At 36.7% G+C, this 72089-nt stretch overlaps 2 long non-coding RNA genes across 2 annotated transcripts; both read right to left on the bottom strand.

The window, feature by feature from the left end:
- Positions 1-18333: 18333 nt before the first annotated feature.
- Positions 18334-41195, bottom strand: LOC311438655. Its single transcript, XR_014694248.1, has 4 exons — positions 41127-41195; positions 22921-23063; positions 22275-22393; positions 18334-19500 (listed from the first exon to the last, which is right to left on the bottom strand). It is a non-coding gene; the product is annotated as an uncharacterized lncRNA (long non-coding RNA).
- LOC311439167 lies at positions 31347-34908 on the bottom strand. The gene is made up of 3 exons (XR_014694567.1): positions 34842-34908; positions 32966-33060; positions 31347-31992 (listed from the first exon to the last, which is right to left on the bottom strand). It is a non-coding gene; the product is annotated as an uncharacterized lncRNA (long non-coding RNA).
- Positions 41196-72089: the final 30894 nt, after the last annotated feature.

The raw sequence follows: 72089 nt of genomic DNA, 5'->3' as shown, positions 1-72089 counted from the left end.
AATTTATTCAGTTCCCTGGCATGCGAATTAAGGATTTTTGAAACTGAAGTCATCAAATGACAGGAGAAATCATAGGATGGCTTAGGTTGGAAGGGGCCTTAAAGACTCTTGATCTACCCCTTGCCATGGGTAGAGACACCTCCCATGACACCGAGTTGCCCAGAGCCCCATCCAACCTGGCCTTGAATGCTGTCAGGGATGGGGCATCCACAGCTTCTCTGGGTAACTTGCTTCAGTGCCTCACCACTCTTGTGGTGAAGAATTTCTTCCTTATATCTAATCCAAACCTACCATCTCTCAATTTAAACCCAATACCCCTTGTGCTGTCACTTCACACCCCAATAAAGAGTCTCTCCCCACCTCTTTTATAAGTCCCCTTTAAAGACTGATTGCTATAAGGTCTCCTTGAAGTTTTTTTTTTTCCTCTAGGCTCAGTATCCCCAACCCTCAGCCTGACTCTTCACAAAGCTGGCCACACTTCTGTTGATACAGCCCCAGAGGTCAGGTGTTGACTTTGGTGGTGCTGGTACAACCAAAACAAGGACGTGACACCTCAGATATCATTGTTGCTTGGGAAAGCTGTCAGCTTACCATCCAGTTTTTGACTGAGCTAAATACTGCTTTAAACAATCAACCTCATATTTTTTTAACAAACTATGCATTAATATCTATTCATCTTTTTTGTAATTTAATTTTATTTTAAATAAATTCCTTGGTGTCTGATTTCCAGCCTACCAAGAAACGGTTAAATGACTGAATCTCAAAGGTTTGAGTACTTCTACAAACAACAGTCGCAGGGAGGAAAATTAACGGTTTTCTGTTAATGACTCATATTAGTCCTCTTTGGTGGTCCAAAGCGATGGATTATATATTTTTTATTTTTTTTTATTTTTTTTTTCCCATTTCTTCCATATGCCTGTCATGGGGCTGCTTTTCTGATTGCTGGTTTTGTTGTTAAAAATGTCACTCTCTTTATTCGCCCTCCTCCCCATAGAATCTTTAAAACTAAACACAGGAAAAGTGGAATATACCTGTCATTTAGACCAGCTAGAACAAAGGTTGATAGAAAATACATTCCTAGTTTGAAGAGGCTTCCCTGCTGATTTTGTTTATCAGAAAATGGCAAGTTTTGTTCCTAATGGACTGAAATTTAAATAAAATCTGACTCTGGAAATAAAAGCAGCCATTATGACAAAATAAAATTATATATTTTATAGGAGAAATTGAATTAAAATGCTAGTTTCCTTTGGTTAAATTCTTTTACATAAGGAAATGAATAAACGAGAGAGAGTGAAATAGAATGAGATAGAAAGCTGATTGTTGAAGTAAGCTTTTTAAAAATCAATAATCTCTTGTAATTTATATTTTTGAAAAAACTTTGAACAGACTTCCATACAATATCTTGAATTATAGCTACATTTCTATGTTTCCTTTCATTAGGAGTTGAACTAGGGGTTAAATAGTGTTTTTCGCCTGGCATTTCAGGTTCTTATTGGGCTGTGGCTTTGGACTACAACCTTCTACAACAGAAGTAAACCTGTCCAGAACCTGAGCTAATTGAACAAAGTTATTTATTAACATTAATTAAACTTATATACATATATATATATAAAATCAGGTTGTTCCCCCTGTATGAATGGGACATTGTCTATTGGAGAGGTGGTGGAGATGTCAGCTAGGGAAGGTGACAGCTGCTAGCAATCTACCTATCTGAGATCCTGCTTCTAGGGAGGCTTTAATCTGGATTCAAGTGGTTTAAGATTTTAGTCTGGATTCAAGTGGTTTAAGATTCAGGCCCAGAAAATGAATGAATAGAACTAAAGTCAACCAATATGAGCACAAGAGAACCTGGATGTGTATCACACATCCACTGCAATTTTGTTGACCTAACATTAACACAGAGCGCTTAGGAGACATCCTTGTGCACAACTGGATTGCCCAAAACTTAATACTTGCAAAAATTTCCCTAAAAATAAATGGCTGTTCTTTTGGGCAGGCAAATAAAGAAGCTTGCAGAATCTACACTACTAATTACTTTTAAAAGAAAGTGTAGAGTTATTTGAAGCTGTTATAATAAACTTGAAAGCACATTCAAAAGCAGGTCACAACTCTCCTTTTGGGTCCAATTTCCAAGTTTCCCACTGGAAACAGCAAACCTGGACCACAAGTAAAGGTCATGAGAAGCAGTAGTTCTCTCATGGAGCTCCTAGGTGAGAGTGGACAGGAAATAAAATCCTGGGTTATTGCAAACCCCAATTCAGGTTATATATATATCACAAAACACATATTCCTGAAATTTATTATTTCCTCAAATTATTCTGACTCTCTACCAAGTGTAATATTTCATAGCAGGCTGGAAGATGGAGGAGGTGTGAGAGCACCAAAACATAGTTTCATGGTGCGATGGGAAGATGCACCTGTTTCCTCTGAGCCTCAGTTTTCATATCTGCAAAATGGCAGCAACGTAGTCTTGCTGTGATGAGAACAGCATCGTTAATCCCCACAGAAGTCCCTGCCATCCCTGAGTGTTGGCAGGGTTATAATTATTGTCTTTTTTAAAGAGTGGCTGGGGAGATCTGTTAGCAGATGTTTTTAAAGTGCTTTGAAGATGAAAATATCTAAATATTCTTATTACTATTATTATTATTGCTGTTCACAGTGATTGTGGTGATTAGACAGCACCTTCCTGACATGTCCCTAATGACAAAATATCTCCTGGGCTGTGAAGGGCTGAAAGCAATTCCTCTGCCCCACAGGAAAATGTGTATAGGACACACTTTTGGGTAAATTATCTGTGGTGCAGGGGCCCTGCTTTCCCTGGAGATGTTTTGGAGGATGGAAGTCAGTGGTCTTCCCTTTCCCCTTTCCCCTTTCCCCTTTCCCCTTTCCCCTTTCCCCTTTCCCCTTTCCCCTTTCCCCTTTCCCCTTTCCCCTCTCCCTCTCCCTCTCCCTCTCCCTCTCCCTCTCCCTCTCCCTCTCCCTCTCCCTCTCCTTTTCCCTTTCCCTCCTGCTTTCCAGGGCTTTATGTCTGAGTTTAGCAGACAGAATTGGAGCATTTTGTCCATTTCTTGCTGATAGGTGTTCTTGAGGTTTCTTTGAAAAATGAAATTCAGACTCATTAAGCAGCGAATTTATCAACAGGCAGGACACCATCAGATGTGTTTATGGGTATGACTGGGCACAGTGTTGCTCTGTTCCTTCCCTAATCCAAGGACAATCAAAGTGGCTTCTGTGCTCCTTCTCCTCAGAAAGGTTCATTCTCCTTGAAGATGAACCAACCCTTTATAATGAATGGCTGTCCCATGAACCAGCCACAGGTGTTTGTGAGCGCACCTTGTTGGTCAAACACATCCACGTGGTGAACAGAAGACACTGTATAGTTGTGAGTAAAGTGCAAGTACAAACAAAGGCTCTGATGATGTTTTCAAAATATAAATTTCAGAATATAAATTGCTTGTGAAGATCCTATTAATTCATCTGCAGGTTTTCCTCTTTGCAAAGAAACCTCCAACTGCAATCCCTTGTACCACAGCCAGTTACCCTTGTCCTAACTCCCTCATCAAGTGGGGCTCAGTTTCTTCTTTCTCATTTGGATATTTTATTTTATTTTTAATATTTGATTACATCCCATTGTGTCTGATACTTACGAGAATTAAGCTCTCCTTGCTGTAATGAAACCTCAGTAAGCCTGGAGTGCTTTGGCAAACATAACCTCAAGCTTGTTTGTCGAGAGGGTTTTGCCAAGCCCACACAGTTCTAATTACATCTTTTCACTGGCCTCTTTTAAACTGTCCCCTCTTTCCAAAGTCTTTTGTGTGTTATGCAGAAATACGCTGTTATAATGAATACAGTATGTTTAGAATAAGTTTCATTGGATTTGGTAGCCAAGCAATTGTACATTTTTATTAGAGGTACTGTAGGCTTCCAATGGAGATAATATTTATACAGTGGTCCAGTATTGTTTGCATTTAGAAGAATAAATAAAATGAATAATATCCAAACAAGATAATTAAAATGTCACTTACAAAGTACCTTTAATTTGCTTTGGATTTTGCATTTCTCTTCCCTTGCTTTGAAGACAAAGAGAAATACACTCAATATCAATTCTCAGAGTATCTCATATGTCACTTAAAAGACAAGTACCTTCCTTTTGGACAATATTTACAGTTAGATTGAAAAACAGCACCCACACTTGCATCTTTGGACAGTGTTTTTCAGTAGACAAATATTTTTGTCTCTTTTTGACAGATGATAACTTTTTGTTGTCATTGTTAAATCACAGTGTAGTGGGTGATCAGAAAATAACCAAACCAAACCAAAACCAAATGAACAAACAACCAGCCTGTTAAAGTTGCATATAGTGCCTGTTAAAAATTCTGATGTAGCTGTGGAAAACAGTTTTCATTAGCTCCTGAAGTGTGCTTCTGTGGGCACCCAGAGTTCATTTTAAAAAAGAATGAAGAACACAAACACACACACAAAAAAAAACACACAAAAAAGCCCGTTATTACATATGAGATACTTAAAAAGTTTATCACATGCAGATACACATAGTTATGTAGGTATATGTATATGCAGGTATATGTAAGTATTCAAGTATATACATTAAGGAGAAAAGGGGAGTGAAAGAGACAGTAGGAGACCTGTTAATCACAGGCACTTTAGGCCTCTTGATTTACCAGCCGTGGAGTATTTCCTGAAAGTAGTGGACTTTGATAAACTATAGCACTGTTTAAAGTATGTGTTTGGAGTTTACTTGCAGGAACAAGGTGACAGAATTACACAAGTTAAATGAAACTTCACAAACCTGTTGCCAGTTGCACACCTGGAGTTTTGTGTTTGTTTACTACATATTCAGCACTTTTAAAGATATGTAAGTTTGCAATATCTGGGAATTGTTCTTGTGTTTTGAACCAGCAATTTCTTCTGTTCATGAACACAGCTGTTTTTAAACATGTCAAACATCTCTTGTCCCTGATTTTTATTTTTATTTTATTTTATTTTATTTTATTTTATTTTATTTTATTTTATTTTATTTTATTTTATTTTATTTTTTTATTTTATTTTATTTTATTCATTTCATTTTATTTTTCTCAATAAAACTATTTTTGTAACCATTACTGTACCTATGCCATGACATAATTGTCCTTAGTGCTTACTGTTCTCCCTCTTGATCTTTGCAAAATCTGTTGGGATTACTCAAGATGAAAGGGTGGCTGTGCAAACATGAAATCTTATCCTCTACTATTTGTTACTAGTTGCAATGCACAAATTTTAAATGAACAATTGCATTGCATTCTCAATAAATAAGGACGCTGGATAGCACAGACTGTATGTCTCTGAGACAAGTGGAAAAAAAAAAAACAACACAAAGAAACTAAACAAACAAACAAAAAAACAAGTTAAGCTTTTTATTTTTATAATAGTTATTTCTACTCTCATTTTTTTTTCTGCCGTGCGTTGTTAACTAGATCTTTATTTCCAGAAACCGAAATGTACTCCTCTTTCTTTTCCTTGAAAATTAAAAGCTTCTACCTTAAAGAAGTGAATGATACATTATCTGCTATCTCTAAATTGAACCCATTTGGAGCTATTTGCATCCTGTAGAAACCTACAGCTGAGTGCTGTGCTCAGAGGTGTAATGACTGGTTGTCACAACACGCTGGAGGTGGCCCCATAACAAAATGATCCCCTGTCAATCCCCTTGCAGGAAATGCATTGGCAACCTGTAATTCGGCCTCAGTATTAACATCCTGCCTGGGTTTTGTTAAATGGCACTTTCTAGGAAGTAGATCTGCTGAACTTGTGCTTAATAATGTTTTAAAGGGAATATTTGATGGAAGTTTTAGAAAGCATCACATGGGGTTAACAGTGATTTGTCATTTGTTTCTAATTAAAGGACTTAATCTCTTATCACTAGAACAGCCTATTTTTTTATACTAAAGGCACAGATGTGAATGGAAACATATTAATGAGATGTCATACTACACAGTCATTTAGTGTTTTGTTTAACTTAAACATAGCAGAAAATGTGCATCTAAGTAGACACATGTAATGACATTGAGATAGAATTATAATTTCCTACATTTGCATAACCTTTAGCAGCATCCACTTTAGATCCACCTTGCAGTAGTTATTCTATATTCAAAATTCATGTTTGTTATAGTAGTAAAAGGGTCTAAAATCACAGAATGACATTGTTTTTCTGTCAATGAACCTGTTGTTTTCCTCAAGCCATATATATGTCTGATGGACTTTTTTGCTTCTTCTTAACAAGGAGAAGCAAAACCTGCCCAGTCTGACACTGAAGTTTATTGTTCTTGAAAAGAGGTGAAAAGCAAATATTAATATCATCCATAGGTACTGTACCTGTTATTGTCAGATACATAGCAGCCATTTTACTCCAGAAATAAATAAAAAATAAGCAAAAGGAACATTGTATGACATCTGAGACCCAAAGAGACCATTTTGGTCTCATGCTGTAGCCTTCTTCTGGCCTTCTTTTTATTGAGAAAAGTCTACAACAAATGGAAGATTGCAATCAGAGTAGGTATAACACAGTTGGCAAATAAGTATAAACAGTGGGGACTTTTCTCCAAATATGAAAACCATACTATTTTTCACTCCAAGAGGTTTGTGGAAAGGTTGCTGCTACGTGGTGGTGACTGCAGCTCTCCTGGTATGTTCCTGTGTGTCACACAAGGGCTATTGCTAACACCAGGGACCAGCACTAGATAATGCCCAACGGGAAAAAGACCAGTCCAACTTTATTCACTAGTAGAGTTTTGCCTATTATTATTGTTATTATTGTTATTATTATTATTATTATTATTATTATTATTATTATTATTATTATTTATCAGAGGACTGTGAGTTTGAACACCTGAAATGCGTTTCTCTGTCTGTCTTTCAGTGTAACTCGAGGTAAATTTCTGAGACCAGAACTGTGGCCAGTACAGTGAGTGCCAGCAGTTCTTTTAACTAAATCAGAATTTCTCCTTTAATTCTGCATGTAAAACTCAAAGCCAATGTATGTAGGTACTGAAATGTGTCATGATTGGTGCCTCCCTGTGGCAATTTGGAAGATTAAGAATGATAAGAGTGATCACTACCTTGCCTATTTCAGCTGTTACAGTAAAAATCCTTTGACTGAAAGTCTAGCATTCCTGTCACCTATTGCAGCAAATATTTGGAGAAATAATGTTTTTGCTTTCTATTAGCCTTTTCATGTTGTTAGCAGTAGCCAGAAGAAAAGAAAATCAGATTCATTTTTCCTGCTATATCTCCTCTTCCTCCACTATGCCCATCATGTGTTACCTCCCTTGATTACTGTAATCTTTTCCCTTTAAGCATTTAATTCCCCTTCTTTAGTCTTTCCAAAGTTCAGCTACTGAAATACCTCATTATCCATCCCTACTGGCAAGTTGCTCCTCTTTCCTCCCTTGTATTTCCTCCCTCAATTCACATTATAACCCAACAACAGGACTGCCCAAACCCTTGCTTTGACTACATTACAGTAATTTACTTTTAATCCCTATCTCTTTGATATTTTTCTATTTTTCTCTCATTTATATATTTATACTCATTGTCTCATATCCATCCACTTTTTACTCACTAAGCTTTTTCTCTTGCTCCAAACTTCATTAGAAACATGTTTGCCTCTAAACCTTCCTTCCAAGACCTCCCCAACAACTGCACCCTATTGCTTTTCCCTTCTTGGTAGCCTCTTTCCACTCCCATCTGAACCATCTTTTGTATCATACCTTCACCGTCTGAGCACGTGAGCGCTCAGCTATACCTTCCTGGCAGTGTGTGGTCTTGGGCAGATATTCTCAATTTGTGTGCAGAAAAGGTAATTAGTTTAAGTGGAGTGTCAGGATGATATTGCTTCAAGGCTAGAGAGAACCTAAAGCAGGTGCCTGTGGGAGGCACAGCACTTTGTTATGAGCACCATACCCTGGAAGGTTGCCATACCTATTTCTGAGAGCACTCTTTGAACATTTCTTGTTTTTCATCTGGCCTGAGAGGTCCCTGGACAACTGGTGAAATGGCTCAAGAATGCTTTTCTGCAGTGTGGCTATGAAATCAAGGAGGAAATAGGGAATAGTGCTAGTAGTGGGCCTGTGAAATAGCATAGACTGAAAAATTATTTTCCTTTGGTGTTGGGGAAAAAAATAAAATCTAATGAAAGTAAAAGTTGATGAAAGCAAAAGTTCTTTTTACTGTCTCTCCTTCTACTGCCTTTTGTTGTCTTCTGCTTACTCTACTTCATTACCAATGCCTCTAAAAGGAAAGTCTTCAGGACAAATATCTAGAAGAGGTAACAGTTTCCAAAAAAATTACTTGCGTTTGGCAATGGCAATAAGTGGAAAATGATTCCTTCCTTGGTAACAACCTAGAGTACATGGGCTAGGTAGTGCTTTTGCTGGAGAGGATTGGAGGTTCACTACATATCAAAAAGGAGATGTGAATCTCCTTGGTCAGAGGTTTCCTTAGCTTTCTTCTGGTCCTGTTTCAACAGAAACTGATGAATACGCATGGAGAAGTAGTAGTTTAGCATTCATTTTAAATGCTATACAGAAAATTAAGATTATTTAAAAATAACAGCGATAAGGTTTATCTAGCTATGAAAATCAATTGCAAGAAATCATAAAAAAATAAAAATTAAAATTTGGCTTGAAAAAGAACTTGTAATGGTAAGATCAACTTGATGTATTTTCCTCCAGAGAGTTCTTTCGATGTCAGCTCTAGCAAATAACCCACTATTTTAGTGATTTTATTTTTTTGTGGAACATACATATGTATTTATAAGCTAGTACTGAGTAAAATAAATGATTAAATAAGCCTACATTTTAAAACAAAAGTGCCTGTATTTTTCCTCTAAACTGGTTTATAGAGATTATGAAGTAACCAGGCTAAGGTGGCAGTTTATCATACTGTAGTACTTGAAAATAAATGGAGAATATTTATGTCAATATTCATTTGCTTTTAGTACAGTAACTCCATCTATCTGTTTGATCCATTACACTTCAATTCCAAGGATTTCTCAGTCAGTCAAAGCAAAATATATTCATTGAAATAGTTAAGGAAGAAATACAATGGAACAGTCCTAATTACCTTGGAATAACATTCTGCACACAAAGTTGCATAAGTAAATCTTTTCACACGGGAAGGAAAAGTCCCTGTGTATTAATTTAAAGAGTTAAACCATGAATGAACATAAATTTACTCTGTTCCATTCAGAATCTTTGGACCACCATGCCTGTTTCCCTTAGTGCTTTCCTTTGTATTTTCTTAGTGGGAGACCACTTCTAGTAGGTGACGTCCCTCTTTTTATAACAAATTGTTTCTTTTGGCTGCTATGGTTATGATAGTTAAGGCTGTTCTTTCAGAATTCCAAGTTTTACTCTTTCCTCACTTGTATTATAAGTTTTCCCTAAAATGAAAATAATGATATGCTAAAAAAATCCAAAGCCAGGTCTATATTGTAACACAAGAAAAATCATATAGCAGAATTAGGTTGTTTAAACATGAAGTGGTTTTCTCAGGTGGCTCTAATTGTTGGCTGTTTCTTGTAGTCAAGAGAAGCTCATTACTAGAGGACTCCATAAATGTATTTCCTGGCATTATGAAACTTTTTTTTTTTTTTTTTTTTTTTTAAATTATTTAATTAACAGTAAATGCCATACATGTGTTATTTTTTATTTAGCAATTTTGTGATTTAGCTCCTTTTGTGAAATGCTTAATGGAAATATTGTTATGCAACTGAGAATATTTCAGTTTTCACGTTGGCTATCACAGCAGAACTAGATGACTTTCTGATGGGAAATAAGCATGTAACTGGAAATACGAGTGCTTATGCACACTGGCAAAAACTAAAAATTAGATTCAGTTTTGGAGATGAGAGTTACAGATTTCAGTCTTTGGCTTTCTTGTTTTAGTCACTCACAAAGCTTCACTTTGAGTGAAACTCAAAAAAGACTGCTCCATTAACTCTGTAAAATAATTCTCTGATCAATAGAGCCATCAGTCCATAGCTTTCTCTAGGATGGGGCAAAGACTTAAAAGTCTTTAACTACCTGTGCATACTGAGTGGTCAAGTGTGTTATGATGGCAGAAGATTTTGCTATCAGGGCAATCTGTATATCTAGTAGGATAAATGTGCTATCATTTATATTTAGTATCAAAACAACAGGTATGCTGGATCACATAGATTTCATACCTAGAGAATTAAAATGAATATTGTGCCATCTAGAAGGTGAACTATTGAACCAATATCTTCCAGGTAGAACCTGTCTGTACAGAGCCATCCCAATCTCTCCACCCAGCGTATGCTGCTTTCCATCCCAAGCTCTACATCTGACCGAGAGAGAAAGTTGTCAGCCCAAAGTTTATAAAATATTTCTGCTCTCTTTTTTGCCCTCAGTAAAAGTTTGAAAAAGACTCATAAATGGCAAAAAGGCAGTTGCATACGGGAAATGTAACTTGGCAATGAAAGCCTGTTTTGAAGTGCACTACATGGTTTCTGAATAAATATTTCTTTAATGCATGTAATTACCGGATCAGCAGAATAAATGTGGTCATGTCCTTGTAATTAATACATTGTCAAAAGTTCATTTAAGTATAATAATTTCACAGGGAAAATGCTGTCTATGTAGTTCTTGCAATAATTTGTTAAATTAAGTGCAATAAATATAAAATTATTAGTAGATATATATTTATCTTTTAAGTTCTTATTAATATCCACATGCCATCTAATACTCTTAAACAGTTTTTTTTTTTTTTTTTATTTTATTATTATTTTCATAAAACAAAAAGATGCTAAAAATAAATGTGCTGCAATAATGTTTTTCTTCTTTTTACTAAAGGAATTTTCAAGCATCGCCACTTAGTACTGCAGCTGCAGTTGGCAAATATTTAGTTAAGAATTGTGTAATCAAGTTGGCAAAGCCTTGAAAACCCAATGAGGAATGCACAGAGAAGGATGCCTGTTTATCCACTATAGAAAACAAAATGTTTATCCCTGGATTGTGTGTCATACTTCTTCAGTTCTATCCAGAGCTGATCACAAGAGCTGGGTTAAATGTTACAGCTGTAAAGAGTGTTTAGCAATGGAAAGAATGTCATTCTTGGTATTCTGAACTTATTTACAATACTTATTGAGAAGAGAAGCATTCCGATACTTCACTGTCAATCTCAAAGTGGTTGCTATTTTTTTTTTTTTTTTGGTGACTCATTTTGCTATGGTTGGGGAAACAGAGGCTGTGGAGCACTGGTGGGACCATGAATACTGCTCTGATTATGGCCAGGTTGCAAAGCAATGTTAATTTGTGCTCAATGAACATGTACACGCTATTGACTTCTGGTGAAGTAGATTGTTCTGAGAAATTAATGCTGGTTTAATACTGGTTGGAGGGATGCTGCTTTACCTGTTCTAGCTCAAAGCTCGGTAATGGATGCTGTTGCACTGCCATGTATTGAACAGGTTTCAGGCAGCACAGCATTTCTTTTCTGGGTCAGGGCTTTGTGCTGTACTGTCATAGCATTTTTCATCTGGCACTACAACTCCTAAAGTACATGTATTGTATTCTTGAACCCTGGTCAGAGATTAGTTTCTTGCTTGATGATGCATATGACAAATTACTGTTTAAAATAGAACTGGAATTCCACTCCCCAGTTTCTAAACTTATCCTCAGTTTGTGCTCACGAGACCACACCTCTCCCATATGACATAAAACACAGCATTGAGACACTATAGGACTTTACACTTCTCCTAGTCAATCTCTCAAATTTATCCAGGCAGTAGAGGCTTCCTATTCAATATGTAGAGATCTTCAACCTTCAGCTTTACTTTTAATTGGAATTTCATAAATTCGGTAACTCTCAAAAGAGCTATTGTGGGGCAATATTTGAGGTATATGGACGAAGAAGGACAGATGGAGTTTTTATTTGAAGGTGGAAACATACAAAAGCAAACAAGTTTGCTCATCTGTTTGGATGAGCTGGCTCAGAGAAGGCGGTACTTAATGGGTCACACCCAATCCCTTGGCAGCCTGTGACCCTACAAGGGTCTCTGGGACCTATTTTGTGCTAGCATCTCCATCAATGAACTGAAGGAGGTGATGAGCTGCACTCACACCACATTTGCAGATGACACCAGACTGGTCATCTGGGCAACACACTCAAGAGCTGAGCTGCCTTTCAGAGTGACCTAGATATCCTGAGGGAATGGGCAAGGAGAATTGCAGGAAAATCAACAAGGAGATATGCAAAATAATTCTTTGGGAAGGAATAATTCCTGGAAACAGTTCTGTCGGAGACCATCTTGTCTGTGAACAGTTCTAGGGAAATGACCAAGGTGCTTATGGGCAGCAAGCCATGAAGGAGCCAGCAGCATCCTGGGCTGTAGAAGCAAGGATGTGGCCAGGAAGCTGAGGAATTACCCTTTACTCATCAACGGGGGCAAGAGGATGAGGGACAACAGATATAAATTGGAAGGGAAGAGATCCAGGCAGCACACAAGGAGGAACTTGTCACCATGAGGGCCGAACAAACAGGGGAGCAGGTGGTTTTCCGTCTTCATCCATGAAGGCCTGAAGGACCCAAATGGATCAAGCACTGAGTGACTGGATTGGACCTCAGGGCTGATCCTGCTGGGGTAGGAACTCAGGGTGGTGACCCTGCTTCCCTCCCAAATTTCTCTGTGATCCTGTGGATGTGAGGACATACTCAAAAATTCCAAAATCTGTAAATCTGAGCCACACTTTGTCAGCTGTGAGTTATATGCTAAGAGTAAATTACAATATGTAATGAGAATCTAAAATCTTCTCTGACGTCTGTCAGCTACAATGTATAACCCTCCAAATACTGCATTTCAATAGTAACACTTATATTTGCTCCAGTGAGATATAAATGTTACTTGACCCTGAAAACAGGTCACGAAGCACATATGACATCTTGCAATTAAACTAAAAGATTCATTGACAAACATCATTCAAGTAGTACGATTTAGATGGTTACAAGAAACCATAAAAATATTGTGATACTGCAGGGAAATAGGCTCTGATGGGTCTATATTATGTCTTGGCATTGAGACATTGTACGCAGTAAGAATAAAGCAATGCTGCTCATAAACAGAGGAACATTAATTATATACATTTAATTTTATGTAACATCACACTTGTGGAAAACGTAAGAAAATTCATGTATTGTAAATGTCATCCCTTTTTTTTTTATTTTATTTTTTTTTTTCCTGGAGGAATTTTCCATTATTATTTTATGATGATAAAATAAGGTGTACTGATGTATTCTCAAAATAATTTTATATTTATTTTTACTTATTTCAATAATATTGAGTCAATAAAGATGATATCAGGAAATCTATGAACTATAATGAATTTTATTTACATTTTTATTATAGCACTAACTTCACATCAGTTCCCTTCAAGTGTACATTTGAAAAAAAATGGGCAAATCATCTCTTTTTAACAAAACTACCCAAAACATCTCAATCACTTCTGTAATGAAATTTTTATTGCAGCGTTTGAAAATATTTACATCAGCAAGAAAAAAATGTTCATCAAATGAGGCCATATTCTGGGAGAACAGGGAAAACGGAGTAATGTAAATGAAACATTACATGGGAAGAACTGGCCCTTGACTTGATAGCCCTTTTCCAGAAAATGGTAGCATTAATATAGTAAGATGAATATATCTTTGCACAGGGAAAAGTTCCAGTACTTGTTCTGCAGCACAGTGTCAGTAAATGAGGCTCTTTCTTTTTAAAGTTGTACTTCAGGATTGTTATGATGGTGTCAAACGGCATTGATGGTGGTTCTCAAACTGTAGTCTGAAGACACTGCTATTTAGATGCTTTAACAAATCGTTATGGTCAGAATCAGTCAGCTGTGTCTTCAGAAGTGTTTTTAACTCAGTTTCTGATGAGATGAGTGCTTTATTGTCTGAGAGAAATTTTGAGGGTGGACAGCAGTCTGTTGACAGAAAACTTTTGGGGCTTGCTGGTCCAGAGAAATTAATGCAATGATTGTGCTTTGGAACCTGGGAGGAAAAAGGTGTTTCTGGCAGGGACAACGGAAAGGTCCTAGCTACCTCTGAACCCCTCTGCATTTGGAAGCGTTAGCGGCACAACCAACAGCGTTAGTCTCAGGCAGCCATCTGGTAACCATGAGAATATAGTGCACCATATTGCATTTCCAATAACAGTTTAAGCTGTTTGCAATCTCAATAAACTTTTAACACTTTTGAAACATGTGCACAGAGGACAGTTCCTTGCTTCTGTTGGAGGGAATATCAGATTTACATAGTGTCCGGATACTGACATTTCCAAAAGCTGCAAAGTCCACGGCCAAAAATAAAAGCAGGCCAAGAGCAGCAACAAAACTCCTGGAAACCTCTGTTCAATGTTTTTCAATTCCATTTTATTCATTTTATCACTACAGCTTGGGGCTGGGCTTCTGGATTGGGCCACTGGGAGCTGCAAGGTGTGGACCTCACTTGCTTTTTTAATACAAGAGGAGATGGCAGGAGTTCTTTCTGAAACTTTGGTATTAGGCATATGCAGAAGTGTCCCCAGCTAATAACTGCCAAACATCATAAACAAATATATAACTTTTTATTTATTTATTTATTTTTCCCTCTCTCTCCCTCTCTCTTTTTCCATGCTTACTATGCATTCTTAGCATGGTGGGTGATGAAGAGATGAAGCATTTCCTGCTCTCTTTTGGCAGGGTAGTTTGTGGGAAAGCAACAGAAATGACAGAAGAGCAATTCAGTTCACCTGCTCAGGAAGCTGAAGAGTTTTTTTTTGCAGTTGAATCTAAGCCTCTATCTCTGCTCTATGTTATTTCACTGCCTGCGTTCATATATGCTTCTGCTTGCATGTCTGGTACAGACTTGGCTCTGTTTTGAACTGCACTTCTATTTGTCTTAACGCCCCGCTCTTTGCTCATATGAGCATGACTACATGTGGCAAAAATGTTTATGCCCTTATGTGGGAGAGCACTCAGGCAGATTCCTGAGTCGCATTAGGGATTCTGCGTTGGACAAAAGCATGTTGTGCTCCTTTCCCACGTCTGCAAGCAAAGTCCTTATGTTATCCTGCAATTCTGTATAGATTCTAAAGGGAATTGCTTAGCTTCAGATCTGAAATATTGATGCCCACAGCTGACTGGATGTTCTATCAAAGCACATTTCCAGCATCCCTTGGTGTCTTGCTGATGCCCCGTCCTGGCTGTGACTACCCAGAACAAGAAGGCTACCGTTTTGTTGCACTCTGGAAAGAAACAAGTGTTCTTCCAGTTGTCCATAACTCAGCGTTGATTAACTCTGTGTTCATGTTAAATTGGTTCCTAATCCAAACCAGCTTCCTGTCCTGATTTTTTCTATATTTTTTATTGCACCAGGCACCTGCATTGAATGGGCACTTTTTACAACTGCATAGCTAGTTTTGTCCTCCAGTGAGAAAGGCAGGATTTCACATGCTGCCTTCTCTGTTGTACTGCTACCATACACCGTGCCATTCAAACAGAATAATTGCCCCACTCTTTTCCATATAGAGCCTAATGTTTCTGTTTGCTTGTTTCATTGATAAGCTACCTCTTCTGGTGCAGTAGCCCATTATTATAATACGCCAGATACCGATGTCAAGACATTGATATATGTCATTAACACAATGAAAATAAATTCAAACTCACACATTGTATTTCACAGGCTGAGTTTTATCCTGACCTCCTAAGGTGAGAGACAGATGTTTTCCATTGTCAATGCATTGGTTATTTGTTTATTTTGGTGAAATGCACATCTGAAACCCACCTATATAAAACTGGAATACAGGCTGCATTTTAAGTGAAACCAGGGAAAAATATGCAGACTTTGAGAGAAGAAGGGAAAAAAAATCCTGCAGCAAACACCAGGATATGTGAGTGAGTAAGCATAATAGATCAGAATAAGACCCTAAATCAATTTTATTTTCACAGTTCCAGCATCATAAAAAGTGGGTGGCAGTAAACCAATTATTATGCAACTTAATGAACTAATTAGGAAAATCAGAGCAATAATGGTACTGGTACTGACTGATCTGAATATAAAAAGTAGAATTAAGTTCCTAGTATTGAATTTTTCAATACAAAGAATGATATAATAACTTTTTAAAGCATTTTGAACTTGGGGAGAAGAAGGGGGATTACATCTCTAGCTGCTGTGGGTATCAGAATGATCTGCTCTACAAGTTTCTTGTACTAAACTATCAGCATGATCATGTGTGCTGATTTAAAAAACAAACAAACAAACAAACAACTAAAAACTAAGGACCACAGAATCATGGAATCACAGAATCATAGAATGGTTTGAAGTGGAAGGGACTCTAAAGCCCATCTAATTCCAACACCCTGCCATGGCCAAGGACACCTCCCACTAGACCAGGTTGCCCAAAGCCCCATCCAACCTGGCTAGATCTTTAAAAGTTTCATTTGCATTTCTGCGTCCCTAAATGCTGTTGAAATCCTGACATTTGTGGTCAGTAGTGGTCAGTGTTTTTAAAGGCCTTGAGGATATGGCCTAGGTGGCTGCAAAGTCTGATGATGTGTAACCTTGCACAGTGGGATTGCTGCATGAAACCAAACACGGGTTTAAGCTTTTGTAGGAATGGGGCTTACACCAAGCTGAACACACAGGAGTAGAAACCACAAAAGCACAGCTTCTCTTCCTTAATATTAGTATCACAGAACAAGCTATACTTTAAAATGCTTTAAAAAACTCCAGTAATACTGTACATGCTGACAAAAATTGTGAATATATTGCTATCAGACCAGCATTTCTCATTATGTTTCAGATATTATGTATGAGCATTTCAAGACATTCAATAGTTTGTTGATTTTCTTTCTTTACAACATTTCTGCCTTTACATATGTTGATAACATGATGTGTGATTATGGGCCTAAACCTTTTCTCTTCAACATCAATGACGACTCCTTTTGACTTTGGTGCCTAAATTGAAACGAACCCTCATAAATTTCCCCATCATTTTCTTGCTATTATGAAATGTGCTATGTGGTTTTCATTGATTCATAATGTTTCTTTATCATACAATTACAAAATAAGTTTTCTTTACAAGCTATCACATGATACCGTATCTGCTTTATCTATGTTTGGCAAATCTAACAGCTATAACATTTTTATGTGGCACACATTGATTTTTTAATGGTCTTTATGAGGTTTGAATATGAAATTGTTGCTTGAGAATGAACGTTGCCATCAGAGACTGGGTCATATGTATTTCAGTGAAGATCCTATCTTGAAATGTAAGCCTTGTGCTGTCAAATGGAGTGTGTGTATCCACAGCCAGGACTTGGCTGTATCAGTATTCGAAAACTCTTGCTTTGTCAGACAGCATCTGTATGTTTTTCCAGGAAGGTAGCTTTCTGGCCCACAAGTGCTTTACCACAAAGTAAAGGCAAAAGTCTTTGTTTTTAAATAGCTTTACTCTTCATGGAAAAACACAAGTCAGAAGAAAAATAATTTCTGCTTTGCATGGTAAAAACAATCAGTGTGAATAGTTTTGTTTATTTTCCTGGTCAAAAAGTCACTGTCAGAGTATATTTAAAGCAAATGGGGAGGTGGGAGGGGCAAATAGCCTTAAAGCAAATGCATCACACACAATACTTTTTTAAAAAAGAGAAAGAATCCAGGCCAGCATGTTAAAAATGAGCATTTCCAATACAATTTGTCACCCATGCATAAATCTTGCTGACATTTTCAGTCACTTTAATAGCCTTCCCATTTTATAAATCAGTATGAACTTGCACAGTTGCAAAAAGTGTGTATTTTGAACATCTCATTTGCATACTTTACCAAAAGCCAATGAGGCAGTGGAAGCAACACTGGTGATCATAATAAGTGTTTGGGAAAAGGCAGAAAGATCACTAATGGTTTGCCTTTAGGGATTTCTGTACTCCATAGGGGACGAAAATGAGAAATATTTTTCAAACAGCAGGGGTAAAGGTTTTAAAACTAGAAACACATGGAGTGATAAAAATGTTAGTGCCACAGGGCGCATAGCAGGAAAAATTTACAATGTAAAAACTGTAATTTCAGCATTAGGAAGTAATAATCGTGTTTCATCATTGTTATTAAAGCATGACCCTTAAAGTCACATAAATTAGATATAACTTTCTAGAGAAGTGTATTAATCTTCAATGGAAAATATTAGGAAAGTTTATTATCATAAGAAGATCAGAAGAAACTGTTTTTTAATAAAAATAAGTTATACTTTTTTTTTTTTTTTTTTTTTTTTTTTTTTTTAAGAAATCTTTAACATTTTGAAACAGCAGATAGTCTTATGTTTACTCAATGCAAAATGCAGTGGCCAGCTTTGCTCTGAAAACCAATAATAGTTACATGAGAAGAAACAAACAACCAACAATTAAAGAATGAGCAAAGAAAAACCAGGAAGTACTATTCATAGGCATAGATGGCTTATATTTTGGTCAACATAGTCTTTCTGTTGCATTGATGCCAAATGCATCCAAATGATTAATGGAGAATGTTAGAGTCAGAGTTAAAAAATAAAAGTAAAATTGTAGCCTGAGGTACCACAAGAATATCCACTGGGAGATTTGAAATAGAACCACTTATCCGAGGTGTGTAATTAGTGACTGAGAGATAGCTCCCATCCTATCTTTAAAGCACAATTTTATGGGGACCTCTGTATTTCTTGCGAGTGTTTCTTAACCATATCTCTTTACCTGCAAGAACTTTTTGGGAAAAAAAAGTATTTTCAGCAAACTAATGCCACAATGATGCTGGGGACACAGTAGCCCCCAGCTCTCCCATCTTGGTCTATTCATTGGGGTATAAACAACTGGCACAATGTGGTGGGATTGGACCTTCTGGGAGACAAACCAGCTGCTAAGTACTATGCTGTGCCACACTGTCCCACTGGTGCAGACGTGTCCAAAATAAATGTGATTTCTGTTTACTTTCTGGCTCCAGAATCCAGAGCTTTCTGAAATGGATCATTCAGGGTGTGGATTTAGCAGTGTTTGCTGTGGCCCACTGAAGCTGCGTAGGTGAAGACTACAAGAGAATGATCTCTGAATTTTTCTGTTTCCATGATTACCTTGAAAATTTTCTTCTGTTTCAATTTTGAAAGCATTAGCACTTTAAAGTGGTCTGGTGTGTAAAAGAGAACGCAGATGAATCTGACAGCCTGGCTGCACTTTTAATTTTCTAGAAATAAAGAAGGGAGTAGAGCATTTCTATTGATAAAGATTTCTCCAAGAGAAACATTTTCAACCTGTTTGTAATGCTGGTTGTATCTTGTGCCAAAGCACCAAGAATCCTGGGAGTATAAACTTGCCTGTTCTCCAACCCCCATGAGGTATTACCAGGAGGCATTGCCCTCATTACCAGGACATAGAGCTTGACTTCTTCTTGAATTTCTTTTCCGGTGACTTTCCCTTTTCATTCTCCATATTTGTACATCTGCAAGAGAAAGAGGTTCAGAGTTCATCTAAATGAGTAGAAAACCCCTTCCCAACTTAATCTCTAGCTTGACTTTGAGGGTAGCCTCCAGAGAAACAGTAAATTCTTTCCTGAGTGCTCCAAGCGCAAGGAATGCTATGAATAAGAAGAGCATCATTATTATCTCTCCCTCCAGCTGTGTTCTTGTGTGAAAATGGTAGTAGTTGTTGTTTTTTCTGTCCCTTTCTGCCAGTCCCTTAGGCAGTTTATGAAGCTCATGCATAGCCAAAGATTAGGCATCATGCTTCTCTGTGCCATGGGAGCTAACAAGGCAAACTTGCCCAAATATGTCTTTTTTTTTTTTTTTTTTCCACTCTTCGCCCCCGCCCCCCCCCTTTTATGTTTAGATTTCTGCCACTAACCATGGTGGCAGAAGGTTTTTTTAATTTTTATTTTATTTTTATTTTCCAAAGCAGAGAATCAAGAGTGTTTTTTTTGTTTTGTTTTGTTTTGTTTTGTTTTTAATAAAAAATTAATAAATTTTCTAGTTTAGAAAGCTCATCTTTTAAAGTCAATAGGTACTAAGCACCAGCTACTGTAATGGTCCAAATGGAAAGAGGCTTCATCATTTTCTTACTGAAAAGGGAAAGATAAAGTAAAAATAGAATTCGTCTGTTTAAAATGGGGCAGCTAAAGTAAAGAAGTAGGGAAAGCAGTGGATAAGTGGGAAATTTGTAAACTTTATAGCTTTATGGCACATTTTGTGAAATTCTGCTATTTTCAGATATTCTTTTACCATGAAGAAAAGTAATAGCTTTTGTAAGGTGAAATGAATGACAGTAATGACTTACTACTCAATATTATTAACCATCTGCTTTATGCTGCTATAAATCGATTTAGAAAATAATTTGGCAAGTGTTGGGGAGTCTATATAACTTTAGAGACTAAAGCTTTCAATTTCCAAATAGAGAATCCTTACTTATCTGGAAGTCTGCTGCTGAGGAAACAACTTCGTTAGTTGGCAGTCTGTTTCTGTAATAGTGATCTACAAAATGGATTTGCAACAACCACAATAAAAAGCCCCTGTATATTTATATTTATATATATATTTTTAACATTTTAGAATTACTTTGAAGAGTAAACAGGTGGTGAACAGTTTGAAGATGAACCTGGGTGATCTTAAGACATTCATCCCATAATAGAATTCATTGATGGAATCAAATGTGGCCAGCATGGAAAGCAGTGCTCTCATGGTACCAACTGACTTCTGCTCTACCTGTTGGTGTACATGTGGAAATTTCCATTAGATGGGGGCCTGAGACCAAAAGACATTCAGTTTAGTTATAATGTGTATAACGTTGTCTAGACTTTGTAGTGTAATGGGTATGTTTCTTAGGACTCATTCCCTAAACTTTTCCAGCTGTGATACTTTGAGTCCCTCAACTTAGGGACTTCAGTCTGAGAAGGTAAAAGAGAAATACAGGTTCAGCTCTAATGACCTGTTTAAGAGCTTTTTTTCAACAGCCAAAATACTAAAATTAGAGTAGAAATTATCTAAGATAAATCTTGAAACTTATTTTGTTTAATATTTTAATTAACAATCTGTAATACAAAAAAAAAAAAAAAAAAAGGAATATTGTCCTAGTACAAATTCTGGGAACATATGTTCAAAACTTATTTGAGATATACAAGAACTAGACCATGTTCAATACTGAAGAAGTTTATATGAGATGAAATTTAACATTAGTGAAATTTAGCTACTTGTCAAAGCATTTTTCTATTAAGAGGAAGATCCCAACAAAGAACAACAGAATTAAAAAAGGAGTTGATTTCATGAGGGTATTATAAAGTGGTTGTACTACTACAAAACTTTTATAAAAAAGTAAATGCAGTCTTAGACCCTAGCAAGAGATTAACAGCAATGTTTAATTTTCTTGCAGTACTTGCATTTCTTAATATCACACAGAATCACAGAATTTCTAGGTTGGAAGAGACCTCAAGATCATCGAGTCCAACCTCTGACCTAACGCTAGCAGTCCCCACTAAACCATATCCCTAAGCTCTACATCTATGTATATGTATATATATATATATATATATTTCCTCTTTTCTCTGGCTGTGAGGGATCACAGTTTTCCTTATAGCATCTATTCTTTGGGAAGAATTTATTGTATCTACATAGTTACGGTCATTATGGATGCATGACCTATGTAATTTAGCATGTCCCCAAAATAAAAGTATGTGTCTGAAATAGCATCTTACCCCCTAGTACAAGAGGAGTTATGCAAAGCCAGAGCAGTTACTCTGAGTGAGATCATGACATACTTTCTAGGCTCCTCTAGGAGGTCAGACATATATCCGAAGATCGTACATTGTGTCAGAAGCACATCCTGATGTTCCCTGGGAAAAAACTTCTGCTTCTTTACTACTCAATTAATGTAGCTGAAATAAGGTTTTGGAGCTGTTATATGATGGGTGAGTGAATCTTTCCATGAAGGATTTCTGAAAATGAACTGAGGACAGTAAGGCAGTAAGAGAAGTGAAAGTGTTTTCCAAGATCAGGAAGGACTTGAGCATGCAACAAGACCATGTGATGCAGGATAGACATTGAAGATCTCCAGACAACATCTGGCAGAGCTTTTTCAAATATATATGCTCAAAGCAATATCAACTTTTTTTTTTTTTTTTTTTTTTTTTTTTTTTTTTTGATACTGCTGACCCCTTTAAAAAGAGAAATGAGATCAAATAGAATAAAATGGGGTCTAAAGGGAAATACTAAATATTTGTTTGCTTACTTTTCTTTATAAAGGCCATGAATTTCTTCATATTTGTTCTTAAAATAATTTATAGCTATCTTGTTTTCTGAAAGTCAGTCAGTAAACCAGTAGTGGGCAGTCAGCATCCATGGGAAAACCTGCAATAATAACATTTATCCTATAAATAAAAGACCGGTTCATGTGCTTGATGGAAGGAAATAAATTTTGAGATTGACTTCAGTATCAAGTGATTGAAAGGTTTATTGTATAAACCATAAGTGAAACACATTATTAAAAGTTATGAAAAATACAGTGTCTTAATAACTGTAGAATGCCAGTCAAAACATGGTATTTTGCCATGCTACTTAAATTCAACAGCCTTTTCCCCATGAAATATATTTTCCCTATGAGTTTTTAAGTAAATATTTTCTTGGGAAATTATGAAGTGCATATTGCTTAGGAAAGTCTAGTCTTGAATGAAATGCATTTAGCTACACCATTAACATGTTAGAAGGGGCATAGTAATAGTCCCTACTGACCCTAAAATATGCAGACCAATTGTTTTTTGCCAGATTACCTATTTTCACAGTTTTGATATTGAAGCACATACGTATTATTCAATTTTACTTTGATCGTATACAACATTTGCATCTATTAAACTTAGATGTTCATGCTTCATACATACCACATGAAAAATTCACACAGGAAATGCTGCTTCAGGGCCCAACAAGTATGAAGAAGATGCAAGGAGGGTACTCCAGACCTGGAGGTAGAAAAATGTGGTTACAATCATCCCTCAAATGGTGTGAGTATGCAAAAATCTTCCAGCTGAGAAGAAAAGGTAATGGTCAAGCTGTCAGCCAAAATATAAGATGGTTGAATTTAGTTTTGTTCTCTGCTGGTGTGAGCAGTGTCTCTACCATCTGTATAGATGCAGATGAAGAGAGAGAGTATCATGAAGAGCTGCTATAGGAGGATTTTTCTGTCTCTCCTATTGACTCACTGCTATTGTGTATGACCAATAAATATTTACTGCTTCAGCTGTTAGGGTTTAAATCATTTGTCTTGTTTTTGTTTTTGGTACCGTTGGCATTGTCTTTCTGATGTAAAATGCAGCAGCTCAAACAGGTCATCAAACAGGACTGTTTACTGAAGTGTAGAAGAGTTGTTTTCAAATACATTGAATCAAGCAAGGAGAAGAAGCCTGATTTTTGTAGCTGAATCACATTTTCTGATGTTGGCCAAGTGAGGACTGCATTCCAGTTCCTAATATTTTGGAAGTGTGAAGTGTGAAGAGTAAACACATTAGGTCCAGTCACGGTCCACACAAAAATAATTTCTGATAAATCTTGGCTCCATTAGTAAGCCAGCTAAACACATAGTGAACCTGTTACTGATCTTATTTCACTCCTGGCTTTAGATATAATAACTCATATTCCATCAAAATTATGAATTACTTGTATTTTTTCATTCATACTAATTCATGTTCCTAGATGACGCCACACTTTTTGGCAAAAAATTGATGGAGATATAAGAATGATTAGAAAAAAGCACACTTTCCTGGTATCAAATATTACTTACATTGGTGTTGTGGACAGATCCCTCCAACACATTTATTTGAAAAACTACAGTCAACGGCAGATATAGTATATATATATATTTTTAATCTTTTCCCCACTATGCACTATACATAACTGTCATTTTTTACTCAGTATAGGTTACAAGAGCAAGATACTTCATCATGCACTGAATATTATACCTCTAATAATAAAATAAACTTTTGCAAATATCTAGGCTTATTTTCTGTAACATATATGTTGTAGGTCTCAGCCACCTATACATCTGTATACATATGTAACTTTTGCTGAACTAGAGCCTAACCTCTTAGAAATATACCGTGAATTGATCTAAAGACTTTGAGTGAAGGAAATCCTTATGAATTATTCCTGTGACTAATTATTAGAGAAGAGTGTTGTGTTTATACTGTGAATTTCAGTATATTTCAGTTTCTGCATTTTCCAAACTTTGGAGTTTTTTATGCCATTTTCTTTAAAAGTGACTTAGCTTTCTATTTTCCTAAAGCCACAATTTAACCCTAAATAAGGATAACTAAGAAGGATTTAGCTTAGTAAATCTCTTCCCAAGAGGATAGTTTTTTCAAGTAATTTCAGAAAGACTTTTTGAAACCCCTCCCAGATTTGTGACATCAAAGCAGTAAATAGAGAGGAGCATTCCTGGCCATGTCCTTCAAAGATGTTAGGGAACAGCAAAGTAAGACCTAGGCTGGATAAAGAGGCATGGAAATCATTTGGCAGCCTGCAAGGTGTTAATTTGAGCAGGGATAACATTACAATACCTGACCAATGTTTTTTTCTATGCTGAAAGTTGCAATATTCAGACATGGAGCTCTTCTTTATGCACTGTCTGATCTGCTACTATAGGCACTAAAACCCAGAATGGATGCAGAGTGGAATCACATTGGCTACTCCAGGGCTGGATGTAGGACTGCAGTCAATGCCAAAGTGGTAAAGGTGTAAACTTTGGTGACCAGCAGTTATAGAGATTGCAACAGCATTGTCAGCACAGTGGAGGAAGCTTGTTAGTTAGCTTTTGTCAGGATTAGCAGTGATGACATTTTCTTCCGAAGTGTGTAAGGTGAATTCTTAGAGAGCCGTGAACGCACAGGAAAGGCAACCACTGGTGTCCCTCTTTGCCCGCATTTGGTATGCAAGGGCGCAGGCATCCAGCGAGCAGCAGACAGCACTAAACAAGGACTACCCCGCTGCAGAGAGAGACGTGCAAAGTGAGAGCAGCTGTGAATGTTGGCATATTTAGCTGCTAAGAGCTGCCGACCCTCACAGATGAGGCTGGCACAAGACTGCAGGAATGAGGTTGGGGTAATACTAACAAGACTGAATTGATCTGCATATATTACAAAGGAAGACCAGAATACTTGCATAATCACAAATCTGTAAAGTAGGTCCAGGGGAACACCTTGACTTTCCCAGGAAATTGGAAGGCAGCTGTGAATGTTTTTGGCAGAAAAGTGCTTCTGCATTTGAGAACTGTCAACCCGCCATTGTTTGCTCTGTTTGAGCTCAGTTTGAGTGTTGCTGAAACTCTCTCTGAGTAGCCCTGTTATAAGACTTAGTGCTCTGTGTCGCAGACCGAGAAGAAGTAAAAAAGAACATCCTACCTAAAAATTATGTTACGATACAAAAATATAAATACGCTATGGAAAGTCTTATATACTGCTTTAAATAAAGAAAAGGGATTTTTTTTCTAACTGAGAATTTAAATATCTTCCTTATATAAAATGATGTTGCTGGTTTAGAAATTTCATATAATTCTAAATATTTTAGATATGTTCCTTATGAAAATGTTAATATAGTCTGGGCAGATTTGGCCAGTACTTCGAATTACACTACAGATGTATAAAGGTTAAATGAAAAAAGGAAACAAGAGCAGAAAGATGAGAAAATGTATCAGCTCTTTTCTCTAAGAAAACAAACAAATAAAAAAAATAAAAGTCATGTGACTTAGTTGCAGAAACTTTTGTTTAAAAACTTTAAACTTTTGTCTACTGCATTTTCTTAGTCAGCTAAAATTGCCCTCCCTAAGGAATTTATTTATTTATTTATTTATTTATTTATTTATTTTAGCAAATCATGCTGTTTGAATAGGCATAACAGAATATTTTAGCAATCTCAGGAATTGCAAGTTCAGTTTTGCATTGGTGAAGTACATAATGTAAACTGATGCCTCTACAGAAAGTAACCTATAATGCAAGAAGACAAATCACTGATTTGGAATTGATGTTTCTTGTACTTGATATGTTAATTTATATGCAACAAATTTATTTGATCCCAAATTCAGGAATTTAACCAAACTGTCAGATAATTACATAGTCATCAAGTGAAGAAATAAAAACAAAAACAAAAACAAAAACACGTCAAGATCCCTGTTGCAGCAAACAAGTATATAAATTAGGGAACAAGTGACTAATACTGAGAGGAAAGAAATATACTAAATAAAGTACTATTCCAGGCATGTAACTCATGTAACATCAAGGTTATGATTATATGAGAATTAAAGAAATTGGAACTAAAGAGAGAAAATTTAGCATTAATGCTGACCCTTGCCCTTCTAATTTTTGAAACGTTTTTATTTTTATTTTCTATGTTCACAATGCATATAACAATATAAGTCGCTGTGTTTTACTAATGCAAAACTATTTAGATGTAGAAAAAGAGCTTAGTCTTCATTTGATTTTTAAGTCTGACTGAAGAAAACAAGACAATACATGTATACAGCTCCCTGCCCAAATACAGTCACATATGTTTGTTAGGCTGTATTTTTTTTTTAGGGTTAAATCCTCTTTATTTAGGATTTAGATACTGGTCTCATAGTTAGAAAATTTACAGAATCCCTTAGGTATTTCTGCAGGAAGAATAATAAAAAGCATAATCAAAATAATTTCAAGGTCAGATATCTATTCTTTGGGTTTTGAATAAAATGTAATTGGCTCATTTTGATACTTACATAAAAATTTTCAGGAAAAAAAGAAAAAGGCATGTTAACTAACGAGAAATCTGAGTTTTATTGACACTTATATGATTTTGGTTCCAAAATGGTTTAGGAGATAAGTCTTTCTACTTAATTTACTTTTCTTTTCTTTTCTTTTTTATTTTATTTTATTTTATTTTATTTTATTTTATTTTATTTTATTTTATTTTATTTTATTTTATTTTATTTTATTTTATTTTATTTATTTTATTTTATTTTATTTTATTTTATTTCTTAAGAAATGTATTGTTAACTGTTATAGACTGTTCAAAGTTAATAAAATATTGCCTGTATACTTAGCAAGAGCTAAAGTATTTTTTCACTGAGCAATGTACTCTGAGATAAATAAGTTGCAGCCTTCAGTTGGTCTGGAGACATCTCAGGAAAAATATGTCTCCAGTTCTTCACATCCCTTTTTGGATGAAGTTTATTGTAAATGCAGCCACTTGATCTCAGAAAACATTTGTTGGATCTCCAATGCAAGCAACATTTAGTAGTTCAAAGTGGATAATAGTCAAATGACACCCAGGATTGTGCTCAAAACTGTGAGGAAAAATAATGTATGTGTACAGTAATTACTCATATTGAGTAGGAATGGGCTATCCATATAATATGGAACTTTAAAAGCATAAAAAGTACTAAAATAATTTATACTTGAAAACGGACTGGATCAAAAGTGCTGTTTTTGGAGACACATCTGTTTTTACAAAAGCAGTAAATATGGGTCCAGAATTAATTTCCTTCATTATCTGTATTGAAATATGTATCATTGGAGTTTTGATCATCCCATCTACGTGAAAAACACCAGACTTTTTGCTAAGCTGGTCTTACTGAATACCTAATATTATATTTTTAAGAACTGACATTAAAGACACATGCAAATGAATTATGTGAAAGAAATGCAATTTATGTATGCTTACAATTTTTCTGTTATGTTTATTTATTTATTTATTTATTACTTCTTCAATTGACTCCTAAACTGGTTCATGCACTGAAAGGAACAGAATTATGCAATAGCTCTGAAACTTACAACTATAAATGTAATGAAGAGAATGTAATGAAGAGAAATGCACCAAAAAAAAATGACTTATTGGAGTGTCACTTCTCTTTCTTCACATAAAGTCATTTCAAGCACAAGATATATGCAGTTATGTAGTGTGAATAAGATTACTAAATGTGAATGTTTGAATGTTTGGAATATTCTGCAAGGTGCATTTCAGTATTTTTTTTTTTCCCCTCCTTCTAAATACTGAGGATGCATTAAGATAATTGCAATAGTCTAATTAGACTTTCTCCTAAAAATGACTTGTCTACTAGTGGTTTAATAGATGAAGGATTTTAAAGAGGTTATAGAGAACCAGTTACTGTAATCAGAGAAGAAAAAGTGCTGAAGGTATCGTGAAGGCTCATAATTAAACTGAAGCTTACAGCTCAATTAAATTTGAGCATCATTATGCATAAAACATCAGTGGGCATCAAGAGTCCAATAAAAAGAGATGCTATCAATGTTAACAGCCAAAAGGTAAGGGATAATATGGATTGGGCCAAGTCTTTGAGATATAGTCAAGGAAAATTGTGAATACATTTGAAGTTGAAGTACAATCTAAGCCACAGCTAATAAGCTGATTAATATATGTTTGACATTGGATATGTAGCAACTGCTAGACACAACATTGAGCTCAGTTGCACGTAAGCCACAATAGATTAGTTTTGAAGAGGTGAAATACAGGAGTGATTTATCTGATACAAACAGGACAGGCAATACCTTTGTGAAAACATCACTTGTATCATCCAATCTTGTGCAGTATTTGTTGTATTTAGATGCAGACATACCGACCTTCATTTGGATTCTCATTTCACTTTTATAGCTATATAATTTGGCAATGCTTCCTATTTCAAGATCCCTATAATCATGTAACTCCTTTGTAAATATTCTGCAAATACTTTATAAATAAGCAGTAATAGAGCAATCAAGCAGATGACTTGGATTGTGAGTACACTGAATCCAAACTCAAAGCAACTCTCTCTGCACAGAGCTTTTCCTGGAAGTAGTGGGCTTGTGTGAAATTGATGAAAACCTTAGATGATGTTTTCATTTATGCACCTTAAGGAGCTGAAGGCTCAAACCCACCAAAACTGTTGTGATAATCTTTTTAGCAGAGTGGGTGATGGTTTGAATCAAAAGTTTAGGAAACTGTATCTTGAAGTTCTTGAAGTTTTCAAGTACTTTTCTTTCAGTTAATGGTCTTTTTTTTTTTTTTTTTTTTTTTTTTGTCATTTAACACACATGCTAGTGCAAGACGCAGAAAATTTAAATCTCTCTGAATTCCTACAACTGTAAATATATTGGGAAAATTAAAAAAGTGTGTGACAGAAAATTTTCGTAATGTTGCACACATAAGAAATATCTTGCACAAAAAGTAGTATAAGGAAATTTTTTTTATGAGAAAACAGCTTTTGATGATTTGTCTGAAAGATACAGCAGGTGCTTGCAATGGCATCAACTAAAAATTAAGACAGTATTGACCGTGCAATCTGTGTCTATGTAATGGGAAATTCAAATTAATAAGTGGTGGTTCTAGGCGTAAGGATGTATCTCTAAATGAATGAAGAAATCTTGGCCTGAAACATGTTTTATCAAGACACAGGCATTACTGGAATAATATTCGTAGATTTTCTTGTTGTTTTTGTTTATAGCTGTGTATGATCTATTCTTCTTCCCCTCTTCTGTGGTGCTGCCTGGATTGGTACCTGAAGAAAACTCCAAATCCCACGTAATAAATAGAAATAGAAATAAATAGAAAGAGAAAAAAAAATAAATCTGTAATTTATAAACATGGAAGTCTGAGTGCTAATACATATTTGGATCCAAGTTCTTCCCATACATGCGCAATGCTCCCATTGTCTTCCTGAGGAGTTATTTATAAAGCTTATTGGGCATTACTTGTGTAAAAACTATTCTTTGTCAGGAACCGTTATTAGTACATATCAGTTTCAGAAATTTTCAACTGGAAAAATTGCCAGTTTACCAGATGGAGTATGTGGTGCAGAGGCTGGAAGGAAGAGGCTCTTCCTCATCTAAAAGCAGACTGCAGGAGACCTGCTGTGGTGGAGGTTTGGATCTGAATGGGGGTCTTCTGCATTTTAACCGAATGCCTCTGGTTTCTGGCTGTTTCTTGGGACATTCTCTTCACTAGGAGATTTGCAAGAGACAAATTCAGTTGGTAGCTCATAACTCCATGTTATTCAATAAGAAGGGTGGTGCTTTGCAGAAACCAGTATTCCAGATATGATCTTCTACTTGATCATGTCTTAATTAGCCATTCTGCTGTTTATAGTGATTATAGTTTATTTCATATAGTGTGTTATATGAAAGTAAGACGCTCCAATGCTAATTAAGAAAAGCCTACTAAGTCACATAGCGATGCTTTCCTGATTTAGAGCTTAGACACGGGTTACCCGAACATCAATGGCTCTGCAGTGGATGCCCTCATATGTGCTCTGTGGCAAATGTGAAGTAATTTTGTTTAGCACATGAAGAAAGCAGGATCAACTAATTTAAATTTGTCCTGCCTGGTTAGTTCTTGTGAGGTAAATTGGTACTCTTTGACACTACTTAGGTTTTATTACAAAATCAATAAATAAGTGTGCTTTTTACATTAGCCACAGCAGCATGCTTGCTCCTTCTCTGTGTCCTTAGTATTTTATTTTATTTCTTCTTTTTTTTTTTTTTGTATACTTGTCATAACATTAAATTGCATTAAATAATATTAACTAAAATTACAATCATTATAATTCATATTTTATTAAATATTCTATTGTGATAATATAACTAATATTATCAGTGATGGTGACAGTGATGCACATCCATTTTTGTAAATAGGTAAATTTTTTGTGCAGTTGAAGAAATGATAGGAACACCATGGGATGAAATAATTTAGCAACTGTGAGTTCAGCAGAAGGAGTAAAGACCTCCGTGTCACATTGCACACTTGTGTCCTCTCAGAGCTGGCTCCAATCTTGGGTTCTGACCTTTTGATAAGGTTAAGCCAAACTTCTGGTCATTTTAAATACACTTCTGTGGTGACTACACAGAAAAAAAATATATATATATATTATTTCCATAAATTCAGGGTATTCTTCAACCAGTAGAAAAGCTACTAAAAATCACCCATTACAATTTTGGACCCATAAAAAGCAGAAGAAAATATTTCCAAATTTCATGAAGGAAAGGATTTCTACCAAGGACCATTATAAAGTACTCAGAACATCTCTTCAAATCATTACACCAGTACTAAAATTACTTATTGGTTTGTTTACGTCAGTCATCAGCTTTTGCTCTATAATTTGGTAAAACCATCCAAAGTCATTTGAAAACAAAATACTGTTGCTAAAAGCTACAAAGGAAATGACTTTGGCCCTAGTGTTTTGATACAATACCACGTGTACAGTAATACAATTATAAATGCCCAGACAGACACATCCTTTGTGTTTGAGATATTTTATGTGAACCCTTTATTCTTCCATTAAAAAATAAACGGGACATTGAATACAAGAAAGAATGTAACAAAATGGTAAGGGTCTCACCAAGCCAACAAAACCAGGCAAATTCATAAATCCCATAATCTGTCCCATTTCGGGTTGTTATGTTTTCGATATTGTAATACGCTGACCTAAGTGAGTGAGCAAAAAATGAAGAACGTGATATTTCATCTTGCTGCTTTTTTAATTCTTTCCCAGAAGATGCTGTTAGTACCACGAAAAAGTTGTATTATAACAAAATTATATAAAAATAAATTCCCTCCCCCCAAGCCAATAGGTATTGTTTTACAGCTGGGAGGCAGAAAACATATTGGTTGAAAACATTACAATATTTAAAAACCACATGGAGTTGTAAAAATTGGAATGAGTCCCCTAAATCTTCTATGAAATGGTTAATCAGTTGATCCTTAACAACTGCTATGTACAGTACAGAGAGCTTATAATTCACAAATGCAGGTTCAAGCAGTGCTCCCCAAGGATGGGGAGAACAGATTGGAAGACTGAAAAGAAAGGAGAGGAAAGCAGAAAGAAAGAAAAAAAAGGAAGTCAAATTCTTCATTTCCTTTTTTTAAAAATTTTCTTTTTCCCAAGTATTGTTCCTTGTTTCTTAACTCTGAAATAATCTTCTCTTCTCTTCTCTCACTCTCTCCTGATGGAAATGGGAAAAAAAATAATTCTGTTGTAAGATATTTTGGAATATCTTATTATTAAGTTTCTTGCTACTTTTGTCAAGTCTTCTAATACTGCAGTATTTCACAAAATATAAAATAATGGGCTTGCCAGCAGTAAAGAAAAGAGAATTTTTATTTTTATTTCTTTAATGACAGTCTAACAATAGTCACACAACTCACCAGTGCATTCCAAAAATTTCATGCTGTCATCATAAAAATCTGACTGCAGCAGAATCTGTCTGGCACTAGACATAGCCCTAATGACCCTAAACTCACATGTGATCCCTGGTGATCAAGAGAAAGAAAATACAGTAAAAATAGAGAAATATGTAAACTGCTTAAGTGACAGAAAAATACTCTCCGGAGAATGTCATTCATCTTTTTCCTGTCTTTCACAACTGTCAGACGTACCAACTCTCTGAACTTGTCTTTTGTTTTTGTTCAACGGGAAGCATAGGAGAATTTACTAGTCACTTGGAAAGTAAAATTAGTGATGAAGTCAGGTCATTCCCCCATTTCAACAGTCACAACAGTACATTTATGCTGTTTAAACAGGAGGCATAACATAACCTGTTCCACTGTTACCAGTGCTGGTAGAGATGAATTTCCCTCACCAGACGTTCAAGGGTTCATTTAATGAGAAATTGTGTCATAATGTAAATGAATAAATAAAGTTTTACATGAACATAGAAAAGTCTTAACAGGTCAGATATTTATTTAAAAAAGTTCTTTACATGTACTTTTATTTATTTATTTATTTATTTTGTTAACGAAAAGTGGCTTGATTTGAATTGTGATTCACTACTAGCATTAATATAAATTAAGCAAGGATAAATTCATAGGATTCTTTGAAAGTTCAAAAGCATTCCAGAGAAATCATTCTAAAGAAATAAAGAATTTAATAGAGATTGATAAATTTTTGCCATATTGTGTAACTTTTGATGTTTTTACCTTTAGCTTTTGAAATCAGTCTGGTAGCAGACTTCTTTTTCTCTCTCTTGATTATAGAGATAAGACTGAAAGTATGCATCTTAAATGTGCTGACCCTAAAAGCAATGAAAAATATCAATGCAGTACTGTTTTGAATAAATTATCGCCATTTTAGAGCTATTTATAGTGTTTAATTCACTATGTTTTTTATATTAGCAGTCAGCAATAGCAGTCTTTCTGAGTTATGCTTTGTGTGGCTGAGCTATAACAACATGTTTTAGGGGTTGTCTTTTGCCCCCATTCACTCCCCTCTGACTGGTGCTTGGGCTGTGGCTTTGGGCACCGTGTGGAGCCTTTCCTCTGAGATCCTTCCTTTCCTCTCACGGGAACTCCTGCAGACAAATTTGGCTTTCACAGAGCTCTTCTGAGGCAAGCAGAGTCAAACTTCCTTACGAGTGGTATAGATAGGCCAATGTGTGAATTTCTATTACTAAAAGTGTCCAAAAATATAAAGATCAATAAGGCCAAAGACAACCCCCTATAAGTAAATAAATAAAAATCACTAAAATAAATAAAAATCACTAAAACAATCAAAACAACAGATTAACAATTCAGAAGGGTGAAAATCCTGTATTTTGGGAAAAAAAAATCTCTCAACTCAGGAAGGTTTTTATCCTTCTGAGGTTTGGTAATATTGATGCTGCTGGATTTGCATCCACGTGAACAGCAGCTAGACAGTACTGGGACAAGAGTCCATCAGGAAGAGACATCACTTTCAAAGGTGACTCTTCAGGGAGATTGCTGTACTAGTTTCCTACCAAAGAAGGAAAAAACGGGCAGCTTGATACAGTCCTAAGCTGTATTTCTGCCAGGAAGCTGTGTTCCTGGTAAAAAGTCATCTCTTCCCATATAACTGTATATCTCGGCATACCAGGAGCTCGGAGAATGAGGAACAGGCGATTTCAAAGGCAGGTTTCCTGGTATATAAATACTTCATTAAAACTATAAGAAATCCTGTAGCCAAGTGTGCTGATCATCAGCGAATCCACTCTCTCCTGACAGAAGCGTGCACATCTGCATGTTTCGTTGCAGGTTTATAGGCCTGCGTTTGCATCGCTGTAGTACTTAATGCCTTGCAAATATTAACAAATCTAGCTTCACAACATCCTGAGAGGTAATGTCAGGAAAGCATCACATAAATATTTTAATCTCTCCTCTTGCAGTAGAACTTTCACTTCTCTTGCACACATCCTTATGTTTGTTGAACTTGTATTTATTAGTCTAAGTTTTCTTAAACCAAAACAAAACAGTAATTTATCTAGTTTATTTCTTTCAAAATGGTGTTCTTAAAGTACATCTTGCAGATAGATTATCTGTCCCTCACAGCAAAGCCTCACAATGGGAGCCTAATAATTGCTCTTTTTCTAATTTCACTAAATGAGTTATAATTATTTTATGTCTGTTTTATGGTTAGTGAATAGTATTAACCTAAGCTCTAATTATAATATAGCTTTCAAAGAAATGTATGGACACTAAATTGATAGACTGCCAGCTTATGTAGGAACATCACATAAAGCAGATATACAGCTAATAGTTTAAGGCATAGCATGTTAAAATTCAGGGGCACAACTTGTTCATGAATAAGTAACAGGGTGTAAATTCATTGACTATCTTTTTTACTAGATCAAACAGAGAAGCACATGATTAATACATGCCAAAATGAAAGTACAGTTAAAGTTGAATGCTATTTATACTTATATAGAGAGTTTCAAAATCTTGATCTGAATCTGAAAGTCAGGTTAGTCAACACTATAATGATGGATATTACATCTGTTGTGTTATGATTTGTCCTGTCTGAGACAGAAAGAGCATTATGAATATTATTGCTATAACATACCTCATTTTTTTCCATGCATAAAGTGGTTGCCCACCAAATATTTTGCAATTCCCTTGTCAGATGTGGCTGAAGGTCAAAACATTAAAAATAAAATATTTTAATGTGTATGCATCTTTATATAGCTTCTACCTACCACAGATACAACCTACCCCTGCCATCTGGCTGCAGGCTGGTAGCCGTGGAGCCTCATCCCTGTGCAGGTGTGGAGGAGCCCAAATCCTTCTCACTTCTGTGGGGTGCAGAGCCCAAATGCCCAGCACCAGAGCTGCCTCTCCAGCAGGAACTCCTAGGCTGCCTGGGCCAAAGGAGAAAAGCAGAGAGCCCCTTCCTGTAGTCCTTTAGGTCACTAAAGCCCCATCAATTGTGCTAGGTAATAGTGAATTTTTCCAATTTGATTGTAAGTAGTGTTAGTATAACTTACATAAAAATCCACAAAAAAACAAACAAAATAAACCAACCAAACCACAAAACACCAAAACAACAACAACAAAACCACAACAAGCACACCAGAAAAAAGTGAGAATGTCCTTCCCCAGAAGTGCTCCTTCTCAGTGAGAGACCCTCAATATATGTGACATGAATTGATCCTGGATTTAGATTTGAAAAGTCACTTGCAGACTTGTAGTTAAAGAGCGCTGTTTGAATTAGCTTCAGACTAAACAAATTAGATGTGTAAAACACACCTGGCTCTTATCTAGCTAACAGCTAAACCTTGGACTATGAGAACTAAATAAAACCTATGAGCCATTTCCTGGCCACTATGTGAGATTTTCCCTTAAGTTTATTTTTTAAGCCTCAGTGTCTGTTTCTTAATTACTTAAAGGTCCGTGGATTCATTCTGTTGTATGAAATCAAATATAAATTGTTTACTAGATTTAAGGGGGCAAGGAGATTATGCACTTTCTTATTTTTAATATTTCTCTCTCCTATCTGCTGTGGCTGGACAGAAATTTCAAGCAACAGTTCTTGGAAACCATATGGAGATCAGCCTGGGAGTTTTGCAAGGTAAGGGACTGGCTGCTATGCCAGGATGTCTGGCTGGGTGCAGAGATTTGCATCTTTTCTGTTTTGAAATTATTCTATTGTAACAATTTTCATTTTAGTTTAGTTTGGCAATACGTCCTTGTTTCTAAAGGTGTCTACACTTATTAGACTACAGAAAATATTTACTTTTCTAAAGGGCAGCTTAACCTTTGTTTAAATTTGAGGTGAGCAAAAGGTCATTGTAATTATTTGCTGCATTATTTGTGTCACATCTGAGTTACTATGAAGGCTGAACATGCATTGCCCTTTATTAAGAAACTTAACAAAACCCAGTGCAACCACATTTTTTGCATTTAGCAAATATTTTACTGAACTGATGGCAGTTACAGGAAACTTTCACCATGCAGGCTCTGACTGGGGCTAAGTTAGCAGAAGACGTAGAGATGGGTGATTTGAGGTGGCAGCCACAGCCAGTTTGTTTTAAACATCTTGTGGCTGGGAAATGGGAAATTTAGGTTCAAGCCTTCCTGATAAAGAGCTGCAGAGCAGCAAAGTTGCAGCAGTGATGGAAGTATCGCAGCAAAGGTGACTTCATGGGAACATCACGTTGATTCTGCTGAGGAAGCAATCCCAAGGCTTACTTTCCCATAAATTTCCAAAAACGTATTATTCTCATAATTTACATAAGAGGTAAGGTAGAAGAAATATGCAATATTATATATATGAACTATAGCTGAATGTTTCACATCACCCTTACGGGTAGGAGCATTTGCGTGTGTTGCAGAAGGCTGATAGTCACTCCTGGAGGCAGCTTCACCACGGGTGGCTGTAATAGATGGAATTCCACTTTGGAAAGCCACTATCACCCTCTTGTTTTGTTGCTATTGACTTGTTGCAGTTTTTCTGGCCTAATGTATACTATGTTTTCTCATGTAAATAAAGCTGCTGCCTCTACCTTGGTTGGAAGTTTTGATCCACATCAAATCTCTAATCTCATTTGAGACAAAAAACAAATGCCTTTGCCATAGAAATTGCCTTTTAAGTAGAGCAAACAAACATGTAACTACTGTTGGATTAGTATGTCTGGCTAGAGTCTGAAGAAAGTTTCACTTCACAGTGCTTGCACACAGCAAAAGTGTGTTGCAAACATCTTCAGGAGAAGAAACACCACAGTGAATTTAGATGGACCAAAGTATCATAGTATTCAAGGCTCAATAATATGCTTTACATTGTGATGTTATAAGTAAATTATTCAAACGGGTAGAAAGTATTCCAGGAAGTACAAAATATTTCATGTCCTTATTCAAGGTACAAGCCTTGTTTGCATCAGTGACAAACTGATGCTGCTCTCTGCAGAGAAGCATGAAAATGAGATCAGGATGGCTTTAGCTCCAATCCGTGTAAAATGGGAAAGGGAAGAATGAGATCCAACCAGATCATAAAAACTGGAATTTGGTCAAGGCAGAGGAGTGACTCCGTTGTTCGTTGGGAATGTGCCATGTAATGTTTGACAGGTGACCTGCCCCTCTAGACTCAGCATGAGCTGGTAACAGAAAGATGCTCTGAAGGGCAGAGTGTATGTAGAGATCAAGCTCTAATTTAAAGCCAAAAAACTTTGCTTGAATTTGTTACTTGGAAAATATCCCAAAAGCAACTTATTGTGATAGACTGAGTGTAAATAACCAGCACCTTCCAAGCTATATCCCGTGATAAAACATGGTAGCCGGGAAAGGTTATTGCTCCATCTCATCACTCAGATGGTTTTATATCTGCATGGCAAAGTAGCAAAAATATATGGATCTGGAAGTGCTTGATACATGGGGTATTCAGAGCATGCTTTTCTTTATTTGTGTATATTTATAGTCACCAACTAAAGGAGCATTGACCCTTTGATAGATTAATCTCATGTACTTCAGATACAGTAACACAAGTAAAATGACTTTGACAGTGAGTCCACTTGTTAGTGCTTGAGTTACTATGCAAGTGGAGGAAATGATAGGCCTTCAGTTCAAAAATCTTTCCCCAAAATCAGCCTGGCTGCCAAAGTACACTGCTATATTGAGCTGGTCCTATCTTTCCAGTAAATAGAGTTTTTTGTCTTTCACTCAACAAGTTCCTTTTAACAACATCCATTTAAAAACATCAAAGAGGAGACGGAGGTGGGAGCACATAGCCAGCAATTGCGAGGCAGAACCAGATTGCACAGACCTCAAAGGGTCAGGTGAGAGTATTGCTCTGTGGAAATACCAATGTGAGCAAAGGGAAGCAGGGAGAAAGCTCTGGGTGACCTCCCAGTGGGAGATGAGCGTGCAGGGCTGCAGTGAGAGTTCACGTTGGCAAAGGTCCCCCGTGGGGTGGGAGCCTGTGCTGGCCCTGTGCAGTGGCTTTGTTCTGCAGATAATGTGACGGGGGCTCAGCTGGAAGTGATGCCATTTTTCTTGTCACTGTGGATCAAGTCAGTTTTCTAAAAACACCCAAGCTCTTAAAAACATTTTTTTTTTTTTTTGAAGGAGCTGCCAGCAAGACAGAAGTCTCAGATCAGAAGTTTTCTTGTAAAAATCCTGGGGAGTATTGTTAACCTGCAGTGTGTGTTTGGTGACATGTCAATCTTCCAGCAATGCTGCTCTGGCTAGGAAATGATAATTTATTGAGGTCAGTAGGTTAATGGGTTGGGCTACGTGCTACCAATTGGTACACATAAAATATATTTGGTCCTGTGACATACCTAAAAGGTTTTCAATAGAGAGGCTTGCAATAAAATGTGTGATGAGTTGTTCCATTATTTTTCTCTGAGAGCACTTTTTTTCTTTAAAAGATAAAGAAAAAGGAGACAAATTTGACGTTTGAAAAAAAAAAAAAGCTGGAGAGCTGTTATGTTGCAGATGTGTGTTTTATAGTTTAATTTTTTTTGTGTGAAAAAGCAGTTGGGATTCTAAGCAGACATGATGTAGAGCAATTTAAAATTAATAGAGCACTTCAAATTTTTAGGAGCACTTTAAGTTAGAAGTGATCTTGGTTTTGGGCAGGCTCAGTGCAAAAAGATGTAAAATTATGAAAGAGCTCCAGGTATACCAGAATACAGCAGTGTGAAAGCAAACACTACTATAGTGGATTGGGACAAAGCATATTACTTAAAAATGCAACAAAGCAAAAATTCAAACAGCAAAATTTGCCATAATATTATTTCAGTATATTTATTTGCCTTCAATTATTCTCTTATTTTAAAGATACCATATGAGAAGGAATTTAGGTTCTCAGAGAAGCATCTTCAGAAAAAAAATAATAACTAAATATGCAGAAATTCTGCTCTCGTCTGTGTGTCTCCCCGTGGGCTGTCAGTCCCTCCCGCAGGGGAAACAGGCTATTGATCAGTGCAGCCAAGGTATCTGCCAGCTCCGGCCCGGCTTTCCTAGGTGAAGGAGCAGGGTGATGCACAAGGAGACATGCTCGTTATTGAGTTTCTCAAAGGCCACAGGGCGAGACTGAGCTAATAAATTATCTTCTAAAGTAAGTAAATGCTTGTGCTGCCTTGTGCCCTCCCATCAGCCTAGCACAATATTTTCTGGGTGCTATGCCACTGTCCAAAGACAGGAGTTTTTCTTGCTGGGCTACAATTGCCAAAGTTTTGCTTTTTTTTTTTTTTTAAGTTTACATACTTTTTTTTTTTTTTTTTTTTTCTTTCCTGTATCACCATCAGCTTCTGTATAAATGGAAATAAATGAAGTATTAGTAAATGTAAAATTGCTCAGCTTGTCAGAGCCTGGCATGTGACATTCCGTGGGGGACCCCATGCTTGTGTAGGGAAGTCTCTGGGGCAGAGAATGCCCATGGTGGTAAAGGAGCATTTTTCTTCAGTTGTTGGAGGTTTCTAACCCCAGACTTAAATGCTTGATCTGTATCATGTCCATGCTGCATGTGTTTAAAACAGGCCTGAATTGCCCTCTGAATTCTTACCAACTTGTCCATCTAGATCAGTTACCGAAGTAACAATATCCACTATGGCCCTCCAGAAACCAAGGAGCATCAGTCACCTGTCAGGCAGCTGGGGCTGGCGTCATTGATCAGATGTACAAGGCACACAGCAAGTCTCAGACAGGTGGTGCAGTGAGAGAGAAACCAGTGACCCGGCTGAACCTGAGGGGTAGGCAGTGGAAACACGGGGAATTTGGCGGGTGAGACAGGAAATGTCAGCTCCATTCCCCGGGGAAACCATTGCAAGTAACCCCCAGTTTGTAAAATGTATGTGCTCTGTTAAACAGGGCCTGTATTTTCTAATTGTTTATGTAGCACCTAAAATCCTAAAAACGTGACCCACAATTACAGTGCTCGGAAACAATACAAAGTGTATTCTTATTATCCATAGCCATAAGGATAAAATCTTTAATTTTGAAACACTCCACACCAACTGAAAGACAGAATAAACATCTGGATACATAGATTTTAGGTATCTTATACTTTTTATTGCATCAGAAATGTCAAATAGCTCTGACTACAGCACCTCAGATAAATTCATAGCTGTGGTATTTCTCTGAGTGATTTAGTAAGTAACCAAAATTACTCATCATTCTCAAGAAATTAAGCATAAAGTATTGTGTGTCTCCTTAATGCCAGGTTCATTATACTTTTGTATTGATTCACATTGTTTGCTATTTTGCTGTACAGTTTTTGCATTATTAAAGGATGTGTTTTCTGATACTGCATGCAAGTCCTTATCCCATTGGACAAGGCTCGTTGCAAACGTAATCATGAAAAAAAGTAATCCCTCCCTGAAAGGCCTGTCCCCTCCATATTTCTCACAGTTACATATATTACCATAAAGTAGATTTTTTTTCAATGTCTATCTGTACATGCAGACACCCATGTCTACCTCACAGAGAAAAATCCTGCATATTTTTAATAAAGGTGCAGCTAATAGTGTTTGATACAAATGAGATATTCTCTATTAAATTTTAATAGGAACTATCTTTTTGCTCTCCCATATATTCCTGTATATATGGTATGGTTTTATGGGCTAAGCTCTAGTGGATAATTTAAAAAAAAAAAAAAAAAAAAAAAACTATATGAAATTACAAAGAGTATTTCTCAAAGTGTTTTGTTTTATATACATGCATTATAAATAGATAACTACATGTGCACATTTGATTTTTCTTGTTTATATTAAAAATGACAACGAGATTTTAAAACATACACACTGTTTTATAGCTAAAACAAAGAAAGCGATTATGGGTCCCCTACCTCCTCTGAACTGGGAAGCACCTTGTTTGTCAAACTTTACACAAAAATGTGTTCACCATCACATACCTTGCAATGTCTGATCTGTCTCCATTTTCTATACTGCAAACTGAAATAGTAAAACAGCTGTGGAAAACTGTAACAGAAGTTCAGGACTTGGACATATTCTGTATATCAGTTTCTCTTTTTGTGCCAGTGTCGCAACACGGGCTAGTTGGAGATCTGATGTGTAAAAAAGGAGTAGTTATTGCATGCGTTTCTTGCCTTCTGACATCAATCTCCTAATAGAAAGGCAAGTCATTTAATAACAGGGGTTTATAGTACTAAAGTACTTCTAAATGAACGGGGGAAGATAATCACATGGCGAGGGCTGTCTTCTCCAGTTTGCATGATAACGCACCACTCAGGCCCTGGGACAGGACCAAGGTAAACTGAAATAAGGATTAACTGACAATAGCAAAGGCTAATTTACAGAAACCACATGAGGAGTTCCTGAGCACTGCCCAGATAACAAAAATATTATCAACACTGTTTACAGTGAAGTAAGTCAGTTTATTAGTTGGAGTGCTTCATTATGTATAAAAGATGCCAATGATAGTCTCCTAGTCAAAATAAACAGGCATAAAGTGTTCCACATATACAGTTTGTAGAGAACAGTTACTTTGCTATTTATTTAATAATTGACCATAAATGGAGTCAAAGTGCAAAGGGAAAAAAAAAACTAAAAAAAGCAGCACACTAAGGGCTTTTTGAAAGATTGATAAATAATGTGGAATCTCAATTAGGCTTTAGAAGGAATGCAGATATTAAAAATTTGGTCAAGAATCTAATTAGCTGGAGGTAATTAAACAGTCTCACACGGGGTCATTAATCTTTTCCACAGACCTTTGATGTTTTGCACACTGTCTTCTAGTCATTAATAAAATTCATAACACTCCTCTTTGTGGTGTTTTATCATCGTGTTTTTCTCTGTAAGAGCATAGAGCAAGTGTCATTGTATCACAAGGGCCTTACTTTAGTTAATTTCTTTTTTTTCTGCTTGTTAGACTTAACTCTTTCTTGAACAAAATTATGCTGATTTCAACCAGAAGTTTAAGACAGGTTTTAAATCCCTGATATGCTCTCATAAATAGCTTTCAGAATGCATAAGTTAAGAAATAAACTAAATATTTCTGACACATCTGTGAAATAAGAAACTTTTTTTTTTTTTTTTTTTCAAATCTATTTCCTCTGTCCAGTTGTTAATTTTGCAACCTGGTTCATGTATTAGTCATATCTATTTCAGAAAAAGTGAAGAATTTTATTTTGCTTTCATTCTTTACCTTGGGTTTCTCTTGATGGCAAGTCCCTCGGAGGCATAACCTGTAGTGTGCAGTTAATTTTAGTGGTGAAACCAGGGAGCTCTTGAGGACAGCGCTGGGATAGAAGTGAGGAATAATTATGAAAAAGAACTAAGGAAAATGGAAATTTGTTGAACGTGACTGATTTTATGTACAGGCTCGAAAAGGAAGCAGTACAGTATTTCAATAATGCATTATCCTGACATATTTCAAAGACAAACTGGATTCAAGAATAGCTGAATTTAAAAGGCAGGAAAGCTACAAAGGGTGCTTTTGGAAGATATAAAGATATGATTTCTATTACAAATATTAATATACATACATGTGGTGTGTGCATTCTATATTTATAGATGTTTGTATTACAAGACCTACATTTATGAGCTGTTACGTAGAGTTGTATGGTTGTGTCTAAATAAAAAGATATATAAATGGTTTGTTAATGAAATGTTTGTGTCTATACAATGACATTTCACATTTTAGGTGACTGCATTTCTGAAACAGACAAATGCCTTGTTTCACGAGGCAGTTGTAGATTTTGCATTTCCTTCAAAACCGTTTCAGGCACTTGTTCACTGGTGGTGAGGATGTCCTGGACATAACAAGGATGCAGAAACTGAACTGATACTTTGCAGTCCTTCAGGTAGAAGAGCCTGATGCAAAGCTGCATTGCATCATTTGCTGTGAGATGTGTAGAAAATGTGCCTTTCCTTTCTACAAGTGAAGAAATGTAAAGTGGTGTTTAAATATGATGATAAATGGCAACAATTGAAAATGTTGATAGGGATCATTTCTGTGTTTTTATGACTTCCTGATTTGCACAGCTGAAATGCAGCAGATTTGTGCCTAAAAAGCTGGATGATTTTATCTCCTATTTTAGAAAGAAATCACACTTGATACCATTTCAGTGGGAAGAGGAATTAATGAGAGACAGGAATGAAAATATCTAAGAGTATATAGTTATCTGGAGCAATCATGTTCCGAGCCTGTGAAGTGTTGTTCCTTTCGTCTTGTATGTTCTGTTCTGACATATTTGTCTGCTAATTCTCTGTCACTACTTGAAGTTGCTACTTTCTTACACCATCTCCTATTAAGTTCATACCCAAGATACAGCGTAATGCTGTACAGAGCAGAAAAATATAGGATGCATAGTTACAGGGTTTTGGGTGAAAAATACCATTTTATTTTCTCAAATGGAATTAAAATATAAAAGTTTGTGTGTCATTTTCTCAGAGGAAGGAAATGATAGCAGTTATTTTATTTCTATATTACTAGTAAAAATGTTTTAATTTAAGAATATCAAACCAACTATAAAATATTTTCCAGTGATCTAGTTAAAATGAATGAGAGATGGACGTTGAAGATTGTTGTCTTACGTATTTATTGCAAGTTGAAAACAAGACCTACCAGTCTCTCTTTTATACTTGTTATCCAGGAAAAAAAATATTGTTTTTTACCTATTTAAGGCTATTGCTACGGCCAAAAATTTAACGAATTGATATATTCACAAGATGAAGAGAATGAAAACTGAGAGGCTGCAAAAAGAAACTCTTGTTAAAACTGATTTTTTTTTTTTTTTTCCTTTCCCCTAAACGTTCATGCATTTTCAGTGAGTAATTAACTTTTCAATAAGGACATTATCTTTAGTGATTTGACCTAGCTTTCTTTCACAATATGAAACACCTAATAACCACTGGAGTTCCACACAGAAAATAAAAGACTGTCAGCAATGCTCCTGTTGCTTCCAAAGTAAGTAAGGAAACAAATAATAACAACAACAACAACAAAAAAGCAAAAAACGCTCGCCTGCTCCTTCCTTTCCCTCTTCAAAAAAAATAAAATAAAATAAAAAAATAAATCCAGATTTCTAAGGCTTTAGATTTCTGTTTCTTTTATATCAGAAATAAACTAAAACAGCCTTAATCTTTAAATAAAGGTTGCACATAATGATCAACTTTAAGTAAATTGCAGGTGCCAACTTCTAAGACCTCTTTTCAAAATGATGTTAATGAAATCCATAGGTGATTTAGACTACTTAATAATAATGAGATTGATACTAGGAACCCTCACATTGGCAACAATTTGATAATTGTCTGAGCAGGAAGAACTAGCCCTCCCTGGTGGTTTGAAAACATAGCTGAGATTTGAAAATCTGTACAGAGCTCTTACTTAATCTGAGCAATTCTATAATGATGTGAAAAAGTAAGTGTTTTTGATTTAGTGATGTCTATATTTCAAGAGACAAGATGCTGATGATAGGAAAAAAAAAAAAAAAGAAAGCAAAAGATGAATGGCTGGTTTCTGGAGACATCTTTTGGCTTAATATCTAACACCATGTATGTCTGTGTGCATTTCTCTCAGTTTTCCCACTAGTAAAATAGAATACTAATTAGGTTTTGATTACAGTCAGTTTTTAAAGCATGGAAGGCGCACTCAAATTTTGCTAATACACTGCAATGTAAAAGCTGGACACAATCTTTTAAATCCAACGTGCTGCCTGCTATCAGAGCTGATCAGCTGGAAAGAAAGTATGTACACATTACTTACAAATGTGGTATATTTTTCCCAGAGGTAGAAGCTACCTGGGAGTTTCTGTGTGATGAATAATGAGTCCAATCAAATAATCAGTCAGACTCAGGCTGAGATGGCTTAAAAGTTAAGAGCTGAAGATAAAATTCTTTGCTATAGGTACCAGACAGACTGAGTTTTGCATTTAAAGTCCGTTGCATTTAAAGTCCATAAAGTTTACGTAGGTAAAGATCTGTAAAGGTAAGTGGTAAAATGTGACATACAACCTAGAAATGCCCAGGGGTGGACCTGAATGCCAGTTTCAGAGGCTCTGAATCCAGTACTTAAAGGAAGATGCTGCAGGTGAACCACTCTGATCATCTGGGTCTCCATTGCAAACTACCCTACAGGCTACAAGCAAGGATAGAGAGCATGAACGAGTCTTGTCCACTCTGATGGCCACAAAATGGCATTCAATTTCATGGCTGGAGAATAAAAAACACCTTTACGCTTAGTTAGGTACAGCGATTTTGTTTTTAGTAGCTAAGAAGTAGCATATGTGTAAAACAACTACTTACACCACTACATTGCATTCTTAATGCTTGTCCGTTAGCAAAATGTATAAAAGTGCTGAGACTTAATGCATTTGATAAGTATATATATTTAAAATCCAGTTTAGATACTGTGCATCAATTTTATACTAGTTTTAAGATTAAAACAAACAAACAAACAAAAAACAGAGCTGCTGTTGAGTTTGCATTTATCAGCATGAAATACATGTATATCAGTATGGAAAGAAGTCCAAAATGCTGAAACCATTTCTTTTACATATACATGGGCTGTATTAAATATCCTCTAACTTTAAGGAGAAATGTTAGGAAAAAGTAAAAATAAAAAAGAGAAGCTTTTCATGTAGATGCAATGTCTTTGTAAAACAGTGATTATTTGTGTATTTATAGTCTTAAGCTGTTAGAAACTCAGCACTGTGGATATAAAAGTAAAAGAGAATTATCCAATGAATGAACTAATAGGAGTCTTCCTGTAATCTTGAATTTTGAAGAAATGCATTGCCTAACAACAAACTGACTATTTTAGATCTGAACCAGATCTCATACTTAAAACAAAGCAGCTCCTCAGTAGCAGGAGTTAAAAATGGTCAGCGAAAAGTTTCTGCACAAAGTCTATAAATATCTATTAGAATGTCCATTAGATCGAATCAAATATTTCCTTTCAGACATTGTAACTTTCCCTAGACTGAGTTCTGTGAAGTTTTATGTATTCCTGCACGGGGGCTTCAGCCTGAAAAATGAGAAGACAAATGCGTAAATCTTTGGAGGTTCAATGCCACCTCGCAGCTCCCCGGTTAACTGTAAGGTCATCCCGCAAACAGCTGGGGAGAGAGGAAATCCATGGCTCTGGAGCCATTATATCATTTCCTTTTCTGTTTCCTCTCAACTATTTCTGCCAGAAAATGGCTAATAATGGGCTATTTGCATAGGGCAATAGGAGAAGGCAAACTAAAGAGCTGTTTTAATGCTAAATTTCCTTTGTAAATGTAGTTATAAAAACTGGACTAAAGAGGGCAGGAGATACTCTATTTAAAAAATAAATGTAGGCAACTGGATAGTAAAACTCTACAGGGAAACAATAATATATATTTCAGTATATAATAAAGTGATTTATTTTCAATAAAATCTGTAAAACTGCTTTAGTTACTTTGACACCTTGATTAACTGGAGTTTCAAAGATATTCGTGTGTGTGTGAACCTTCTTCATCCCAACAGTTCAGAATACTTTATTGCATCTGCTATTGAATATGTATGTTTTAAAAGCATTTGCTGCACTGTAGTTTTACTGGATGTCAGGGACAAAATAGATTAATATTAGACCTCAGCCAGAAAGCATTTCTGTGGCAGTACATGAAATGTAGCACTCTTCACTGCTGACGGTCTCCCTGACTTATTTCTTGGGATCCTTTATACCGAGCTACAGGGTAAATTTATTTCCTATAAAATCACTGATTACTGTGATAAAATCTACCCCTAAAAAGTTTGCAGCCACTGGGGACGTTTGAGATCTTCCTGTACCAAGAATACAACCATCAGTGATGTGGTGCTTACCCTACACCCTGCAAAGTCTGGGAGCCTTCGCTGAAGCCTCTCGCAGGGCTTTCAGAGATTTCAGTGCCTATCACTGCACACATGAGGGTCATACAGTGACTGGCACCAAATATTAGCACAGTTGGGAAAATTTGGTTAAGGAGGACATCCTAGCATTGAGAAAGACTTTTATTTATTTATTTATTTATTTATTTATTTATTTTAATGCACACAATCTTTGTGAGAGCAAGGACGGATGAAATAAGGCTATGGGAAATTATGGTGACTTTCTGGCGGCAGACCCTAATTCACCAGTGGCATCACTGGATTCCAGCTCAATGCAAGTGACACATTGCAAGGATGTGGGTGATACAGGAATTGTCCTGCCAAGGATGGTTTACTTAACTTTTTCAGTGCCCTTTCCCCTGTACCAGGACAAGGGTATATAGGGCAACCCAGTATATAGGGATGCCAGTACTGAAATCACAGCCCATCATTACATGGCCTGTCTTTTGGGAAAGGATGATTGCTGATGGGATGGGGGAGACTTGGCTGTGGCATGGCCCAGCCAGAAGTCAGATCTCCACTGTTACCTTTCCAGGAATTTCCTGATGCCAGCTCCTGCACTGGACTCTCAGGCATATGAGGATACGAACAAGGGTCAGGACAGCATGAGTTTGATTTCTACTACTAAATACTGTTCCATTTTAATTTAACTTTTCCTCCTCTATGTATATACAGCAACTATACCTTTCTGAAAGAATATAGAATCTGGATTATTTTTTTTTTAAATACTTAATTTCTACATAATATAGAGATATATTTAATTCATACAGAAATACTGAGAAAACACACAATATGAAGTTCTCATAAAGTTTGGAGTTAAAATTATCAGACTGTTTTCCTGTAGAAGAGAAAGAGGGGATTTATTTTAAAATGTTTCAAAACACAAACACCTTCAAAAATGTTGAAAATTTGCTGTCTTGTGTATATTGACATCCTCTGTGTTTTCTTTCAGCTTGAGCACACCAGAACTTTGTTGCTGTTGTTGATTAAGTGCTTCCAGTGCATTCATCTCCGACAGCATTAACAAGGAATAAACAAGCCATCGCTGAGGTTTTAGAGTAACATCTCAGTAACACCATCAGTATTTACATGATGATAACTGTTCAGAATAAATTTTAAATAAAGTTCCTCTTTATGTGAAATTAGAAATAGAGAAAATCAGAAGCACAGATATGGCCCAAAGTCCCTGTTTAACAGTATGTTGTGGGGTATGTTTTTCGAGCTTTTTAGGTTGTTTAACTCTAATGTATGTCAGGCCAGCAAATGACCTGAACAATAAAGGACACATTCTTTGAACAGAGAAAGATTGGAAACTTGTCCTTGGAAGAAATTCCAAGAGTAAATAAAGGTTGCATGATTCCCTTGGGAACGCGCTTAAGTTACATGTCATGTGTTATATGTTCGTATAAACCCTGTGATGTTGGTCCTGTTTTGAATTTCATATTCTCTACAATACTCTTGTTAATATATCACTAAAAAAAGCTGAGAGGAGAAAGGCACCAAAACTGTACAGACAACTATGCATAAAAAGAGCATTAATAACTTCCAGGACTTTTTTCCAAGGTTGATGATAATTTACTTCCCAGAATTAAGGCTTTTTTTTTTTTTTCTTTTTCTTTTATTTTTTTTTAAGATGTCAGAATGCTAAAATGAAAAGTATGCAAAATTATTCCAGTTTGAGATGTAAATTACACTGCCAGAAAGATGGGTGATATTTGTAATGGAGGAATTAGGTCTCTTAGACTAAAGCAGATTCTGGTAAATCATAAAATATGTAAGGAGTCTGTGGCCCAGTCCTGGATTTGCTAAAATGAATATAAATGTGATGAGCATCTGATGGCATGATAACTTCTGCCCTTTTCAAGTTGTGAATTTCTATGTACAGAAAATTCACAGCAGCACAGAGATGTTTGTGCTTTGGGTTAAATATCAATCAGAACCAAACACCGCATTCACTTTTAAGGGCTTTATACTATGTTTATTTTCTACCAATGCATTGGGCTGGAGGTCGTGAAGATGTTCTTACTCCTCATATAATGCTCGTATTTGACTACAGACTGCTTCTTTGGCTGCAGCATGGCCAAGCCAGCCCTGTCATGCAGGTTTTCATGCTCAGGCCCAAGTGTGAGTTGTCCCAGTGTTATACCCAGTGCTGAGTGCTCACAAGTCCTCTCTCTGCTGCAGGATGGAGGCCACGCTCTGCCTCAGCAACATGCTAAAATCTTAATAACTTTTCCAGGTTCTTAGGCTGTGAACAGAATCAGGAAGTAATTGTCAACGTTTGATCTGACACCACCTGATTGATAGACAGAAGGCATTTGCTCTGGGGAAATAGTACCAGGAAGTTTTTGCAACTTGTATGGCAAAATACAGTAAAATTCAAGCTTCTTTTACCAATCATTGAGTAAATTCTTTTTGTCTGTGTTTATAAATATGACATATATATGTACACAGATATGTATAAAATCCTACTCTGAACTTTGCTTCATTTGCTTGTCCCAAAGGCTCTAGAGAGTATGCTTGCAGTCATCAACCTTCTCCCAGATTTATGTTGGGTTCACCTCTCACATATTTGTAAACTAAAAAAATAATGTTACTGTGGAGTTTGTTTGACAAACTTCTTTTGTTAGTGGCAGTATCACGGCTTATAATGTTTACTTCCAAGAAATGAAGACATGACATTGTTTATGTCCATAGACCGAAGCCAAGTTTCTTCTTTTTTTTTTTTTTTTCTTTTTTTTTTTTTTTCTTTCTCCATATAGGAACTCAGGTTTAGTATCTTCAAGATGCAAGAGTTAAGGGTCTGCAGTTGCAGTTTTGACCACAGAGTTATAAAACAACAGCATACCCTGTGTGAGTTGTCCCAGTGCTATACCTGGTCACTCTTTCCTTCCTGTCATACTCCTGTTATTCCTGTCATAAAACTTAAGTTTTCCTGTTGTAGTATCTCGTAACATGGTCTCTGATACAACTTCTGAAAAGCTCAAGGTGTTAAAATTTGCTTTCAATTTTTCCAGGAAGCTAAGCAGGAGCAGGCAGCTGGAGGATGTGCCAGCAGTCTGACCCGATTTATCTTCCCTTTGCACTTCCTCCCCATTTGTTATCAGGCCTTTTTGGAACAGGTTTGTGAAGCACTCTTTTAAAAGAGAGATGCTGTCTTATCCTTGCTATCCAAGGTGGGCAAGCTTTCCAAATTCTTGTAGCAGGAGGCAGTGCAGTACATTTCTGACATGCGGCCTGCTAGGCATTGTGCTATGAGTTTCAGCTTCACACGCCCAGGTCCCAAAGGCCCTGACTGGGGGCAGAAAGTAAAGATCAGGCAAAAATGGTGAGGCCAAATGCAGGTAAAGAACTGGTCTTAGGTGGGAACAACAGAGTTAGGAAGTGGCACCAGCTGGGCTAGTGGTATCTTTGGGGACAGAGTGAGCAATAAAGGGCTGTGGCAAGAGGGGGAAAGACCTGACACAACAGTGGAAGAAATGAGAACATGCCAAGCAGTTCTGATGCCACACGGCTGGGATTTGTAAACCCATTCCTAGGGAAACCAGACACACAGAACTGCTTCGTCTGTACAGGCCTCTGTCCTTCCCTGATAGCTTTCAAATTTGCTGGTCAATTTTAGCTAGTGAGTGTTGGGGTCATAATGTTATTAATTTCTTATATGTTTCATAAAAGCAGGCAGTTGTGTAGATAAGGTATGCCTAAATTAGTAAGGAAAAAAACTGCATCATCTGTGACAAAGTGAGAAATCCATGCTGGAGAAGGGAGGAAGCTATACTTCATAAATATTTCTGCTCATGGGACCCCTTGTGTACCACTGATCCAGTTTATTAAACCAAAAATTATATTGAAAACATTACAGCTGCAAAATCAGATGCTTCCAACCTGGGGGGTAATATAACTAAAGTAGCCTTTGCTTTTCCTGCTTCTGTACGTGTGACATGACACAGGGTGAAATCCTACAATCCCGTAATATTTTCCCTCTGATTAGTGCACAGAATATGAGCTCTTCCGACAATATTTTATCCACATTGCTCAGCGTATATCTGAGAGTCTCACTCATTGCATGCGTTTCAGACTGGACCCTGAAGACGTCATTATTAATTTGTTTCATTCGTTATTCAGCAGTGTATATCTCTAAAATATCTGAGTGCTTTAGAAATGTTAGTTAATTGCCACAACCCCCTCGTGGGGACAGTGATATCTCTGCTAATAGATTAGGAGCCATAGCATGGGAACAATTGAGATTGGTAGATACCACAGATATTATATATATTTATATACTGTTATTATTATACACTTATACAGATTGCATATTTCCACAGAATCACAGGATAGTTGAAGTTGGAAGGGCTCTCTGGAGGTCATCAGGTCCAACCCCTGCTCCAGCAGGGCCACCAGAAGCAAAGTGCCCAGGCCCATATCCAGGCAGTCTCCAAGGAGGAGACCCCATGACCTCTTTGGGCAGCCTGTGCCGGCTCCATTATCTATACAACAAAGAAGTGCTTCCTGGTGTTCATACAAAACCTCTTCTCTTCCAGTTTGTGCCCACTGTCTCTTGCCTGGGCACTAAGAGCCACCAAAAAGAGCCTGATTCCCTCCTCATTGCACCTTCCCTTCAAGAATTTATATACACTGATGAGATCCTCCCTGAGCCTCCTCTTCTCTATCCTCTAGAATTATCACAGATGATTCTTTTTTTTTTAAAAAAAAAAAAAATCTAATCTTGATTCTTCCTCAGAGCCTGCTGTGAATTAAATAAGGAAAAGCCTGTTAAAAATAATCAGGCAAATAAATGTTGTATCAAAGCAAGTAGTGGGGTACCGAGTTAAGACCATCCACAGTTCTCAAGGTCTGAACACTTGATTTTTCAGCATGGATATTCCTTCAGCAACATGTGGGTGAGAGAAAGGCAGAGACAGGCAGAAAGAGAAAAGAAAGAGAAAGGTCCTCATGGCTGCAGTTCTCATGGAGTTCAAACTCATTGTAATTGAGTGTTAATTTTTCTTAAATTAGAAATGATTAAAAAACTGTGGCTGGGGTTGTAATGGGAGATGATCCGAAAAGGAAGGTTTGCTTTTGAACCACTGTAGAATGAATTGCAATCTTAACAAAGTAAATGGCTTGTAAATATATCCAGTAATTGTGTATTAATGGAAAGTGTTGTGCACACACTGCACATGTCTCTTTGTGGCTGCAAAATTTGACTGTCATTCAGAGATTTGATTATAAGGGCCTTTAAAAAAAAGTCTGGAAGAAATGAAAAAACTCATGCTTCAGAGCATAAACCAGAAGAGAGTCAGGTCAGGAATATTTTTCTCCAGGCAAACTATTTTATAATAGCTCACTTCAAGGCTTTGTGTTCTTTCTAGGAAACACCCAGCAGTGGCCGTTTTCAGAGAGAAGATACGATTCTGACCTGCTGCTGTTATACCTTCGGCATTTTGTGATATGGGTTTGTAAGACTTCCTCATTATAAAAGAAAAAATTGTTAAATAGATTTTAAGTTAAAACAGACAAATATGTAGACAGCCTACAACATAATAGGGTAAAGATCAAATTCTACCCTTGCTTAAATTCAGCCATCTCATTAACATTAATAGGGCTGCATGTGTAACTGATAGCAAAATTTGGCTAGTAAACCTTGAAGGACTTCTGTTTAAAAAGAGATTTTTATGTACAGGCCAGGAAAAAAACAGCTGAAACTGATAAAATGCAATTTATATCACCATAATGACAGTGCCTAGTAGTAAGATGTTTGTTTTTTTCCCCCTTCAAGTGGGTAAAGATTATTCCCAGACTGAAGCCTTCATCACAAGCCAACTTTTAACTGTGAGAGAAATGTCTGAACTGGTGAGTTAAGACTTGCAGACCTTTTTTGATGCTGGAAATGTTAAGGCTAAATCATATGGTACAAAAACCACTGTAGTAAGTAGGGGCTTTTCAGTGTGGCATCTTTGCAAACCTGGGGAGCAGGATTGCCCCTGTACTGTAGTTTATCTTTCCTTTTGAAAGTATCTCAGGGATACTGGGGTCTTCTTTGCAGGAAGGTGTCATACCTTTTACTTCCATAAATAAGAAAGCCTCAATTATGACACTGCAGATCTAGATATGTTTATAATGAAAAACTCAAAATTTAAGAGCTTTGGAGAAACAATGATTGGCCTCCGTGCTTCCCTTTCTAACATGAATAAGCACGTGATTGCCAATTTTACATTGTTTATTCATAGGGAGAAACAGAGATGTGGAAGATGGCAATTGTGATCAGAAATATTTCTATTCACAGCTGGGGAGCCAGAATTTTATTTTGTTTTTCTAAGATGTTGAATATCAGAAGTAGAATTTAATAATGGAATATAAAAAAATGCAATAAAATGGTATACTCCAAAAATATACTTTCATTCTGGAGAGTGGGTCTCACAAAACTTGTAAAGTTTTGCCATTCCTAGCTTTGTGCACTGACAAACACCACTTCTCTGCTCTTTCAGTGATGCTTCTGCTGGTTGGCTGTGGTTGGAGGAAGAAATTGTAGCTATAAGCTCTAAAGGCTATCCAGCATTCCCCTTATAATGTAACATGCAAGGCTGCTGGATTTACAATTCCAGATCAAAGAGCTGTTTCAAATGGAAAAAAAAATAAATATTGTTACTCTGGCAGCAGCTTAGATGAGAAGTATCTCTCATATATCCAAATAACCATCAGAGAGAATACCCTTCCTGCGTGGCACTGAATAAGGACTGTGACCCAGGGAAGGGGCCCCAGAACCCCCCATAATCACCCAGCAATTCAGAGCTTCCCAGACCTCAGGGTCTAGTTCAGGACCTGGCAGCAGGTGCTTTCCAAAGGGATACCCAAGTGCAGAAGTGACATTTATATTCAAATGCTTGGCAATATGCATGGTGGGGTATTAGTGCTATGCAATCAGTTGCTCACAAGTCACAAAATCTCAATTAAAACAAAGAAAATGGCATGTTTTTTCTGAGTAATAGAAACCAGGTACTTCAGTGAAGCAAGATAACTTCAAGAGCTAATGAATAAATAATACCAGTGAATGAATAATTTAAGTGTAGTGTCAGCTGCCTTGAACAATCTTTATCCTTGAAACAATAAAATAAGACCATGTTGGGTATAACTGTGTAAAAAGGCTATGGGACTACAGCTTTACTTTTAGGGAGCAGGACTGTAAGACATCAGAGGATGCTGAGCAATAACTCTCACATGCAGTGTTTGCCAGGGAGCGAGGACACTAAACTCCTACCCTGAAGTTTAGGAATGCTCCATGGTGTTGTATTCATTGCCTCAGCTGGAGAGCACAGAGTCAAATACTGTTAGGTGATGCTGATTGAGGTATTTCAGCCACGCAGGGAATTGCAGGGACTTAAATTGCAGCTGATGTATAGGTAGGAGACAGTTTTTCTATATGTTTCTCCCTAAAAGATGTATGGAAATGTTTCACAAGTCAAGGGAGCCTTTAACTACTCTTTGCTTTATTTAACGTAGCTTGTTAACATCATTCCTCCAGGTGTTTTCTGTAATTGAAAACTCAGGTACAGGCAGCCCTTCTGCAAAGCTTGCTTCTCCAGGTACGTGGTGGCATCCTTGCTGGTTTCCAGACCTGGCCACCACGACATGTGAGTGGCTCTTCTCTGTGGGGAGAACAGCAAGGCAGACACTCTGGTGTCCTCTAGGAGTGCTATGATATGGGTGGCTTTGGATGAACACATCAAATCTGGGCTTGCTCAATCTAAAAGAAAACAGGAGTTTCTCTGTGAGGGAAAGAGGATTGCTCTCATTATTTCTGTTATGTATTTCATTCCTTTGGAACTTTGTTTTATTTGAAAAGGTGGTTGCTTTATTATTATTATTATTATTATTATTATTATTATTTCATATGAATGAAGGATCTTTTGAAAATGCCTAAAAGGAAAACATTTCTCAGTTGATCTTTTACATTGTAATTTTCACTGCATCTTTGCATAGATTTTTTTTAAAGTTATTTGAATAATTCAGAAGTCTGCTTTCACTCTTAGAAGACATCTGTAAAGTAAAAAAATGTTGCAGTAAAGACAAATTCAAGATGTGTAGTCCTGTAAAGGAATCTATTTTCTAAAGTTAATATGAAAAAATGAGAAAACTAAGATACCTCTTACGTTGCTGTAGTCTGGAGTAAAACCATAGTTCTACTTTTATGACCTTAAGCATTTGGGGAAATGCCATGATGCGTATTAAGCTCTCTTGAGCTGTGGTAATGTTTTTAATATTCTGCAAGTTACAAAATTGACCATTTCACCAAAAACTTCATCATTTGTATGATGGATAAACACAGCAGAAAAGTAGAAGTTCTAGGGAGTAGGTTAGGGAGTGGAAAAAAGCCTTTTTCTCTACTTTAATCTCAGCACTTATTTCCTTCTCATTTCTCCATCTTGCACTACAGAACAGATCTGTGTTACATGACTGGGCCACCACAATTAATTTAAACCAGACAAATGCCACTGTTCATTTATATATACAAATACCAAAAAGACAAATGTAAAACCAGCCTAATTCAACCATGGTATTATTTTTCTTTCTTCTTCTTATATTGCCATAACAACAAAAAATGCTGGATCAAAAATGATGGGAGAAGTAAGACTATAGCTCTTCAAAAACAGGTCTTGGTGTGCATATGGCCTTACAGAGCTAAGGGAAAAAAGATAGTATATCTTCACTGGAGTGTGGAAACGTTACTGAAACTGGAATTGCTGGGTTTATAGTGGGTGAAAGCCAATGGTAGTTGAGAAGGGAATCTGGCCTTGAGCACACATCTGCACGTCTGTCCATGCTGCTATCTTTGCTGTAATAGTGTTTATAGTGATTAAGTTGCAATAGGGTATGGCAACAAGAAGGTGCAATGTTAATAAAGCAAATTACTGTGAGTGAATATATTTGAAACTGGGAGTCTGATCTCTGTATTTTGAATTCCTGAGCCAGTTGCAGGATTTTAAATCCTCCTTCTTGTCCCTGAGGTTGGGGTTTGTTTAATCCCTCTTTCCTGTTAGTGGTTCAGCCAAGATATATTATAAGCAGGCAATCAGGTGAGTGAAATAGCTGTGGAAACAGGGAACAGGGCAAAGACAGAGGTCAGGACAGTTTTGTAACCTTATTAAAATAGTATTGTGGTGCTGAAAATAAGAATTCCACAGTTAAGCAGACTGGAATCTACTTCAGAGCAGATATCCCCCTAAAAGCCAGAAGAGATGAGGAAAAGGAAAGTGTTCTGTCTGTGCATTGTTGTCCAATAGTATCGTTTTGAGCTTAAGGAAACAGATATGAGAAGGTTTATCATTTGGGAAAGTGCCTGCCCTGGAAGAAACACACGTCACAGCACAGAAAACCTTCATGTAATGTGCAGTCAAGACTGATAATTAATATTAAAGGAACTAAGTTAACAGTAAGTGAGGCAATGTAGTTTAAACTAAACAAACAAATAAGGAAATATTAAATTGTGTAGGAAAAGAATATTAGCAATTCTCTGGCAGATCCTAAGCAATGAAAACTTTTCATTGCACTTTTCCCATATTATCAAAATACAGGACCTGGAGAGAACAAGAGAGAGGTGATGTTGGTGCTGCCCAGTGTTTTTGCTAAGGATGTAATGGCACTGTTGTACATTATGGAAAGTATTGGTTTAGAGCCTACAAAAATTCCTGGCAAACACTTTGGAGCTGTGTTGGTGGAGCTGTGTGCCCTGAAGTCTGTTGGCTTGAAGGTGGCTCAGTAAGAACTTGCTATAGGTGGACCGTACACCAGCTTCTTCATTAATAGAGGAAAGGAGCCACAATATGCCATGATGTAAAAATATCTCACTCAATAAAAAGATGGAGACTTTTTATTTAACTTCAGATTTAGGAGTTGCATGTCATCTGTTTTCTTTGGTTTGCCTCAGCCCTTCGGGGAAATAAATAAGAATTTAAGATGGGATTTATTTCATGTAACTTCAGCCACCTGGAAAAAGCATTTAGTCTAGCTATCTACCCAGACTACCTCTAAAATCAATGGAGATAAATGTATCACCTCTGTCTTAGACACACCTCTTAAGATGGTATCTGTCTTTTCACGTATTACAGGCCACAGTCTATTCCCTGAATTAATTTCTGCATCAAATCTACGAACAAGGTTTACTTGTAGCACATATTTTTAGAAAGATATGAAACTGTATTGTTGCTGGTTTTCGTTGCGCTGGTAGGAAGTCCAATACACTGCAGCAAAAGTTAAATTAGTGAAATATTTCATACTTCTAGCCTTAATCTAGTCTGGGTACTAGTAGTTGGATATTATATCATGTTGGGATGATAAGAAGTGCCAACAGTTTCTATCTGCTTTTCCCCCATGTACTCACTGTGGTTAGTCCAGCAGCTGAGTAAAAATTTAACTTAATCAGTTGACCATTTCCATGTGTCTTCTTTAAGACTCTCCATTTTCCCTTGACTGCTTTTGAAGAGTTGACACCAGACCTTAGATGCAATGTTTGAGTAGTTGTCTGTATACTTACTACAACCTTAATGGGTATCTTGTGCTCCACTCGGGCTTTTCACATCTGGGGATCTTTTTACCACTAACACTATCTGTTCTGGTTTCCTAGAATACCTCTGTGTTAGTCAACTTTCCTAATCATTGTTTCCCTTTCTGCAATCTCATTGCTTTCAAAGTTGATGAAGTAGCAATTATACCTCTTCATATTTTCAGTTGATGTTTTAGAGTCAAGACCTTAACACTGTCTCTGAAACTGCTCTGTAAGGATGCCCCATTCACAACTGCGTCTTGAATCATAGCCAATTTTTAATCCATTTAATACGTGCTGGGCTGGTTGTTCTTTACTGTGGCTTCTTAATCAAGACGTCATGTGTAGGGAAGTCAGATGTCTCACTGAAGTGTATTGCATAAACACTGCGTTACCTTTATTGCCCAAATTCATAATCTCATTAAAAAATCAGGTTTCTGTGGCACAATTAGTTTTCAAAAAAAAAAAATAAAATTAATTGTACTACACCTAATTCTTCATTAAATTGTGTCCTGTATTAGATATTGCTTTACTATGTCCCAGATATAGGTCAGGATGACAGATATACTAAAATCTGTCCTTTTAAAAATAATTAAATAAATTAGCTTTTCTCTAGTTACATCTATGCCCCAGTTCTACCATCTACTTACAGTGTTGCTTTCTCATTTTCCTTTTTTTTTCATAAATAAGCTAGGAATAGTATTGAGCACTTTTTCTTTTCTGGCATTATAACTTGAGGCTTTAAAAAGCAAAACAAACAAACAGACAACACAAGTTCCAGCAGTTCTCCATCTCTTGTTACTGTTACAAACTCTATATGGATTCTTTTTCATTTATGTTAATTGATGATGATCATTTTTACTGTGAGATAACTATGGAATCCTTATTAGATTTATAAGTATTAAATATTTTGAAAAGTCTTTCTGGTGAAACTTTGAGTAGACTGGATTACCTCTGCATTAAAGTACAATTTGTTGCGTTCCACAACTTCTGTCAAAGTGGAAATTGTATAATAACATGGAAGTAGAAAACTATATATAAGCACATCACATTTCATCAGTGTTCCTTATATGTTTTGATTGAATATATAGATATATGTTAAACTCAATCATTCTTCTCCCTGTTCAAAGTTGCTGGCTTCTTTTTTCCTTTCATGAACTGTATTCTTGTATGATCCCTGACTTCCTATTGTGATACTGACGGTCAGAAAATAGCCCACTTGGTCATGCAATCTGCTATTCAATTAGTCTTCATTAATGAAACAAATTTAATTCATGACATGAGTTGGTCTGCAAAATTTGTGGAAAGAAATGTTCTTCTTTTCCCTTTTTTTCTTCAACAAAAATGTATATTAAAAAATCTTCATTAGTAATTAGAATGTGGATGAAAATGCAGAAGCTTTAGAAATTTTGTGTGCGCCTCAGGGCTCTGTTCCGTCACCAAAGATCCAAAAGCTTCTTGACACATGTTTGTGGTAACTTAGATCAGAGTTGTTGCTTGAGATCTAACCAAGTGATTCACTACAAACTCATCAGGGGTATCAAATGAGTTTATTTCCACAGTTTGTCAGAGACTGTGCAAAAATGAAATGAGGCAGAAAAAGTTCGTATTAAACATGTATGGAAAAAATGACCCGTGCAAAAAATATTGAGAAGGGCACACAGGAAAGAGCTCATGGGCAGGTTTTGTTCTCTGACTGCTCTGTTTCTGGGGCTGTTTTGCTGTTTTCTTTTAGGGAAAATGCTTGTTATATTACTAGTTATTCTTTACCTCTGCTGCCTTACACTTTTTAAAATCTCTGGTTTTGGTGAGTTCTTTCTATAGGAGTGGCTTAAATTGTGGCAGGTGGACAATGTCTAGCAAAGGGTTGTTAGTCTCATAAGCAAAAATATATTCAAAATGAGAATTTTGCATGGAATTTAGCAAAAATAGTCATAACAGAAATGTATCTAGGCTCAAATGTGTGAAGAAACTTAAAAAAAAATACTTGCAACAAACAGCTACCGCACAAGTTCATTACATTGCATTACACCAGGGGATGCTTCTGGGATGGATCAATCTGTGATTTCTCTGTAGGTGCTGTAACTAGGAGGCAAAGACAAGACTGTAAACAGGGATGCAGTGCTTCCAGGACCTGGTGACTAAATTATCTAGGTTCTCATAGTGAGCCTCTGCTGTGTTAGGCCCAACTCAAGCTTCTTTTGATAGTGCTTGCCTCAAGGATTTATAAGCAGTGATTTGGTGGGTTATTACTGGGGCTACATCACACTCCATTACAGCTGTCACTGTGGATGCAATATGGATGCAGAGTTAAGTAGAAACCTGATCAGAGCTCCTAACCTCTGTGTGTTTGGTTGAACTGTCTATGGTACAATTGCTAACTTAGCTGTTATGCTCTTTGCATGTTTGGAAATTTCTTTTTTCATTTCGCTGCAAATTCACACAGACCTTGTTCCCACAGAATGCTGGGTTAGGAGACTCTTCATGGTGAGTGACTTTTGGTTTGATTGGTTCTGATTTTCACTACAGATGCTTTTAAGGAAGAGAGAGGACTACATTTTCTCTTTTTGAAACGTAGGGCTAAAAACGCATTGAGATAACAATGGCTTCTTGTTCATGGGGGTATAGGCTGTTGTGTGTCTGAGCTGGAGGTGCAGGAAAGATGCTCCACTCCTGCTGATCTGGTTTCTGGGCACTCTTTACTATGTGATGTGATAACAAGAGTACAGATTTGTCCTGATTCCTGTTGGATCTGCATAGGTTCACTCCCCACCAAGTGCCAGCTTGGCCATGGCTGACCAACCCTGGGGTCAGTCTATGAGTATCTTGGTGCACCTCTGCCAGAACAGTCCAGGACTCCCCTGCCATCCTGCTTCCCCTACCAAAACCCAAAGTCTGATCTTTTAAATATTAAAACAACACAGAGAGGTAAATCTTCTTAACAACACATGGAGAATTAAACAGGCAACTTCCCTGGGTAATAATGGAAAGTTTTGTAGCTAATTCCCTACACATACTGTGCGGAAAATGAATCCCATAAAATACAAATAACTTCTCCCTGAGCACCTGTAACTTCTTCCTAATATTTAAAATTTATTTACATTTCATTTAAATAAATTTTAAAATTGCAGCACAAGCTCTGCGTGTTTGCATTTTTGCACTGTATTTGTGTCCTATGAACCACTTTTGTAGAAGGAGGGGATTTGTGGAACAAAATACAAAGGTAAATAATAAACTGTCTCATCTTGAAACTTCAAGAGCCTATCCTGCAGTCTGGGCACTGCTTTGCTTGGGACCATTAAGGAGGGTCTGACAGAAGTTGAAAATAATGCCAGACAGTGCAAGTTCAAAATAAGCAAAACAGCAACCTACAACAAAAAATAATATTATTTTTTTTGTGGTGTTTTAGGGTTTGTAAATACAAAATACTTAAATCTAGCTCTTCGTATATTAATGCAAACTTGTTTTTTTCCTTTCTTTTATGTTACTGAGGTGTTATATTTTGTTGTTGTCCATTAGGTTTCATATTGCATTTTTTTTTTTCAAAACTAAGACTGTGTAGATATGCTGTGTATTTTGTACAATTTAATCTTAACTACCAGTTAAGTTAAAACTCTTCAAGTGTGGGTACTCAGACCTTGATGGTACTGTGGCCTAAAAGGAAAATCCAGAAAAAAAAATCCTTGTTTTCATCCATTCCTGAGCCAGCGCAGGGGCAGGACCAAAGTGCTCTCTGATTGCAGTGGGCTTGGTCAGTGCTGCTGATCCTTGTGTGTCAGCTCCAGCAGTGAGATGATTTGTCTGGGGCTGTAAGACACAGAATTGCTCTTTTAGGAAGGGAAGTTTTCACTCATTTGTGTATGGATACAATAACATAGGCTGTCCAGCAGATATGCTGATGTTTGGGTGGGGTTAGTCACAAAGTCTGTGAAGGCATGCTGCTCTCTCAGCAGCTCACCAAATGGGCCAGAGCCTCCAGAAAATGAGTTGTTCTGATATTTTTAGTGATTCAAGATATGAAGGCAGAGAAAATATCGCTGTTTGCTGTAATTGTCTTCTGTAGACTCATTTAAACAAACAAAAAAATCACCCAGACCTAGCATAATCATCAGGCAGTCTTATTGATGTACAGAGCAAGCAGACTGATACAGGCTACAGGTAACAAGTCTTCTATATGGCCTGGACCCAGTGACCAGCCTGGGTGTACTGTATAGAGTACATGTGCCAAATGACATGGTAAGTAAATTGCTGAGGTTTGTGTTCTCAGGCATACCAGCAGTGTTTACATGAATTGATAAAATGGCTCATGGCATTATAGAATAGGTTTTAATCTTGCACAGGGTAGGTAGGTTTGTACTGTTTTATTTGACCCTTCTTTTATGTTGCTTTCTATGCTCTGGTATAGAACCAACCCAATATAATTCAATTCACTACTACTTTACCCTTCAGTTAGAGCAAACCTACAGTGAGCACACAAAGGCCACTGTGATGGTATCTTCTTTGATCTTCAGCTTGCTCAATCTACTTCCTACTGTGCTGGCTCACAATTTCATTTTAATAGTTAAGTAGTTTGGACATCATTAAAAGAACTGTGTCTGGAGGCAGTGATATGGCACTGATCAGTTTGTCAAGTAATTCCATTAAAAAAAAAAAAAAGAAAAAAAGTTCACAGTTCTGTCCTGATATGATGTAGAAAAAATGTCTCATTAAAAACAACTTTTGTAAAATACTTTCACCCATTTCAACTTAAAAAAAAATGAGAATAATTTCTGGAGACTAGCTCTTTCCAGTCTAATACATCATCTTCTTTTAATCTCCAATAGTTCCTACTTTTTTTCTAGCAATTATTAATAATTTTGTTGCTCTGCTTAATTTTCATAAGTGGGCTCAAATATATTTTTGGAAGCTCTACAGACGAAGGACTGGGCTATGATTCAGGCTAAATGCCCGTTCAACATGAAAGTCGGGTCAAACACAAGCCTACCAGCCCTGGGCAAGATTAAAACCTATTTCTTCCAAACTGGGTAGAACAAAATATAGTCTGTAACTTTATTTGATGATTGTGTCCACAAAATGAATCAGGTACCTATCTGTCAGTGGATGTAGAATACCTCTATATACTTTCCTATCTACTGCCTTAATCCACAGAGGTACCCGAGTTTCCTCCTATAGACACTACCAAGGGGCTGGCATGCCCATACCAGGGCGTTAGGTCAGAAGTTTCATTGACATTCACAACCTAGTATTCTGCATTTATATTTGATTCACCTGGTTTTATTATTATTTTTTTTTTCAAGTAATTTTCCTTTATTGACAATTACCTAAGTGGCAACCAAGTAGTGATGTGCTACGGAATAGTTGTTTTTCTCAAAGCCTGGCATTTGGAGAAGTTAACCTGGAGGTAGTGACCATTTCTGACATTCTGTTTTGCATGATTTGAGGCAGTTCTTTCCCTGTCCTTCTCAAATATTAAGGAAACATTTACCTTTTTTTTTTTTCTTGTCTGTTCCTGCCAAGACTGCTTTATCTAAAGGGGCACTCACTGAGCAGTGGATGGGCTGCAGCTTGGTGGCTGGTGTATTTTTATAATATCTAGAAGACAGTGATTTTGCTCTACGTCTTTTTGCTGCTAGCACTCGCATCTTCAATGCACTAGGTAGGTAAATTGAGTGAGTAATTTTGAGTAAGTATGGCATAGTACAGTGAGATAGCAAAAAAAAAAAAAAAAAAAAAAAAGTCCCAAAATCTAGATTATTATCCCTTTAGGATAATAATCTGGAAGGAATTGAGGAGTTGCTGGAGTGGAGTATAGAGGCAAGGGCAGGATGAAACGCTAGCTGACGTGATGATGTGCAGCAGAAGGAGTAGTCTGTGATCTCTGCAGACTAAAGAGAAAACCAGAGGGGGACACAAACTAGCCCCAGACAAAGGTGTTTCACTCTGCTATTATTGGAGTAGAAAATATGTGGTCCCTGGTAAGTTTTCAGGGTGGTATTTCTAACTGGGCTGAGTTTACCCTGCTGTGTGGAGGCAGAACTTTTACCTGTATTAGTTGTTATCATTCACTGTTTCACCTGATAACCCACCTGTAGCCAGACTGGAGAGATTCACGTGTGACAAGATCCATCTTGTCTGGGGGCAAACTGCTACTAATGCCACCTGCTCTTGCAAAGGACTGTTGTTTCTTGGGAGAATCTGCAGATATAATACTGTATCTTGAAGGTGATTTGGGATTTCAGTTACTTTACATATGCTCAAAAATGTTTCTGCATGCAAATCTGGTGGATAGAAGTGTGTGAATACTGAGGCTCAATTAAGACGGCATTAAAAACGTTGCTAGTTTAATCTCTCTGTCCACATTCTCTGATGTAGCTGTTTTGTTTGTCAGATGGAAAATAATAGATCTGAAAGTTGAAGTTTAAACAGAGTAGAAACAATTTATGCCCAGCAAAGGCCATAAAGAAGAGCTACTAGATGTAGAAAGATGAAACGATTTTATCAAAAGTGCTTGTCTGCAGTTTTATTTTTACTTTCTTATATTCCTTTCTAAAAACTATACATTAGGTTATGGTAACTATTAATGCATATGTAACTTCATAATTTCTGATCCATTTGTCTGAGCAGGTGTAACTTACCTGTAAGGACTGGATATGAAATAATTTTCCAAGTATAAATGAATGTAGATCTTCAGTTTCCCACCCTGAGAAAAAAATAGCGAGACAAACCCGGAGAGAATACCTCAAGCCCTGGTATCTCTTAAAATAACAGATGAAAAAAGAAATTTGAAAGCAAAACGAAGAGATAAAGAAGCATCAGCCGCTCAAACCCCCTAGGTATTATACCTTCCAGTGTGCACCATCTGACTGACACACTTCTCCATATGCTGAGGAGGAGAAAGAACTATTCCCAGCTAACCCACAATTATGCCTTCATTATTTCTTTTTAATCTCCTCAGAGTTCCCATAGGGCCTCATATTTGGTTAGATGAATGTCCCTGCAACAGACCAACTTAGAAAGCTCTGCAAGTCTAGAAGAAAACTTTCATGTTATGTTTAGTGCAAATTTGGTCCTGAGCTATTTTTATCTTCTCACTCTCCTTTTTGTTCCATCATTAAATGAATTATTTTCAGGCCTGCTTTCAATCTCATGGAGTTGAAAGATTTGTTAGTAGGGAATAAGGATGATAGATATTTTAGTAATCATTTTTTCCCTGTTGTGTTTTTAGAGGTATTTCTTTTTGGATATTTATTTTTCATAAATTAGGTGATTTTTAGGTGTAAAGAAGGATTAGGGCCACTTAGGTAATTCTGAAAGAAAAATCTCTAGATTTCACTGGAAGTAAGAGTGGGGCCTATCAGTTGTGTCAAATGTACTTGATGTATTTCATGCTCTGTTCCATGCAGATCTAGCTGAGATAAAATGATATAAACTGAGATAAGTATTTTTGCCTACCTATTTTGGGTGTAAAGTTATTTTGCTTGGGGGCCCAAAGTATGAACAGTAGAGTATTAATATGGTGAAATTGCTACAATTATGTCGTACTCCTACATTACCTTTGATGTGATATTTTGCAAATTGTTCTGTGCAGAATTATTTTGCTATGGTTACATTGTAAATGTCATTTTGTGACGAGATACTTCAAGATGTATATAATGACTTATAATAAAGTTTATGGAAGAATCATAAATAAGAGATTAAAATCTTATATATTGTAATGTTTTTTTGCATAATTTTTCTGTACCACCTGTCCTAGCTGCCTGTATTTGAGCATTATCTTTCTTTTGTGCTTTAGAGTTTTTCTCAGTGAATTTATTGCTAAAAGAAGGTGAGAGAAGGACAGGGCTGGGTCTTGTGTCACTGCACAGTCTCTGCTGTGTTTCACAACGGCGTTTTCAAGAGTTGGGCTAATTGGTAAAATACTCGAATCTTCCACAGACTTGAGCAGATATCTTTTCTTTAAGACCAACAGCCACTGTCTCCAGTTCTCAGCTTCTGTCAAGTCTGTAGCAAAATCCAGTTGGAATGGTAGGTTTTCTGTTGTGGCTGCCAAGTCAGTCAATTAATAACTTACTCTTTGATTTTTGTTAGCTTCAGGTAACATCCTTGACAATATCGGTCCCTACTAAATTTAAATGAAGTGATTGCTTAAGTATAAATCTTTGGAGGTTCTTAGCAGGTCCAAGAGAGTTATCTTCTTATTCCCTACTGTTTTTAATGTCAATGTGGAAAAGTGGAGAATGGATCCCCAAAGGACAGTTTGAATCAAGAACTGCAAAAGCCAAACACACTGAAAGACATACAGTATTGACTGGAATAAATGTGTGTGATGAAGAAAAGAAGAGCAGCAATTACAGTATATTGAAAAGACCACATTTCTGCATTTCCAGAAATTTAAAGAAAGAAGAAATAAAAACCACATTTGTGGTCATACTGCTAACTGGAAGCAGGAAAGCATTGGCACTCTGGAGCAGGGTCAGACACAACCTTTTACTGTGGCTTGCGGATGAAGGCTGCAGAAATACACTTAATGGACTGAGAAAGAGGGTGTTGAAAATAGATCCATGAATGATAATTTGAAAAATAAGTTGCCAGTCCCAATAACATTCCTAAACCCACATCTTAGAAAGCATTTATGCTATTTTTGGAACATTATGAAGTCCATCAGAAAGTGCAATCAGCTTTGAATGCAATAAAATAAAAATCAGGTTTGCAATTATGGTCTGGTTAAAATCTCCAAAAAGGTGGGGGAGGAGGAACTCTTTCTGAGACAGAACTTGTAATGGCTTTTGTAATGGAAGCAGTCAGTAGCTATTGGTAATCTTCATATTTCATTGAGAGTAATTGTCTTAGAGAAGGTGTTTTACTGGATTGTCCCTTAGTAAAAAATTTTTATTTAATCTTTTTTTTTTTATTTAATTGGTTTAAAGCTGTAATTTAAAGTGTTTAAAGGACCTCTTGTTCAGTTAGATACATGCTGAAAATATTAAAGACAAGTCAATAAAACCAAGATGCGTTTATTAGACCATGAAAATATTTCAAACATGACGTGGTATGCTGCTAATGAAGAAGAAATTGAGGTCAGTGGGATGCAAGAAACTCACCTTTCCCAATCCTCCCACCCCAGGTTGTTGAGTCTTGAAGCACAGTCATGGAGAGGGCCTTGCCTTGAGATATATATATATATATATATATATTTTTTTTTTTTTCCTAGTGCTTGGGTGGTCACATAGGTCTGTTTGTAGGTTGGATTTAGGTGCAGACCTTTTGCAATATTTTCATTGTATGTCATATACTTGCCAGGTGGGTCTTGCTATAGTGCAAGAGGTTTGTGGTACACTTTTCTCTGAAGAAAATGGATGTGAGGAGAAGGCAGCTCTGTCCCTGGCTAATTTGGTGCCCAGGACATCTTTGCACCTCCTTTTATCTTTGTGACCTCCCACTACTTGCCCAAGCTGATGTGCTGGTGTAGGCTCTGCAAGCTGACATAGTTGTGAGTACAATTTGTGTGAAAGGAGAATGAAAGGAGAGAAAAAAAAAAAAAAAAAAGAGAGAGAGAGAGAGAATTAGTCAGGTTAAAGATTTGGGCTGGAAGGAAGGGTGTTGTTTTATGCTTGTAAACTCTTATTAGAAGGCCATTTGAAATGTGTGTCAAGGATACCCAAGGGACCTGGCTTGCTGCTATCTCCAGTCTCCTTTTGAAGATGGGAATCTAAATACTAATATTGCCATTGTTCCTGTGATCACGCTAGAAATGACCATCACTGGTGGATTTTTCTAAGTGATAGCAGCCTTTGGAAAACAAACCATGGATAAATAGCATGCCCTGTGTGTTTTCAGTGTGTATGAATTTTCTGCACCCTTCCCCCACTTTTCTTTTTGTTGTTGTTAATCCAGCGATAACTTCTCCTGCAAGTTCATTCCTACCCCTAGGCTCAGTCTCTTAAGGACATACTGTGAACTGATGCTTAATTAACCACCTGCCTCCCCAATAAGAGCTCACTCCGATATGATCCTGAAGGGTCTCTTGATGTAAGAAAACCCAGATTTGTTATTACAGTCACTCATTTTATATTGCTTTAGTGTGTTTCATGTCATAGCAGGCAGGAGGTGGGGAATGGTATCTCAGTAACATGTTTTGGGTACCAGGTTTGTTAAAATATATATGTTGGAGATGAAAATTAAGGACTTTGAAGGAATTAACTGAGATGAGCCATATGAGTAAAATTAAATCACCTCACTTTTAAAGTATCTTTTAATTTTTATTATTATTATTATTTTTTTTTTGCTTTGTCATGAAGCAAAATTAGTTTAAGATTTAAAAGTCAAGAGATCAACCAATAAGCCGTGATCTGTGGACTTTATACCCAGACTCTTAGCTACTGCTGTAGCTCAAGCAATCCTCAGTTTGTTTAAAGCTGAAGTGCTTCGAATTAAACAGCTACAGAAAAATTAAGTTTTCAAACCTGGTGATGGAACAGATTTAATGAAAAATCTATTTAAAGTTGTGCTGTGAGGGCGATATTATGTGCTTGTACTGAGTGCCAAGTTGTGTGCCTGTGTATTAGGCGGAATATATAATCTTGCGTGGTTGAATTTTCGGGCATGGATATCACTCAGCAGAAGGAAATGAACACATACGAATAATGTTCAAAGATAATTATGCTAGTTTTTCAGCCTAAATACCTTGGAATCTACAAAGACAGTTCATAGACAAAGGGGACACTAGTAAAATTCACTGCAATAGATTTCTCCATTCATAATGACAGGAACATCTCTCTCAATATTACTTAGCTAATGAAGGAATAGATCTGCTGTGAAGTTCCTAGGAGGCTCATTTTCTTGAGTACAGTAGTAAAAGTTAGCTGATGAATGACCTAAACTGCTTAATGTTTCTACTTATAACTTCTGAGCAGCAAGGCGTATCTAGGAGAGTACTGAAGGAGTTATCCTCAGGAGGCCCCAGTGTCCTTGTAGGTTGTCAGAGTCAATGAGCCAGGTTTATTTCAAATGGCTCCTTAAATGAACATTTATTTTGTGCCAGTAACACGTTTTTGATTAACAGCTCCTTTTGACTAATTTGCTTCCCAAAACAGCCCAATAAAGGACTCGTTTAAAACATAATTAAAAGCATGTTATTGCTAGTAGTTAATACTGATTAAAACAGGCATTAAGACAATTATCGTTGAAGGAAAGTAAGCACCCCGTAGTTAGTATAGAATCCATTCTTACAGTTTTTATGCATTGCATACAGAAATGGGCTGCCTGCCAAATTTGCGGAAGTTCTTATTCAGCACTTAATTGTATCAAAATTTGATTCCAATTAATTTTTTAATGGACAAGCAATCTGACAATATTTGTGTTAGATATTGGTTTTTATTTTCTTAGGATACTCTCATTTTCAACAAGTTAAAGTTAACATCATCTCCTGTCTGGTTATCAACTAATAAGAAAAGTATCCCTCTTATTGTGCTTCTTACTAATACTTTAAATAATGTAGTTTGAAGTGTGGTTTCTTCACTGGGCTACAATTTTGGATCTTTATTTTGTGCCTCTGCAACTTCAGAATGAGCAGTTCAGTTGCAGCGTTTAAAAAATAAAGAAAAGAAAAAAAGAGCAAAATTCTGACAGGGGTGGCAGTTATTTTAGGTGCAGAAACAGAAGCCAGTCTGAAAATTGTAAGCACTTAATGTCTATTTTTGGTAGTTGAATAGACAGGAACTTAGAATATATCCTGAATTCTAGAGAAAATAGGCATAGAAATATAGAGATAAGGACACTGATTATAAGCCAGTAGTTTTTTCAAAATTGCCGTACAGAAAGTAAATATAAAAATATTTGTCGCCACTTCTAATCCTTACATGAAAGTTCAATTTGTCATTTAACATGTGCATTTCTGTCTTGATTACCTTGATTCCATAATTTCTCAGCTACAGTCTACATTATAACATTGCAATTCATAGCAAAGAATAATATATGTCCCTTCTAATCCATTTTAATTTAATAAATTGTTAGGAATGCATTAAAATCTGAGGTTGTTTTTAACAGTTACTTCATCTTTAGTTCAAGATTTTTGAGAGATTTTATGAAAGAACTTTCTTTCATTGTTGATTTCAGCTTTTTCTCCTTTACATCAATCTAGTAATAGATTGATGTCTGTCAATCTATGATTTCTGTCATATTGGACAATGACAAATTATTACCCAATCTTTTAAAAATGGACTAAGGGAAATATTGTCCTAATTTTCAAATGTGCATTCTGTTATATTCATTTTTATTATTATCAAAATAACGAAGAGAAAAAGAAATGTAAGTATACTAAAGATTATTTAGCACAGAGTTTTACACCTTTGGCTGTATGTAGCAGGACTGTGCTGTCAGCCTCCACATTACACTAGGATTATGAGGGTGAGCTGTTGGGGATCTGAAATGTTCTCTGGCACCAAGCTTCAGTTTCCAGTTAAAAGCTGTCTGGTGCAGTGGGAGCAGAGTGGGATGGATGTGTCACTGGAACTTTGATGGACTTGAAAGGCAAGTGCATTATCTACTGCTGTTGTTCTCTGTAGAAATGAGTCTTGGAAAGCTGCTTTCCTACCTGAAGGGGCTGTCGTGAGTCTAGCATCTCCTGGAATTGAGGCTTTCACAGTAACCTCAGCTAAAAAAGGAACAAATTTCCCAAGTTTGACAAGTATAGAGGATGTAATGTGTCTAATTATCCTAATCCCATGGCTGATATAGCTGATGGCTGTGGAGGAAAGTAAATGGAGATAGTGGGGAGCTTCTTTTCCCCAACCTGAACTGTCTTTAGGGGAAAGGCATAAAGATTTTCAGCTTGTGGACTGTTGCAAAAAGCAATCCACTTGTGATTGCTAGGCTTCGGATTGTTATTTCTCTCTGTGTGTGCTAAACTGTGTGATGCCCCACAGCTTTCCTAAGTGCACGGGGATCTGCCCTGCATGGGCTGTGCCCCCCATCCACCTGGGAAACCCACACTGCATCAAGGAGCCAAAGCCACCAGCTTCTGATCTGCACAAAACTGCCAGCAAAGATAGCTTTTGCATTTCTCCTTGGTGCGCTATTTGCTGTTTACTATTTCATTGCTTAGGTTACTGTGCATATGTTGCTATAACAGTGGTTCACAGTACATACATTAAATAGAGCTTCTGATAATATTGTCTATAATAGATATCAATAACAGCCATGCTATAGCATGCTATGCCCACAGTGGGCACAGTAATGGTTTCAGGAAACACTGAGCAGTTTGAGTTCTATGTCTACTGACAGCAGGCTTCTTGGTGTGAAATGGAGGCTTTGCAAGCACCCCTGCTCTGGAAAATATGAACTAGCCATTACTGCTAGATCACATCTAGAAATAATTGCATGTGGCAAGGTGATCAGTACCTTGCTTGGTTAGTGGTCCCAAAGCTTCTGAGATGTGATGCTGTGAGTCTGACCCTAATGTTTAATGCCCTCAGTTTATAAGCATGGAGAACCTCTCCCTTAAATCAATCCAAGTAAAGCTGAAACCATCTCTGAAAGTACTTGATCCTCTTTCCACTGCAGAACCTTGCTGACCTCCTTGGGTGGGGATTAGGTCTGTGATCTAGGTGGTAAGACAACACATTGTCTACTGAAGCAGAAAAATGAAAATTATGGCATTGTATATAATTAAAATATCATTTTTTCCCCCAGTTATTCTTCTGAAAATATCAGATGTGTATGCAAACGTCTCAGGGGAACTAACATCTTTCTCAGTTTATCTGTTTTAATTAAACTGTTAGTTAATTCTTGATTCTTGGGTGTAAAGAGGGAGAGAAATCATCTGAAATTATTCAGTTACTATAGTTTAATGGATTTTTAACAATTACAGAATGAAAAGCAACAAAAATAAATAATACAGTTGTTAAAGCTAATAATGTAACAAAGGTAAAAAGACATCCCTGTAGGCTAGAAGAAGTATTAAAAAAACCCAAACAACTCTACAATCAAAGACTAGTCAGCTTTCTTGTTGTTTTCCCCCTAGATGCTCTGGCTATTAATAAGATGTTTGGAAGAACATCTGAGGAGTGTGGGGCAGTAAGGGAGGAAAAAAAAACAGCAACAAACACACACAACAAAATAAGACTTTGAAAATATAGCAAATAGGTGATGGGAGTTGGGCTTAGTCATAGACTAGAGGCAGAATCTGGGGTTTTAATAGTGATTTGGAAACACGAGGTTGTTAAAGTCCATGTGAATGCCTGTGGTGACAGAAGGAGATGAGGGGAGGAAGGAAAAGGGGCTGGTGCACTTAAAGCAGTCACTTCTGATGGAACTGTGCAATAGCAACCTGAAATGTAAAGCGAGATCTTCCAGTGCAGAGGAAATAATATTCCCGGTACAGAGTTATGAAATGGTGACAGCCTGGAGAATTATACCTGTTCCACAAAATTAATTTAGATGATATTTATAGGAAGACTGTGCAAGGTTTAAGAATAGGCTGGCT

The sequence above is a fragment of the Aythya ferina genome, assembly GCF_964211825.1.
Source record: "Aythya ferina genome assembly, chromosome: 6".
Lineage (NCBI taxonomy): Eukaryota > Metazoa > Chordata > Aves > Anseriformes > Anatidae > Aythya > Aythya ferina.
The sequence above is the reverse complement of the archived record's forward strand: the minus strand, read 5'-3'. Positions and strand labels throughout refer to the sequence as shown.